Consider the following 72,089-nt stretch of genomic DNA (forward strand, 5'->3'; position numbering starts at 1 on the left):
TTGGAGTTAACAGCAGTCCAACTTGACTTACTTGGCTGCCCTTGAGCTGATTGATTCGGTGGCCCTTGAACTCCGAGCTGATGGTGGAGAATTCGAGGTAAGGGCCCATAAATGAGGGGGACACCTTCCTACAAATCCTCTAGCTTGTTCTCCCACGAATTTGGCTGCCAAGTGCTCATTAAGACCTTCAAATTTGTCTCCAAGTTGACCAAAAAGGCTACACAAAGCACCCATTAGACTTGTTGGCATAATGACGAACCAAATTCACTCTATTAACATAAAAATAATCAAAAACATGCAATAAACAAATGAGAATGGTGGACTAAGCCAAATTAGGAGGTTGAATGAGCCCAAATAATTGTACATTTTTGGGGCTCATCATCACCCCCCTACTGAAAGTGTTGCTCATCCTCTGAGCAACCAAATCTCTCCCCTTGTCTTTGATGGCCCTGGTGACTTCCTTGGCTAGCATCTCGGCCAATTTCTCCTTTGGCTTCCCGCTTTTCAAACTTTCCTGTAGAAACTCTTCGCTAGCTTCCTGTAGAAACAGTCTGCTAGCTTCCTGTAGAATGAATTTTCTCTGATTTTGCCTGTGGTATTGTCTCAACTTGTTCTGTTTTAGTGGCTTGTTGAAGGCTTACATTCACAGGTACACTGATAGTTTCACCAGATGGATTGCACTCGGACACTGCATCATTCAAATTTGAAACTGCTTTTTCCTCTTCTCTGAAAATCTACTTGCTCTGCAATGCTGTTTGTTAATACATCCTTTGTCTCAGAAGCTTCAAAATTTTCAGTCTCGTTTAGATATGCAGAATCATTTGCCAAGACATCCTCCATTTCTACTGCTTTTCTTAGTGCCCTCAGCCTTGGTATGAATGTGCAAGTATATTCTTGTAGAAGGTTGAACCATGATCAGATTATGTCCAAATCTTGAAATTTAAACGGCCCTTCTGAAAAATGGTAGCTGCATGCAGAGCCTCAGTCAATCTCCACTGGTAAGTACATTGTCCGCACAAACCAAAGGCATGCATAGAAATCTATTATACCGGTCAGAACAACAAATGAGTATGACATGATGGGCATGTAGCCAAAATATGAAATTCTAGAAACAAGTTTCGTCATCTCCAGCTTGGTGAATAAATAGAATGTGGCATAGAGAAACAAGTAGAACGCGGAGGAGCCTGCAGTCAAATAAGATCTCCACCACCGGTTGTAATCTTCACTGCACATTTCAACGTAGCACAAGATAACAATGATTTCTACACATGTAACCATGAGGATCACAAAGATAATGAACAGGAACCCAAATATACAGTAGGACTGATGCAGCCATATTGAAGTTAATCTGAAGAACAATCCAATGGATACAATTCCAAACCATAAAAGGACTGAGGCAAACATAGTCTCGAAAGGAACTATACCAACTGATTTTTTTTCCATAGCAGTGCATTGAGAATAAAGAAAATGCAAAAGGAAATGCATGGAAACAAGAATGTGGCCTTCAGCATATTCCTCCTTTCTCCTCGTTTGGAGCTTGAACTTTTCTAAAAATCCTGTGGTCAGCCAACAGAAGCATCAACCCACAGAAGCTCCTCATGTTTTCTTTCTGCAGGGCTGTTTTCTGCCTTTCCTGTAGATGACATCCTGTAGAAACGCCTGTAGAGCGCGATTCGGCCTTTGAGAGAGCCCGATGCACGAGTGAAATTTGAACCAGGTAGGAAACTCAGTGGAGGACGATAGGTTAAGTCGACTGTGGAGGCAGAGGATGTATACTCCGAGTTAAACATGATGCAAGTGCAAGTTGGCAACCATCTGTGAGTTTCAGCTGAGCGTTGATTAATGTTTGCGTGATTTTTGGTGAAGGAGTGCAGTGGCCAAGCGTGCATGGCTTTTTAGAACTGCAGTAATGTCATGAACTGTTGTTGTTATCTATTTGTTCTCTGCTTGTATTCAATTCCATTGGTTGCACTTAGAGTTTAGAATATCCCCAACTTACTGTGTTTTGTTTTTGAACTTCACGTGAATGGCTGATCCATGCATGCATGATTTTTGCCTTGCTGAGTGAAATTGAACATGGCTCCCTTCTTGGCTGAATCCACTCATCTCATTCATTCATGCATTGCTTTAGATTAGATCTATGCAAATAGATGAACAAGGTTAAGTCACGTACCTGAAATCAAACGGCTGCTTGTGAAGCTTTCTGCTGCTGCATGCTTTGATTCCTTGATTGCATGAGGGCGTGGCTGATGATTTTGATTGCTTTCCCTTGTGCAGGTGTCCTCTGGCCAGATGCATGCAACAAGAGTTCATTTCCACGTTCAGATCTGCACCCTCAAACTGCTGCCATTGAATTTTCACAGGACCAGAACTTCTTTTTGCCATTTCTCCCAAACGGTAGATCGGTTTGATCTGAAACTCGGTGAGCATGTTCCTACCATCATTATGCATCTCCCATAGCAAATTTGTGATCAATGGATGCACGGATTTTGAGAAAAATGGAAAATGGCTGAAGATTTCAGAGGTCGATTTCTCGGAAACCGTGCATCGGAATCGGCTGAAACTGCTTGGGTAGGCTATTATCACCCATGTGCATCTCCCCATGAAACAGGTTTTAAAACGGATGCACGGTTATGGAGAAAATGCAAAAATGGCTGATGGTGATGGAGGCTGATTTCTTGGAAACTGTGCACCGGAATTGCATGAAACTGCTCAGGCATGTTGTCATCAACCTTGTACAATTCCCCATAAAACGGTTTGTCAAATGGATGCATGGTTTTCAAGTTATGGCATAAACAAATTCTGCTCTATGTGTTTTTGCTTCAAGGCACATTGCATTTTGGTTGCATGGGATGACAAAATGAATTTTGGCTATGATGTAGGTATGGAGATGATGGAGGAGGAGTTGGAAGATTGCATGAGGTCTTCTGAACCCTTGAGGAAGCTACCACATTCGCCAAACCACTTTTTGAAATGCATGCCTAGTTTCCCACAATTTCTACAGGAAGTTCGTGTAGAAGCACAATGAGAAGCACAAGGAGGTGAAAAAAAATGATGGATAAAGGCAAGGGATGGACACACAAGTGCTTGTAGGCCTAATGAACAGATTCCCACCGTTAGATTCACTTTTGAAATTGTATTTGGCTCGTCCAAAGGTTCTATAGGATGTTTCCTGTAGAAATACAGAGCTTCCTATAGAAGACACAGTTTTGAGGAAACAAGCATAATGACATGAAAAAAAAATGATGGAAAAGGGGTGAGGAATGGAAACATGGATGTGGGTAGGCCTCATGGACATATTCCAAGCCTTCAGGTCCTTCTCAGAGATCAATTTGGCTTTTTTGTAAGCTTCCTGTAGAAGATACGAAACTTCCTGTAGGAGGCACAAAAACTTCGTTGTCTTTGTTTTGAGTGATCCACCTGACCTACAATGTCCTTCTTGCAACCTGCAATTAGCCAATGGAAATTAGTTTTATTTGTTTTTTTTCTTTTTCTCTTTTTTTTTTTTTTTTTCTTTTGAAAAAAAACAACTAGGGCGCCTCATGGAGGTTTTCACCCTAATTGCCTGCCTTGGGCGCCTCCAAGGGAGGTTTTCACCCAAAGATCTTATTCTATTTTCTCTTTTTTTCCAACCCATTGACCGCCTCATGGAGGTTTTCAATCAATGAGCCAATCTAAGGTGCCTCCGAGGAGGTTTTCACCTTAGATTTCTATTTTCCTCTTTTTTCATTTTTTTTTTCTTTTTCTTTTTCTTTTTTCTACCCTACCCTACTTGAAAAGCAAAATCATTTTCAAGTATAAGAATACTTCCAATGGAGCCATGTGCACATCGAGATTAGAGAAAAAATGATGTGAAGGCTCGAAATGCATGCTTTGACAACGATCCAAATTTCAGAGACAAGATGATCTAACTTTGAATGGGTCAAACATAGATGAGGAAGAGAGTACTGCTACAACTTAGTGACTGTTTGGAACCATGTCTCAATATAGCTTTGATATCCTTGGTCCCTTTGCTGATCTGGATCATTCTTCATGTCACCTTCTATCATGACCTTCTCATCTTCCTCTTTTTGTTGATCTTTCTCTTGAGTACATGGAGGATTTGATGATAACCATGAGGGAACTCTCTCGATCTCTGATTCAAATATCTTCTCTTCATCAAGTGCAGCCCATAGTTCTTTGATCTCCTCTTTGGAATCTTCTTCTACTGGATGTGATCCTTCAATGCTTTCAAGATGATCTCTTTTTTGCAATGCTTTTCCTGAGCTATGGTGAAGATCATTGAGCTCGAGAGGAGTCATTTGCACATGTTGTGCCTCAGATTTGCAATGGGGTTGAGCTACTCCATTGCATGGCTTTGGAAATGGTATGGGTAGTTGAGTGGAGGTGTGAAATTGAGAGGGAGACGGATGGCATTGTGGTTGGGTAGGCATTTGGGGTTGCCTTGGTGCAGGAGGAGGCGATGGTTGTGGATGAGCAGGTGGTGGAGGAAAATGAGTGGGATGAGAGTTGTACTGGGGCCTCCACTCCTGATAACGTGCATTCCACTGAGGCTATGGCTGAGCATAAGAGTGAAATGAATGAGAAACTGGTTGGGCATAATATGGATCTGTGAAGGAACAAGGAGGATATGACCAAGGAGGAGGTGTAGACCAGAAAGGATGAGCAGGGGGATCCCAAGAAGGCATGAAAGTGGCTTGATAAGGGTCATAATAGGTCTCGGGTATCCCTTGCATCTCCTGCTGGTAAGATCTAGGTCCATGTGGCCTCCTTTGGTTCATATAATAGAGTGATTCAGTGGCTCAATTGAAATTCCACCTCAATCTTTTCAAATAAAACCGTGTGGTTCAATGCAGAAATTCTTATATGTTCTGCCTAATAAAGACAAAAGATTCTCATTTATCCATCTTCCATGCTTTCTCTGCAATTAAGCTAAATTCAATGATCTCCTTAGTCTCTTTTCATGTTGCTGCAATCTGTAAGAAATATCCATCATTTTCTAGTTCCCCAGCTTTACATGCGGCCTCAAATTAGCGAGATATTACCTTAATTTTATTTGTCAACTACAAAACATTAGTTTCCAGAGTTTGTTTATCGAAAAAAATTTCCCTGCTCTTTTTCAAAAAATTCTCTTGTGGATCTCTCCTTGGCTTCCTACAATTGTTGCTCATCTTTATAAATCTCAACATTGTATTCCTCGTCTCTCTTTGCCACTAGTTGTTGTAATTCCTTACCAATTTCCATCAAATGGTCACTCCATTGTTCCCCAATTTTAACTCCTTGTATGAATTGATGATTATCTATCTTCGACTCTTTGTTGAGGCCTATTAAAGAATATGAATCTGTTATTCCATTTTTGCTACCTTGTGTAAGAAAAGCCTCTTAAAGAATATGAATCTGCGTAAAAATATGAATCTGTTAGTCCATTTCTACTACCTTGCGTAAGAAAAGCCTCTTAAAGAATATGAATCTCTAATTCCATTTCCGCTGCCTTGTATAAGAAACAAGCCTTAAAATCATTTGTGCAACGAAATATCTTCTTTTCATCTTTGCCATTGCAAAGCTCAAAGCAGGATGATGGGTTGATATTATTTTGTCTCGGGATCTTGATGTTCTATGATCTTATCTGTGATCTTGATGTGCCTTTTTCATCCCATCCCTTTTGTTTAATATTTTGGTTTCACGTTTTTGTCCTTTCATGAAGAGCCTTTGTTTTTCTCAATGTAAATACTAAATAGATGCGATGTGTGTTAAATGCCTAGGATGTTGGTAACCCAATCTTGCTGAATGGATGTTGTGAAAAACTTACTTGAGATAAAACACATAATTTTACTGGTGACAGTTGAAGCATATAGGTTAAGGACTGCTCCCCTGATAAGGTTAATCCCAATTTTTGGATTTCTTTGCACAATGCCTTAACACAACTTCATAAAAAAATTAAAATAACGAGGCTGAACAGAAAACTAAAGTTTATGACCAAGGCTATGGGTGAGGAAATGTTCTCATGTTATGTCATGAGTGAGGATGAGTTAAAACCCATAAATTTTATAAAATATCTGATGGTCAAGACCACTTCTTAATAGGTTAAAAGTGAAATTGCTGAATTCAAAATTGAGTTTGAATTGTTTAGCAAAAGATCAAGGGAAAATTCAGCAGTAATAAAATATATTTGAAAGCAATTGTCTTTTTCAACCACTGTATTTGCTTTTTCCAAAGGAAAAAACTGTAATTTCATTCATTTGAGAAATGATTGAAAATTACATTCTGCATATACACACCCTGTGTGTATTCATTTGAGTAAAAAAAGACTGTTGTTTGAGTTCATAAAAGGATCTCTTTTGACTAGAGTATCCAACCATTTACAAGAAATTTGAAAACAAAAAACATAAGTACTGTTAATTACATACGAGGTGAGGTGAGTAAGCTGCTTCACCCAGCAAGAAAATTACTTTCTGTATGGCTGATAACAAAAAAAAATAGAAAGAGAACAATGATATGAAAATTGTGGGATTTTATGCTCTTGTTGCCCCAAAATGAATGTCCCTGTAAGGCCTGTGAAATAATTCATAGGCCTATCCATTATTTTTCTCCATTATACCCACAGTCCTTGGTCCATATCAAGGCCCTCTTTCAGGAGGTGATCTGTTGCCCTGTTCCTTTCCCTGTAAATATGACAACATGTAAAAGAAATAAAAGAGTCAATGAGATGCATGGTTTCCTCTAGAATAGGCATGAATAACATGTTCCTGCATACTTGTGTTTTGTTGAGACAATTGATTGTGAGCATAGAGTCCCTGAAAACATGAATCTGAGTGCATCCCTTTTCAAGAGTGAAAAGCATCAAGTTTTTACAGGACAGAAGCTCTTCCTGATTGTTGGTCCCTTGGCCAAAGCCCATTTTAACTTGAAAAGCGTGAGCATCAGAAAGAAAGAGGATGGAACCTCCTCCACTCTGTTGTCCGTCATTGCTAGAGGTTCCATCGAAATAGGCCCACGGCCTTGTTTGATCTATAGTTTTTGTCCTGACCACTCAGGGGGGAAACTACTGTACTTGATATGCCAAGGATTGGTAAATTATGAAGGGAATTTGATTAGGAAAGATGGATTCTTTGATTGGACAGGGCACCATCTATAAATGCCCTTGCTGATTCTTGTATTGTAGAATCTTCTTGAAAATTTATGAAAAACAGTTCCCCTAGAAACCTGAGACGGCCTTCTAACTCAACTGATATGTCTTTGACTTGGGAGGTATAATTACATGGTAGTAACATCATACTTGAACTCCACATCACATGAAGTCATCTTTCTTTTTTGGGTCCAGAGAAATATTGCCCCTCACTTCCACATTTTAGGCGTTCCAAGGGAGGGTACTGGCATCTTGCTAACCCCCTGCAGATTTCCTCCCTCTTCCCCAGTTTTTCTGGATGGACGGGGGTAGTAACCGCTAGCTGAAATACCAGCTGGTAACCCCAAGGTATTTAATGAAAATACAACCTACTGACAACACATCAATGGCTACAGTATGATCTGATAAATTGAGCAGCAATTATGGAGCTCTATACCATATGGTAACCACATGCCATTTCCAAGCCAATTATCCCACCACCCAAACTTTTGTGTGTGAGAATTTGTGCCAGATTTGGGATTCCTCTTTTCTCATTTTATTAAGTTATTAGTCTTGTGAACCTAATATGGTAAATTCCTCTTGGATTTTATGCAGCAATTTTAGCATTTTAATGTGAGATTTGGGACTGCTTGACACCGATGCATTGTATTTGTAGTTTTTTCATATTGTTCATGATTTTATTTTACAAACTTATTATGAAGAGCCCAATCGACTTTTGTATGTATTGTTGTTATGAAACTAGCTCACAAAAAGATAGAAAAGAGAGATCAACGCCTTAGAATTCAGCCTCTTCGAGGGGGAAACCTCCTTTACATTACACAAATGAGAAATTCTTGGATGATACAAATGAAAATACCTCCTTTCTATATATAGGAGTCTAAGGGGTCATAACATAATCAAAGCCGATATAACAATAATAATGTAAGGGCACAATAATAACAATAGTGGGCTTCTATGGGGTGCAATAGTAACAATATGGGCACTACATGGGTACATCAATATAATAAGTGGATTGTACTAATAACAATAAGGGGTTACACTATTAGTATAGGGACCTAACATGCCCCTCTCCTTCAAAAAGCATTGTCCTCAATGCTTGAGTAGTTCTTGACGTTTTTGTATAAAATTCTTGTCCTCGCATGTGGAATCTTCAGTGCGTAAGTTCTTCCACTTGATGAGATACTATGAAATTGATCGATTTCGTAGCTGTCGGGTTCTTGTTTCTATGACTGCTCCAGGTTCCAATATGATTTTTCCTTCCTCTTCAATTTCTGGCAATATTGTTTGAATTGGGATCTTTTGCAACTTTTGAATAAGTGGCCATACTTCTTCGTCCTTCTTCCATTCATTCCTTTCTTCATTTTTCCAATCTGGTTGGATAATAGAAATAGCACAAAACAATGCTTCCACATCCTTATCCTTGAAGAGTCTTCCCATTCGGTAAGGTCGCCATTTTTTAAGTGAATGTTTTATTGCCAACATTTCCTTCTCATAAATAGCTTGCTTGAGATGTAGCAGTAAAAATACCCAATCACCTACATAAAAAAAAATTCACTACGATGTTGATCTACCTGTTGTTTCATTGATTTTGCACGGAAGTGGCCTTATCCTTTAAAAGTTGGAGAACTTGTTATGAAACCAGCTCAAGAAAAGATAGAAAAGAAAGATCAATGCCTTAGAATTCAGCCTCTTCGAGGGGGCAACCTCCTTTACATTACATAAATGAACAATTCTTGGATGATACAAATGACAAAACCTCCTTTCTATATATAGGAGTCTAAGGAGTCACAATATAATCCAGCCGACCTAACAATAATAATATAAAGCCACAAAAATAATAATAGAGGGATTCTATGGGGCACAGAAATAACAATATGTGGGTAATAGGGGCACAACAATATAAATAAGGGGTATAACTACAATATCAATGGGGTATTCACTAGTATTATTGGGACCCAACATGCCCCTCTCCTTCAAAAAAGTGTTGTCCTCAACGCTTGAGCAGTTCTGGATACTTCTGCATAAAATTCTCATCCTCCCATGTGGAATCTTCAGCGGATAAGTTCTTCCACTTGGTGAGCTCCATTATTGTAGCAATAATGCTACAACTCCTGGGGCTTCCTGTCTCTTAATTTTATCAACCCGGTAATTCGTACAAACTTGGAAGCGACGGTGCTATATGCACAAGTACTAGCTCTTGTCGCAGCTGTCACTTGGTCAGCTGGCACAAGTCCGCTAGGGCTCAAGCCAACTTCTATAGGCTCTCAGAAGAAGCTTGCTAAATGATGGACGAAAGCTAGCTCAGAGAAAACTAATCTACTTGGCGAAAATGAACTGAAAGCAAACCAAAGCATGGAAACCCTAGGAAAACCCTAATTTGACTAGTCTAACCTCTATGATGCAAAGAATGTGAATGAAACTTCTACCAATGATGCCATTACTTCTAATGAGTGAAAATGCATGAATCTAAGCTACTTGCATCTTAAAAGACATGTTTTTGTATTTTTTCTTTAAGTGGATGGAGTGATTGTGATTTTGTGTTTATTAGGGTTTGGTTGTGCAGATGTGATGCGGAAGGAAGGGAAGCTTGGGAAAGGTTGGGGAGGCTAGGAGAGGTTCCCAAGGATCCTTAGCATCCGTCCATAGAGGTTCCTCACGCTCAGAGGCTCAGCAACCGAGTGAGTGGCCTCCTACAGGATGTCTGCAGGGGATCCTACAGGAAACGCAGGGGTTTCTACAGGAAGTCTACAAATTGCTACAGGATGACCTACCGTGGGTGTTTGAAGTGATGGTGGAGTGATGGAATGGTAGGGGGAGATGTGTAAGGTAGGGATAGAGCTCAGGAGTGGAGAAGTAGGATGGAGAACGAGTGTATGAAGTGGGTTGATGGATGGAAGGTTATAATAGAGAAATGTCTAAAGAATGAAGTTACGTGAGGAGTGGAGGAGTTTGGGAGATAACAGAGCGGAGCAGAGGTCAAGGATGTGGTTGTATGCGTGATCAAGACGAAGAAGAAGGTAATAGAACGATGAAGAGCAGTGTAAATAAACCAAATGGCTTATGACTGTCACCAAGATGAAAATTCATTAACCTATGCTACCTGTGCTATGAACTCAATGAACAGCAATATAAAGCGTGTAGAGGAATGTGCATGAAGTTGTGATGAAGGTGTATGGTGCAAGAGTGAAGTGCATGGAAAGATCTATCATAAACTAGACTATGTTGCAGCATGTATAAAGTGAAGAACTGCGTATTTTTGTGGTTGGTATAGGCTGCACTCCAATCTCCAAACAGAGATGGCAGTGGAGACTTCCTCAACCTTTTTCCTTGGAGCTCCAATGTATTATCAACCTGCTAGTCTAACTAAACAACCGAAAGCAATTCAACCATAAGCTAAACTCATTCAATCTCATAAAAACTAACTCAGCAAACCTGTAATTTCGAATTCCATGGTAAAGCAATGAACTAAAGTGTTGAAACAAAAAGAAATTAACATTACAACACAGAGGAGGTCTGTTGCTCTCTCAAAAACTCAGAATTGGATCAAAAGCTGCCTGTCTTTATTGAATAATCATGAATCTAATGACATGCCAAAACTGGCTTCCAAGGAGCAAAAACCGAGCTACAACATGACTAACCAAATTGACTAACTAGCTAACCCCAAATTGACTAGCTAGCTACACAAAATGACTACCCACTAGCTCCCCAAAATGAGGCCCCAAGCCTTCTTATTTATACAATTTGAGGACCCAACAGTCCTCCTAAAAGTTAGGGACTTGGCTGCCCAAGACTTGGAGTTAACAACAGTCCAACTTGACTTGCTTGGCTGCTCTTGAGCTGATTGATTCGGTGGCCCTTGAACTCCGAGCTAATGGTGGAGAATTCGAGGCAAGGGCCCATAAATGAGGTGTACACCTTCCTACAAATCCTCTAGCTTGTTCTCCCACGAATTTGGCTGCCAAGTGCTCATTAAGACCTTCAAATTTGTCTCCAAGTTGACCAAAAAGGCTACACAAAACACCCATTAGACTTGTTGGCATAATGACTAACCAAATTCACTCTATTAACATAAAAATAATCAAAAACATGCAATAAACAAATGAGAATGGTGGACTAAGCCAAATTAGCAGGTTGAATGAGCCCAAATAATTGTACATTTTTGGGGCTCATCACCACTTGATAAGATACTCTGAAATTGATCGATTTCGTAGTTGTCGAGTTCTTGTTTCTATGACTGCTTCCGGTTCCAATATAATTTTTCCTTCCTCGTCAAGTTCTGGAAATATTGTTTGAACTGGGAGCTTGTCACCTATAACCTTCTTTAAACATGAAACATGGAAAACTGGGTGCAATCGAGAAGCTGCAGGAAGCTCCAATTTGTATGCCATAGTACCAATCTTTTGCAACACCTTGTACGGACCATAATACTTTGGTGATAATTTATTATCCTTCTTAGCTTGCTTTAGGGACATTTGCTTATATGGTTGTAGCCGTAGGAATACCCAATCACCTACATCAAAACTTCTTTCACTGCGATGTTGATCTGCCTGTTGTTTCATTCTATTTTGTGCCAACACGAGGTTATCCTTTAAGAGTTGGAGGACTTGTTGTTGATGTTCGATGTGATGTTCCACTGCCTGAACCTTAGAATTTTCTCTTAAATATGATGTGATGGATGGTGGTTGATACCCATAAAGTGCCATAAATGGGGTCATTTTTGTTGCTGTATGGAAGGAAGTGTTATACCACCATTCAGCCAGAGGCAACCATTTGACCCATTGTGTCTGTTTATCAGATACAAAGCAACGAAGATATCCTTCCAAACATTTGTTTACTATCTCAGTTTGCCCATCAGATTGAGGATGATAAGATGAGCTATGAGCTAACTGAGTACCAAGACAAGAAAATAATTCTGTCCAAAAATTTCCAGTGAAAATGGGATCTCTGTCACTTACAATAATCTTTGGGTTTCCATGTAGCTTTTGAACTGTTTCCATAAATGCAGTAGAAACTGTACTGGCTTTAAATGGATGTGATAATGCACAAAAGTGTGCATACTTGGTAAGTCTGTCAACTACCACCATGATGACACTCTTTCCCTCAGACTTGGGTAAACCTGTGATAAAATCCATTGAAACCTCCTCCCAACGTTGGCTTGGAATGGATAAAGGTTGTAATAGACCCGGTGTCTTAATTGTTTCAACTTTATTTTGTTGGCAAACCAAACATTCCGCCACAAACTTTTGAATATCTGATTTAAGGCCATCCCAAAAAAATTCCTTCTTAACCCTGTGGTAAGTTTTTAAAAATCCTGAGTGCCCTCCTAAGGGAGAAGTGTGCAATTCCATAAGAATCTTTTGTTTTAGCTGGGAATTCTTACAGAGGTATAAGCGATCTTTGTACCATAACGAATCATTTTGCCAGCTAAATGTATCAGAAGTACTGGAATCTTGTTGTAGCTTTCGAATAAGTGCCCACACTTCTTCGTCATTCTTCCATTCCTCCCTTGCTTCGTTTATCCAATCTGGTTGGATAATAGAAATGGCACACAACAATGCTTCCACATCCTCATCCTTTCTTGAGAGTGCATCTGCCACCACATTTTGCTTCCCTTTTTTGTAGATGATTTCAAAGTCATAACCCAACATCTTTGTGACCCACTTTTGTTGCTCTTCAGAGGATAATCTTTGTTCTAAAAAGTATTTAAGGCTATCATGATCCGTTTTTACCTTGAAGTGTCTTCCCATTAGGTAGGGTCGCCATTTCTTAAGTGCATGGAGTATTGCCAACATTTCCTTCTCATAAATAGCTTTGCTTAAAAACTTTCCCTTGATTGGACGACTTTCAAAAGCAATGGGTCTTTCATCTTGCATTAGAACAGCACCAATTCCATTTCCTGAAGCATCACATTCCACAATAAAGGTTTTTGTGAAGTCCGGTGTAGCTAAGACCGGTGCTTGGCACATTGCCTCTTTAAGATGTTCAAAGGCCTTTGTTGCTTCCGGAGTCCATGAAAATGAATCTTTCTTCAATAATGTTGTTAGAGGTGCTGCTATTCTCCCATAATTCTTAACAAACTTGCGATAATACCCTGTCAACCCAAGAAATCCTCGCAGATGCTTTATGGATGTGGGGATTTTCCATTCCTTAATGGCTTTAATTTTGCTAGGGTCTACCTTAACTCCTTCATGAGATACAATATGACCCAAATATTCCACCTCCTGGACTCCAAAGAAACATTTGGATCTTTTTGCATATAATTGTTTCTCCTCCAATAGTTGTAGCACCCTGTCAACATGTTCAACATGATCCTTCCAAGACTTGCTGTAGATTAGTATATCATCAAAAAATACTAACACAAATTTTCTAAGGAATGGTTTGAAAATTGAATTCATCAAACCTTGAAATGTTGAAGGTGCATTGGTAAGGCCAAAAGGCATGACCAAAAATTCATAATGACCCTCATGAGTTCTAAATGCCGTTTTCGGAATGTCTTCAATCTTCATTCTGATTTGATGATATCCCGAACGAAGATCCAACTTGGTGAAGTAAATTGATCCATGCAATTCATCCAGTAATTCATCAATGACAGGAATGGGGAACTTATCTTTAATAGTGAGCTTGTTGAGCTCCCTATAATCTGGACACATGCGCCATGATCCATCCTTCTTGTGCACCAATACTACTGGAGCTGAGAAAGAACTTTGACTCGGTTGAATTATACCAGCCTCTAGCATTTCTGCAACCATACGTTCAATTTCACTTTTTTGGACATAGGGATATCTGTACGGCCTGATGTTTGGAGGAACACTTCCTGGAATCAGATGAATAGCATGATCATGATCACGCATAGGTGGGAGACCTTTGGGAGTCTCAAATACCTTGGAATGATTGTCCAGGACTTTTTGGAGATCTGGAGAAATAGATGATTCCAATGTGGAAACATCTAGCGAACATAATTGTGCAATTACACCTCTTTGCTCCTTTTTTAGAAGCTTTGTCATGCCATTAGAGCTGATTATCTTTCCTGGTTTCCCTGCAATACCCCTTAATTCAACTTCCTTTCCTTCCACAGAAAATTTCATGAAAAGTTCTTGAAAATTAAAAGCTATTGTACCCAAGGATTGTAGCCATTGGACTCCTAGTACAACATCAGCACCTCCCATTGGAATGGAAAGCATTGGGCTAGTCAATACATATTCTCCCATGGATAGCTTGATATTATGGCACTTTCCAGAACAATTTATTGTTCCTCCATTTGCAATCATCACTTGACACTCTGGTGCTGGATATAGGAAGCAATTCAATTCTTTTGCTACCCTACAATGAATAAAATTGTGGGTGCTTCCTGAATCAATCAACACTATTACCTTTTTCTTCTTGATTTGTCCTTCTATCTTGATGGTTTGAGGAGTGGTAATTCCCGCCAATGCATTACAAGATATGGTCGGATTTATTTGTTCTTCATCTAGGCTTTGTTCCTGGAATATATCCTCTTCTTTTGACCTTTCTTGCTCCTTTTCTTCTTCCTCTTCACAATCTATGTAGAATAATTTCTTCTCAGCACACTTATGACCTTTTGTGTATTTGCTATCACAATTGTAACAAAGCCCTTTTGCTCTTTTTTCTTCCAATTGTTGTGGTGTCAACCTTGTAGGTTGTGGAAGACTATGGGCAACAACACTTCCGTCTTTATAGTTGTGAATGGTATGCTTCCTAGTTGCCATAATTTTGCTTTCCATTTTTCTTGCTAACCTGAATGCCTTCTCTAATGAATCAGGTTCCCAAAGGCGCACATCATGTTGGATATTATCCTTTAAAGACCCTATGAACACATCAATCCTATGCTCCTCTGGAATATCTTTTACCCTTATGTTCAATTTTTGGAACTCCTCAATGTGCTCCATTATTGAACCCTTTTGTTTGAGACTTATCAATTGGCTAAAAAAAGTGTTGCTTTTTGTATCCTCATAATGTGCTATCAATTCTTCCGTAAAAATTGCCCAAGTGATAAATTGTTTACGAGAACAAAGCCATTGATACCATACAAACTGATTTGGTTCCAAATATAAAGTTGCCATACGTACCTTTTGTGTGTTTTGCACATTATTGAGATCGAAGAATTGCTCCATCTGTAATATCCATGTGGCGGGATCCTTGCCATCAAACTTCCTCATATCGATTTTTGGAACATGGTGAGTCTTCGATCCAACATTAGAGTCTATGGAATCATGATTAACATTTCTTTTGTTCTCATCATGAGTTTCCTTTACTACTTTTCACCATTAGTGACTATTTCTTGTAGCAACTTATCCATCTTATCATCCATGCCATCAATTTTAGCGTCCATGCCATTCACCTTAGCTTCCATGCCATCCATCTTAGCTTCTACACCTTTCTTTAAACCATCCATCTTAGCTTCTACATCTTTCCTTAAACCATCCATTTTAGATTCTGTTGCTTTTTGTGCAAGTGACATTTGTTGCACTTGTTCTTGTAATTTTGATATATCATGTAGCATTTCTTCCTCTTCTTCATGAGTCATGCTAGAGCTTTCAGGTTCCTTACTAGGTGTTTGCATTTTCTTTCCTCGGGGCATCAGTTACCGATAATAATGCTCTACTATGCCCTTTGAATTCCTTCAAAATAAATTTTCAAACCAAGCTTAAGCAAAAATTAAAGAAAATCTACACACCTTTTTTCACTTTGTAGGAGCTCGATATTGCCTCTGATGTATCTCTGTACTTTCTGATATCTAGTTCTGAATTTGTGACCTGTAGTAGCCCTCTGTGTCCTCTTTCCAATGCCACAAGTCTGACCCAAATTGGATTCTCCAAGGAAGAGTTATGCGAAATCTCCCACAGTGACTTGATTATAGACTAGTTCAGTAGAGCGAACTTGTACGACGTGCCACGTGTCACTGTTTCAACCTTTGACTCTGAAAAATATATAAAAGAAACTACAGTCCGTCCTCTTTCTGTACCTTCTTACGAAATTTCAATCCGATGCTCAGAAAGAAAGTTATGACGATTTTCCCCAGGTCACCTGTTTTGAATGTAATTCAGGAGTCTGCAAAAAGACCAACTTCCTCAGATCATATCTCCGAAAATATCGCGCGAAAAGCTCTGAAATTCGGACCCAAGGTTCAGCGCGATTTCTTCTCAAATGGGTTTTTTTGTGACTTCTGAAACGTCACAAAAAAAAAGTTATAGCGAAAATTCCACGATGACCTGTTTGGAGCAGCGAAACCCTAGAATCCAAAGCTCTGATACCAAATGTTATGAAACCAGCTCAAGAAAAGATAGAAAAGAAAGATCAACGCCTTAGAATTCAGCCTCTTCGAGGGGGAAACCTCCTTTACATTACATAAATGAACAATTCTTGGATGATACAAATGACAAAACCTCCTTTCTATATATAGGAGTCTAAGGAGTCACAATATAATCCAGCCGACCTAACAATAATAATATAAAGCCACAAAAATAACAATAGAGGGATTCTATGGGGCACAGAAATAACAATATGTGGGTAATAGGGGCACAACAATATAAATAAGGGGTATAACTACAATAGTAATGGGGTAATCACTAGTATTATAGGGACCCAACAGAACTTGTTGTTGATGCTCGATGTGATCTTTCACTGCTTGAACCTTTTTCTTCTTGATATGTCCTTCTAGCTCTAAAGTTTGAGGAGTGGTAATTTCTTCCAATCCTTTACAAGATATGGTCGGATTCATTTCTTGATGCTCGATGTGATCTTTCACTTCTTGAACATTTTTCTTCTTGATATGCCCTTCTATCTTGATAGTTTGAGGAGTGGTAATTTCGACCAATGAATTACAAGATATAGTTGGATTCATTTCTTCTTTCTCGATGTGATATTTCACTTCTTGCATCATTTTCTTCTTGATATGTCCTTCTATCTTGAGAGTTTGAGGAGTGGTAATTCTTGCCAATGCTTTACGAGATATGGTCTGATTCATTTCTTCTTTGTTTAGGGTGGGGTCCTGGCGTATATCTTCTTCTTTTGATGGTTCTTGATCCTTTTCTTCTTCCTCTTCATATTCTATGTAAAATAATTTCATCTCAGCATACTTATGACCTTTAGTGCATTTTCTATCACAATTGCAACAAAGCCCTTTTTCTCTTTTTTCTTCCAATTGTTGTGGTGTAACCCTTGTAGGTTGTGGAAGGCTAGGAGAAACAACACTTCCATCTTTATAGTTGTGAGGGGTACGCTTCCTGGTTTCCATAATTTTGCTTTCCACTATGTTAGAAAGCTCTTTTACTCTTTCCAATTGTTGTGGTGTTGCTCTAAAGAAGGTGTTGCTCTTTGTATGCTCATAATGTGCTATCATTTCCTCCGTGAAAATTGACCACGTAACAAGTTGTTTACGAGAACAAAGCCCTTCATACCATAAAAAGTGATCTGGTTCTAAATATGAAGATGCAAGACATAAATTTTCTAACAGTGGTACACCATGTAGATCAAAATATTGCTCCATCTAAAGTATCCAATTTACCAGATCCTTGCCATAAAACTTGTTCATCTTGTTTTTTCTTGATTTTAGGAGCTCGATATTGAAACGACTGTAACTCTGTAATTTCAGATCTTTAAGTTCTGCAATTGCAACCTGTAGTAGCCCTCTGTGTCCTCTTTCCAATGCCACCAGTCTGATCCAAATTGGATTCTCCAAGAAAGAGTTATGCACAATCTCCAAAGATGACCTTATTATAGACCTTTCCAGAAGGGCGAATTTCTATGAAGTGCCACGTGTCACTGTTTCGACCTTTGGCATTGACAACTATGTAAAAGAAGCTACAGTCCATCCTCTTTCTATACCTTCTTACAAAATTTCAATCCGATGCTCAGAGAGAAAGTTATGACGATTTTCCCCAAGTCACCTGTTTGGAATTTAATTCTGGAGTCTTCAAAAAGACCAACTTCCTCAGATCATATTTCTGCAAATATATCGCAAAAAGCTCTAAAATTTGGATCCAAGGTTCAGCGCGATTTCTTCCCAAATGGGTTTTTTTTTAGCTTCTGAAACGTCGCAGAAAAAAAGTTATAGCGAAAATGCCACGATGACCTGTTTGGAGCAGCGAAACCCTAGAATCCAAAGCTCTGATACCAAATGTTATGAAACCAGCTCACAAAAAGATAGAAAAGAGAGATCAACGCCTTAGAATTCAACCTCTTCAAGGGGGAAACCTCCTTTACATTAGACAAATGAGTAATTCTTGGATGATACAAATGAAAAGACCTCCTTTCTATATATAGGAGTCTAAGGGTTCATAACATAATCAGAGCCGACATAACAATAATAATGTAACGGCACAATAATAACAATATGGGCACTACATGGGTACATAAAGATAATAAGTGGGTTGTACTAATAACAATAAGGGGTTACACTAGTAGTATAGGGGACTAACAATTGTTGATTGAGAAACAATGCCTTGCCAGACCTCCAATACTCAGAATTACAAAGACAACAAAAATACCCAAACATTAATAAAATAGTATTGTATGCATTGATGATAATTGCTCTCATTCATCATTGGATGAGTTTCTGGATTTCTCATTTGTATCCATTGAGTATGCAAATGCCACCATTTAAGGAATCATCCAAGCCGCCTTCCAAGTCTTTCAAGAGCATCCTGAAATTTAATAATCAATTTTTTGCAACTCGATAGGGCATAACCTTTTGTCAGTAGTTGAAATTTGTATTCCTCCAAATGCTTCTAGGAATTCCAATTGAATATTGAATAAAAAACCAACAAAAAGGATTATATTAGGTTTTTTTCCTGCAGAGACTATTAATTTCCATAGCACTGTACAGATTATGTTGGTTACTCACACAACAATGTTAAATACAGATACTTTGCATCACTTCCTAAAAAAAGCCTTGGCCTACTCTATTTTGTCTTTGGGCAATTCAACTTCTAGGGACATTTCTGTACGTTTCTAAACTATTTCATCTCCGGTAACAACCTTAATCTCCTTTCTGAGTTTTTGTCTAATTTCTATTTCATCCATGGATCATGATAGAAAATGCGCTGCCATCAATTGTACATTAGCCACAGAGCAGATACAGAGTCTTATAAATTTGATTCAGCATTACTTCCCAATTGAATTAATTCAGTTAGGTATATGCTTTCTTGATAATTTAAACTTTATTCCTGTGTGTTAAACTAATGCAGAGTGGTGCCATCGTGACTGTCTTGTTTCTGGTGTGAGAATTACAAAGACAACAAAAACGCCCAAACATTAATAAAATAGTATTGTATGCATTGATGATAATTGCTCTCATTCATCACTAGATGAGTTTCTGAATTTCTCATTTGTATCCATTGAGTATGCAATGCCACCATTTAAGGAATCGTCCAAGCCACTTTCCAAGTCTTTCAAGAGCATCTTGAAATTTAATAATCAATTTTTTGCAACTCGATAGGGCATAAATTTTTGTCATTAGTTGCAATTTGTATCCCTCCAAATTCTTCTATACAAATGTAAGTTTGATCTAGGAGCAACCATATTAAGGTATTATATCAATCAACTAAGGAAGTTAGCAGGTCACAAAGGCAGGGGGGAATCTGTTTTATCAATTAAACTTGGCCAAGGATCATCTTACAATGTGGTCATGGTTGTTTGTTGTATTGCTTAGATGGTGCTATGCAACTTGGCTTTTACTTTTACATATATCACCCAGTTTTGCATTATGAGGTTGTTTGTTTCCAGTGCCTTTTTCATCCCATCCCTTTTGTTTAATATTTTGGTTTCAAGTTTTTTTCCTTTCATGAAGAGCCTTTGTTTTTCTCAATGTAAATACTAAATAGATGCGATGTGTGTTAAATGCATAGGATGTTGGTAACCCAATCTTGCTGAATGGATGTTGTGAAAAACTTACTTGAGATAAAACACATAATTTAACTAGTGACGGTTGAAGCATATAGGTTAAGGACTGCTCCCCTAAACAAAAAACTAAAGTTTATGACCAAGGCTATGGGTGATGAAATGTTCTCATGTTATGTCATGAGTGGAGATGAGTTAAAACCCATAAATTTTTTAAAATATCTGATGGTAAATACCACTTCTTAATAGGTTAAAAGTGAAATTGCTGAATTCAAAATTGAGTTTGAATTGTTTAGCAAAAGAGCAAGGGAAAATTCAATAGCAATAAAATATATTTGAAAGCAATTGTCTTTTTCAACCACTGTATTTGCTTTTTCCAAAGGGAAAAAATGTAATTTCATTCATTTAAGAAATGAATGAAAATTACATTCTGCATATACATACCCTGTGTATTCATTTGAGTAAAAAAATACTGTTGTTTGAGTTCATAAAAGGATCTCTTTTGAATAGAGTATCCAACCATTTACAAGAAATTTGAAAACAAAAAACATAAGTACTGTTAATCACATACGAGGTGAGGTGAGTAAGATGCTTCACCCAACAAGAAAATTACTTTCTGTGTGGCTGATAACAAAAAAAAATAGAAAAAGAACAATGATATGAAAATTGTGGGATTTTATGCTCTTGTTTCCCCAAAAGGAATGTCCCTATAAGGCTTGTGAAAGAATTCACAGGCCTGTCCATTATTTTGCTCCATTATACCCACAGTCCTTGGTCCATATCAAGGCCCTCTTTTGGGAGGTGATCCGCTGCCCTATTCCTTTCCCTGTAAATATGACAACATGTAAAAGAAATAAAAGAGTCAATGAGACACATGGTTTCCTCTAGAATAGGCATGAATAATATGTTCCTGCATACTTGTGTTTTGTTGAGACAATTGATTGTGAGCATAGAGTCACTAAAAACATGAATCTGAGTGCATCCCTTTTCAAGAGTGAATTTTTGCTAGATTTGGGATTCCTCTTTTCTCATTTTATTAAGTTATTAGTCTTGCGAACCTAATATGGTAAGTTCCTCTTCGATTTTATGCAGCAATTTTAGCATTTTAATGTGAGATTTGGGACTGCTTGACACTGATGCATTGTATTTGTAGTTTTTTCATTTTTTTCATGATTTTATTTTACAAACTTATTATGAAGAGCCCAATCGACTTTTGCATGTATTGTTGATTGAGAAACAATGCCTTACCAAACCTCCAATACTCAGAATTACAAAGACAATTTGGGGACATGGCCTTTCACGCTTAATGGGGTTTCAGCTCCCCTTACAAACATAGGTTACCCTTCAGTCAATGCAATGAAGGGTGAGTTGATAGTTTTCATTTAAAAATATTTCTACATTGTTCACTCTTTGCATACCTTTATTTGGAAATACTCAACTATGCACATCATATAAACATTCACTCCATTGCCTTGAGATTAACAAAACCCATCACAAGAAACACTTAACTATAACAAGCTATACATTTTTATTTGCTAGGACACCCACATTAGCTTACTTTATTCCTGTTGGTAAACTGGCAATGGCTTTTGATCAAGGAAGGAGGAATGTTGCCTTTGCTGTTTTTCACATAGCTTCTCTGGGGTCAGACTTGTTTTCAGTGATTTGTTCAGATGGTTTCTCTAAATTCAGACTTCTGTCAGTGATTCGTTCCGTTGCCACGACAGTCAGAAATAATGATGAATAATGCAATAATTGGTTTGTATCTTATTGTCAAGTTCAAAGATTAGAAAAGGAAAACTAAAACAAGGGAGCCTATGTTGAACAACAAAGAAATTCCATATTGTTCATGCTTCTAAGGGTCCTATCTGAAGCAAATGGCACTGGAAAATATTGTCTAATATTGGAAATTGCTGCTCACAAACATCAATTGAATAAAACATACAATAGAATATTTACTCTTCGCACCATATAGATAGAATCTTCTTACCGTTTATTTCAAGAAAAATTGCATTGTAACCTACTGGAATAAAAACTAGAATTCCATGTATCGTGGTTTTGTGCTTAAGGAGTCATTCCACTTTCATTTTAACTATCAGTTCACACCTTTGTAGAATTTATTTGTAGTTACTGAACTACACGTTTTCCTTATTTAGTGATATGCTATTATCCATATTTGGAAAATCACGTCATCCTTAATGCAACAACATTTGTTTTGACTGTCAAGAAACACAGAAATCAGTTTATATTTTCTAGGTTGTAGCCACTGATTCATGATCCTTTCAACTCATGACTTAATTTTTATAGAATATAATTTATATAATGTGTTTTCCTGATCAGTAAATGGACAAAATTGACATAAAAGAGGAATCAAAATAAGAGAGATGTTCTATCCAGGATGACCAATTATTTATTATCTTTTAGCAATTTATGGTATACATTTTGATTTTCTATGACACCCACATTAGCTTAGGATTTTATAACATAAGAAAACCTTTAAATTCCTGCAAAACCTTCCTTGTGAGGATTAGATTGTGTGGATTATATTCGGTTTTTTTCCCGCTGTGACTATTAATTTACATAGCACTGTACAGATTATGTTGGTTACACACACAACAATGTTAAATACAGATACTTTGCCTTGGCCTACTCTGTCTTGTCTCTGGGCGATTCAACTTTCAACTTTCAAGGAAATTTCTGGACGTTTCTGTATTACTTCATCTCCGGTAACAGCCTTAATCTCATTTATGAGTTTTTGTTTAATTTCTATTTCATCCATGGACCATGATAGAAAATCCTCTGCCATCAATTGTACATTAGCCACAGAGTAGATACGGAGTGTTATAAATTTGATTCAAAATTATTTCCCAATTGAATTGATTCAGTTATATATGCTTTCTTGATAATTTAAACTTTATCCTTGTGTGTTAAACTAATGCAAAGTGGTGCCATCGTGACTGTCTTTTTTCTAGTGAACAGACTCTAGAAATTTTAGATACAAACTTCAATAGCTTTGCTCATGTCTATCAGAATTCTGGAATAGTCATATCCCTGTATTGATATTTTATTCCACTTGGCATTTTTTTTGTCATTCACACATTAAGAAAGCGGAAAACAAATACATGCATGTGCATTTGCATTTAGAATGCATGCGGAAATTGATTTAGGACAGTGCATCTTAGTGTGTGCTCTCTGCTCTATGTTGAAACAATTTCACTTCTCTTTCCTTAGTAGCTAGGATTTTCACTGCAAAAAGAAAGTAAACGATTGTTTATCATCTTAGATTGCATATTTAGGAATTGTATATGTACATCACGCGATCAACCTTAAAGGCAAACTTCTTAAGAAAGATCAACTGTAAAATAAATTTCAATAAACATAAAAATGCTTTGGAACCCAACGCACAACATTTAGAAGTCTAGGCTAGAGACATATTCTGGCGTCGTAAAGCCTGGTAACTATCGCTTTCATCGTAGGTTGGGTGATTCCTCCTCTTTGAAACGACAAGTGCTAGTACGGACTTGTGCTCCCACGTACCGTCGAGTATATATTGGGAGACCACAATAGGCTATATCCTTTATCCTTAGGAAGCCATGTTTGCCACCCTATCGATCGCAATGCACTGAACACAACATTTGGGAAGATTGACTGTCGTACCATAAAAAGTATTCTGTAGTTTTGCGATTGGTTTGGTAATCCCCCTGTCTAGATATTTAGAGTAGCCACTTTCGTTCCTTTTCAGACTCCTTAAAAGAAAAGGTCCATCTGAGCACATGTCACTTTAGGCTCATTAAAAATCGAAGGTGACTAGAGTCATCTTTAGCTTTTTCTCGACTCTTAAAAATTGGAAAAGCAAGTTGTGTCAAAGCGTCATAAAATTTATTTAAATCGGAATAACATCATTGTTCCCTGGTTGGTCTTAGGTTGAAAAAATGGAGTCCATCAATCAAGGATTTCCCCTTGGGGGAATCCTACTCCCTTTTCCTCTAGGGGAGATGTTGGTGCACCTCATATGGCTACATTTTCCCTTCCAGGGCTTGCAATTGGCCCGCCAGTATGGCTTTTCTCGATCTCTGTCGTTCAAAACACCGTGATTCTTGATTAATCAAATCAGCAACCAGATGATACTAGAGTTACCCAAATCGAAGGCGATTAGAGTCATTTTTAGCTTTTTCTCAACTCTTAAAAATTGAAAAAGCAAGTTTTATCAAAGCATCAAAAAAATTATTTAAATCAGAATAACATCACTGTTCCCTCATTGGTCTTAGGTTGAGAAAATGGAGTCCACCAATCAAGGATTTCCCCTTGGGGGATTCCTACTCCCTTTTCCTCTAGGGGAGATATTGGTGCACCTCATATGGCTACATTGTCTCCTTCCAGGGCTTGCAATTGGCCCGCCGGTATGGCTTTTCGTGACCTCTATCATTCAAAACACCATGATTCTTGAGCAATCAAATCAGCAACTAGATGATAGTAGAGTTACCCCCCAACCTTCTACTTCGTTTGTTTCTCCCTCTCCTTCTTCCTCTTTGCTTGGTGAAACTAGTCAAACTAAAAACCAAGTAATTGAGAAGAAGAAGAAAAGGAAGGGGGAGAAGAAGAAGAATCCAACGACGAAAGGGGGCAGCCATGCATCATCTGACGAAAATCCACACACTGCACCATCCAAACCTAAATCTCCATGTGTCATTTGCAAAGGAAATCACAATCATCGAGATTGTCCTTGCATCCCACGGATCTTAAGGGACTGGTCTCCCCACTTGCCGTTCCTTTATAGCACTAGTTTTGGATATTGCATATTCCTTTACTCTTTTGAATGACATACTTCATTTTATCCTCTCATCTAGCTTTCACAAGAGCTGTCCTTTCTTTGTTTGTGAATATGTCAACTAAACAAATGCCAACTGATCCTGAGGATTAAAAACATCTAATTCTAGGCCCGTACAACATACTAAGTACCAGGCAGGTAAGCTGTTCAGAGCTTTTAGATGTTCCAGAATGGTGCCAAAGGTGAAGTTGTTTGGCTTAAAAACACTCTCCTCATTTGACCTAAAACATTTCGGGCCTCATGGCATTACCCAATGCAGGCCTTGACAATGGTGCCAAAGCTGACGTGGTTTGGCTTAGAAACAATATGCTTATTTGAGCAAAAAAAATTAGGGCCTCATGGCATTAACCATTCTGTGCATATCATCAAATTACAAATCCTGAAATTACATAATTTTATTTAACCTCATCTAGCATAGGCATTGCATTAAGTAGTTTCAGTGCTTGGTCATTGGACCTATGTTGAGCTTAGCCATCTATCATTGCATTCTATGCAATTGCACAAATTCTCTCCACTATTATGTACAACATTCGTTTTCTCTGGAAACAAAAATACTCATGAAAGACCCAGATTCCACAATACAAATTTGCCCAATACAAAACCCACAACGTAGCTCCAACGTAGCTCTGGTGTTGCTACTGCCAAATTCCCTAAAAAATGTATACTTTATTTGGCACGGGAACCTCAATCATCATGCCCTATATGATTGTTTCTATCTGGTTGTTTCTAACACGTGTAGGTTTCTAAAATTGTTAATTTTCAATTTTAACTATGTTTAAAAAAAAATGATCATATAAAAGTTGTTGTAATAAATATCTTTCTTCATTATGTTTACAAGATTAGATACCCACTCATTTAGAAAAAAATTGAACATGCTTCTTGCCCTTTGCCCTTTAATTCATATATTTTCAAGTAATGTTATAGGAATGTAATGAATATTAAACATCTTATGCGAAGAAAACAACATTTTCGTGTTTTGTTTTGTACCAGAAAATGACAACAAACCTTACTCAGAATGCAATTTCCTCAATGTTATATGGATCAACTCATATTCAACCATACCTACAAATTGTTGAACTTTAACCAATACAATCAATGCAAAATTCAACTCCACGATATCGTACTGCAATTTTAGACGGAACACATAAGAAACACATCATGCTTCCAAAAGATTTCAATGATCTCGTAGCAACAGGGTTGCTACAAGAGGGTTCTGTTATAAACGTTAAAAGTTGGACTACCTCAGCTATCGGTCCATCAATGTAAGTTTGTTATAAGTTTCTTATTTCAAATTTAACATTTTTATTTATAACACATCCACTTCTAATAGTTATTCCGACTCTCATTTTTCGTGTAGGTCTATAAAGCTAATAGACTTTGAAATATCTACTTCATTTGCACCCTTAATTGGCAATCCAAAAACTATGAGTATCTTGATCACATCTGATGAAAGCACTCCATCCTAATTGAACCCAAATCCTTTATCCAAAAGACACTGCCCTCTTCGAACTACTCCAACTCCATCCGTTCTGCCAGTTCAAATTCCCATCAAATCGTTAAACCCTTACCACTCAAATTGGTGCATAAAAGGATACGTCCAAAGGAAAACAACTCTTCGACAGTTTCAGAATCAATACGGACCCGGTAAAGTGTTTGGTTTTGACCTGTTCGATACAGAGGGTGGAGAAATACATATTACATGTTTCAACAATGTCGCAGATTATTTTTTCGACAAAATCCAAAATGGAAATGTCTACATTGTCTCTAAAGGGAATGTAAAAATGGCTAATAAGCAATACAACCACTTGAACAATGACTAGGAAATTTTGTTGAATGCAACATTTACCATAGAACATGTTGCCAACGAAAAAAAACATAATCTAAAAGAGCAATTCAATGTAAAATCAATTAATGATGTCAGAACAACAAACATCAACTCCATTGTTGATATTCTTGGTGTTGTCACAGACATTTCCAGTGTATTCACTATACGTAGAAAACATGGCTTGAAGTTAATAAACAAACAATACAACTTCAAGACATGTCAAGGTATAACATAGATGCAATCTTTTGGGGAGATAATTTTAATGTCTTGTCACAGGAAATCTCCTCCCTGTGTGCTATAGGAAATAACCCCACCATTGCAACCAAATCTGCGTGTGTTGGAGAATTTAATGGAAAAAATATCGACACTACAACGAGATCCATTATTCTTGTAGATCCTGAAATTGAAGAGGCCCATACGCTAAAGTCGTGGTTTAAAAAAGAAGGTTCGACTGCAGCTTCTACATCTTTGAAAATAAGCTCTCCTTTTGGCCATCAACAAAAAGAAATAACAATTGTTGATATTTACAGTATGGATTCCTTAGAGAAACCAACATCTTTCCAATTAAAGGGCACAATAAGAAAAATTGGGATGGATATTTTTTACTACATTTCTTGCCCCTCGATCATTGGTGGGAAAAAATGCATGAAAAAACTTATTCCACAAAATACAGGGATGTGGTTCTGCCCAAAATGCAACGCTGAAGTAAGTGATTTTGATTACAGATACTTATTGAAAATCGACATACAAGATCACACTGGTGAATTAGCTTCAACTGTTGCTTTCGAAGACATGGGATCTACAATTCTTGGAAATAATTCCAAAGACTTCTATTTATTATCTTCAGATCCAGAACTGATCAAGGAAATTGTCTCTAAAGCTCTATGGACAGATCATATCGTCACACTATCAGTGAAGAAAGAAACTTTTAACGGAGTGCCACAATTCAAATGCGTTATCATAAAAGAAGAAAATTTGCATTTCGCGACAGAATGCAACAACATCCTTCGAGAAATTCAGAACATCTTGATATTGTAGATAAATATCGCAAAATGTATTCCTTGCTTTTTGACAATTCCTATTGTCCAATTTTATAAATACAACTTTACACGATATACTGTTGCATGCCTTCTTACGAAATTTTCTTATATACCATTGAAATAAGTATTTGTCCTCCATTGCATCTAGCATTATGTGAGTAGACAAATTCACATTCTTTTTTTCTTTTATCATATTCTTCCTTTTAAAAAATGACATAACTTGCTACATTACACATGAAACTGTCTACATGTATAAAGAAAAAATACTAATATGTTCTTTCAAAAACATTATTCAAATAAAAAAATTCACATAAAACTATTCAAAACTTAGGTCTTTTTCCCTTCTTTCACTTTCACTTAAATTTTTTTCCCTTCTTTCGCTTTCATACATTGACATGGTTGTTGTCTCCAAATAACATTCTTCTTTTCCCCTCTCTTGCTTATAGGTACCATAAATTTTGCGAATGGATTTTTCTTCTAATAATGAACGTGCTCGAAGATACTATGCAACAAATAAAGAACGAATAAATGCACATCGCCGTGAGCTTTTTCAAGAAAAAAAAGACATCAGAGAATGTCAAAAACACAAAAAACAGAAGGAAAACCAACATTCCTCGTCTGAAATGGCCCACCCTGAAAACAATCCTCCCTTGCAATTATCAAACTCTTTATCTTTTCAGCAAACCTCTCAAACAAATACATCCATACCTCATTGCCCTAACCCCTCCTTCGCACATGCTTTCAGCAACGTTTATACTAATCAAGAACATCAAGATTTATGTGAAAAGATTGATAAACTTCCACCTAAATTTCCATGCTCCATTTGTCTTGAACCATATCCTGGAATACATATCCGCAATTCCAATCACATGTATTACTGCTCCAGATGCATCTTTGAAACAAAGGATCATCACTTCTCATTATCAAACAACATGGACCCTAGTCCTCAACCACCTATCCTTACATCTTTTTCACAAATAGAAGAAATGCTCATTGCTAGGGTTAACCCTATACTACAAGTAACACATGCATGTGGTGGCCAATATAAATACAGTGGCCACACAATTTGTTTTCCTCAAGACATTACAAAAATTGCAAACATGTTGCCACGACATGTTGAAAACTTGGACATCCTGATTGTCACTCGTCATAGTAATGACCATAAGGCTTATGATTTCATTGTCAGTAAACATCACGTTCTCACTGCATTAGAATACAAATTGGCAAATGACCCATACTATAAGAATGTTTGTATTGATAACAACGCACTGGCATCCTTACTAGCAATCCCCACCGATGTCTCATCCTCCCATCACCATTCCAATACTATAGAAACCTCTGTCCACCTTTCACTTGAACCACCACATGAGCTCACCGAAGATTCTGCAGACCCATCCGTAAACCAAACATCATCATTCGTACCCATCATACCTAATACAAATACAGAAATCCAAGAAATATGCCATTATTTACATGCTTACAACCACCAATCTGATGCTACAATTGAGTGGCCAACAATTCGTTTATCGCCAATCAATGGATACAACACAGAAGGTCTACTCTCTATGGCTTTCCCCACCCTTTTCCCGACTAGAGCTGCAATGCCAAATCAACCAAGAATGAAAGCAGTGTAGTTACATGAATATGCACTTCATCTCATACGTTACTACGATAACAGATTTGGAAAGCACCCACGCTTTCGTTATTACATATATAATCTCATGATGCGACATCACAGTCAAGCAACAACATCAATTTTTGTGAAAGAGAACATCACAGATAACGTCCCAATATCTATTCAAGATCTGAACATCCGATTAGAACAATTTCCAGATGAGAAATTGGTAGAGGAAGTCATGCGATTCGTTAGCTCTTTACGTGGAACAAGATCATTTTGGCACAAAGCTAAGAATGAACTAACGGACATGATATCTCAACTCGGTTGCTCGACGTTCTTCTTCATATTAAGTGCAACTGATACAAAATGGCCTGATCTTCATGCAATCCTGCTCGGATGTCTACCTTCTGATATTGCAAAACAACAAAAGTGGAGAAATGATAACATTATCTCTAACCCACATTTTACATCACTATATATGCACCATAGATTCACAGCATTTCGCGAGATTACCTTAGAGAAACACTTGAAGACAAAAGATTACAGGTATAGGTACGCATTCTACCACATTTTTTTTCCAAAAACTCGAAACAACATTCCTCAGCTATTACAAAATTATCTTACAAAAACGCATACCTGACAGGTATGAATGACAACATAGGGGATATCCGCACATCCATGGTTTCCTTTGGATAGAAAATGCACCTAATATGGAAAACCTCAACTGGGAAGACAGAAAAGCAGTTGATATTACAAGGCAGTTCTTCGACGAATATATTTCCGCTTGGAACCCTCATACTCCTTCGACTTCAAACCAACCAATTGCTTGGAAAAATCTCGAAGACCCTTGTCTATTTTCCACACCGCAAATCTTCAGAACCAATCCTTTCAATGACTATGAACAGCTCATCAATTGTGTTGAACGTCACACAAAATTCTCAGAAAGCACATGCCTAAGAAAAAATGGATCCTCATTCCAATGTCGTTATAAAGCACCATGGGAATTACATCTAAAATTGGCCTTATTCATTAATTCCAATGGCCAAAAAACATACACCCCTACTTGCAACGATGATTGACTCAATAGCCATAACCCTACCATCCTATCTATTTGGCGTGCAAATGTTGACTACCAACCAGTACTCTCCATACACGCTGTACATAAATATATTGCCAAATATGCATCTAAAGCAGAAAAAAATCTGAAAGCTTCCACCACATGCTACGTAGAATTGTCCCGGCTTCACCCATCGCTGACCCAGCAACATCCGCATTTCGAAAATTTCTTGCAGAAACCCTTGTTGATCGTGACATTGGAGCACAAGAAACTTGCCATATGCTGCAAAAATTACCATTAACATTATGTAGTCGACCATTCATTTCTTTAAATGTAAACCAAAAAATTCTTATGCACCTTCCACAAACGAACACCACCTCCCCTACATCCCCACACATCATAGATACATATATCCAGCGCCCTTCTACCCTAGAATCCACATCACTAATAGAATTAGCAAGATCCTGGTCATATGATCCTCGTCGCAAAACAAACAAATGGAAACAAAGACCTACAAAAGCAATTGTTCGGGTCATACCACGTTACTCCTCCATACCATCCACAACTGAACCTTGCTACGCTGACTTTTGCAAAGTTGAACTTATGCTATACAAACCTTTTCGCCATATCGTACAAGATATAGGAGATTCTGCTGCAAAATTCATCACAAATTGGAAAACATTTCGTCCATTCTACAAACCTTGGCATCAACACCGCACACTATCTGATATTGAATCTGTCGCAAATGATACCTCAACTATTCATGAAACCAATCCTCCAGACACCATGGAAATAAATGAATGGGAATTACTTTCCCAATTACACCCTACAAATGAGCTTCTCATAAATGACCTTGACATGCTTGGTCTTCGTGGCTTTGATGACACACATAACTGGAACCATACCACTATCCCATTATATCTACAAAATAATGCCATGCAATTCATTGAGAATAGCCGCTCCATCCACCGCATTCTTCAAACACATCAACATATCCTGGCGACCCTTACTACATTATCTCCAATGCAAAGAAAATCTCTAAATATTATTTCTAATCATTTTGCTAAGAAGGATTATTTACCCGCTCTCAGAATGATAATACAAGGCACTGCTAGTACAGGAAAATCCCTCCTTATCAATTGCATCAAAGATATGCTCATAAGCCTTACAAGCCCAGAACCTTCACGGATCATGCTCCTCACCCCTACAGGGGTTGCTGCCTTCAACATACAAGCATCGACAATCCATTCTACTCTGCACCTTCCTATAAAGGATCTTATGCCCTTACAAGGTAAAGCTCTTCCAAAATTCCAAGAAGAAATCAGGCATATAAGATACATACTAATCGATGAAATGAGCTTCATTGGGCCAAAGCTTCTCAGCCATATTGATGAACGTCTTCAAGAGACATTTTCACAACAAAGAAACACTCCTTTCAGTGGCTGTTCCATTATATTGGTTGGTGATCTCGGTCAGCTACCACCCGTCAAAGACATACCTCTATATGCAGGGACAAGCCACGGAAGCGCACTGTGGAACACCTTCAACACAGTCATCACATTAGACACAATATTTCATCAACAAGGCGACAACATCGCACATGTTACTTTTAGGAACATTCTCCAGAACATTAGAGATGCAAATCCAACAATCAACGACTACAACATACTCATGTCGTGCACAGATTCCTTTTTATCAGAAGAAGAAATATGTTCATTCCATGATTCCATGCATCTATTTCCAACAAATGCTCAAACAATGGTCCATAATAAGCAAATGATGAAATCTCTAAACACTCCAATCGCAAGATCCATTGCTGAAGATGGCAACACATATTCCAACATTTCCTCATAAGACAAGCAACTTGAGTGAATTGTATTACTATGCAATGGCGAAAAAGTTATGTTGACTTCCAATCTTTGGGTTTCAGCCGGACATGTTAATGGCTCCCTCAGAGAAATTCTAACCATATTTTACAAAGAATCAACTGCACCTCCACAAATTACAACATTTGTTGTCGTAGATTTTCCCAAATACATCAGGCCTCCTTGGGATGAAAGAAACCCCACTCACTTGCGTATTCCAGCAGTAAAAAGAAATGGACGTGCACAAATTCCACTGAAGATGGCTTGGGCTTTACCTATACATAAATCTCAGGGTATAACAGTTCCAAAAGCCACAGTTGACATTGGAAAAATAGAATGTCAAGGTCTCACATTCACAGCAATTTCAAGAGTACCTTCTCTACAATATCTCCGGATTAGCCCCACATTCAGTTTTGATCGTTACAGTAAAATGAAGGACAACAAAAACATTGCTCGCAGAAAACACGCATAAGAAATTCTCCGTTCAATGCCGCCTCCAGATAATCTGCTCCAACCCATACTTTAACATCACCAAAAGGTTTCCTCCATTTATTTACCTCATTCTATTTCATAACATACTTTTCATATCTTTCAACAACAACCAACTTTAATCAATATTAATAATTAAGCAAATATTAGAATGTCTTTATATTATCTATACATCTCATTCTAACATTTTCTTTCTTTTGCAACAGGACACATGGACTCAGAAATAGCATACCTAAGCAACTACAAGTAGAATGGCAAGCAAAAAATATGCATCTCCAACTACGCATAAACCTCCAATGGTGTTCAATATGCCATTATTCACCATGCATCTTCCACTAACAATATATAAATCCCCATGGCAAAGGTAACTTCATTTCCATTCATTCCAAATTCATTTTAACACAACTCACCTGCAAAGTATTACTAATAAATTTCCACAACTGATTTACATATTACTAATTCTAACAAAATATACATTTTGCAGGTCCATTGCTGCTTCTTCAGGTCTTCGATGCCTCCAACATGTTTTGATACAACTTCAAATATGGAATGACAAGCACAATGTTCTTTAGAATATTATATTCCTTCTCGAACCTCTTCTGTTACAATTCACTATTTGTATTTTCCATTTCAAACTTAAAAAAGGATGTTACAATTCACTATTTGTATTTTCCATTTCAAACTTAAAAAAGGATGTTTCAAGATCAAATACCATTTTGATCGTTTATGTCCTCACAACTATTTGTATTTTCCATTTCAAACTTAAAAAAGTATGTTTCAAGATCAAATACCATTTTGATAGTTTATGTCCTCACAACCAATTCATTGTCAATGGGTTTTAACATATTTTGTTAACAAAATCAATTGATTTTAATGAATATAATACATGTTTTCAATATATCTTCATATTAATTTAATTTCCCGTTTGAATAATGATTTCTTAAATAACCCTATCCAAATCAATATGGATACCCAGTTGTTGTTCGCATGGATTCATTCGTTTACCTTCACCTTTAACTACACAATTTTTACCAACTACAAACAAAGGTCTCTAAACAAGTTCAATGCATGTTTATGGCTACTTGCATTCCATTTCAATGGTTTTTGGCATGGCTTCCTCAAATTAAAACTCGGAATCATCGACCCTTGCTTTCAAAGAAGCCCACAAAAGCCCATTCAAATTTCAGTATTCTTCCACACACTATGCCTTATGGAGTTTCCTTTGCAACATTAGGTGCAAATGCTAGTTTACAGTATCTTAGAACACAACCAACATTTTGGTCATATTTCTTTTGTCATTAATTGGTTTTCTGATATGATCATATACTAATATATTTTGTTGTATATTTGGTCATTAATTGTGGCAATTAATGACTAAATCAATGACTAAATTAATGACCAAATTTATGACTAAATATACTGCTAGATGATAAAACTGAGACAATCAATTAATGACTAAGATAAAAATTACTAAAAGTTGGTCACGTTATAACATAATGTAAATTAGCTACTACTGGTCACCGACTGAAAAATAGTCATTTATATGGAGATTTTAGTTGTTGTTTTAGTAACTAATTAACCATTTTGTACTAGTGAAGGAAGTATATTTCATATCTATATCCATAAGAATGTTTTTGGCATTTTCTCATTTTAAGAAATTCAAAATCTATCAAATCAATGTCAAATATGCCTTTTTCAATGAAGAACTACAGGAGGAAGTTTACATCCAGTAGCCAAAAGGTTTTTTGCTGAAAGAAAAGCTAGATTATGTTTTCAGCTGAAGAAGGCCTTGTATGGTATCAAACAAGCCCCTTGAGCTTGGTATTCCTAACTAGATAGCTACCTGGTCAAGTGTGGATTCAAAGCAGGCGCAACTGACAATAAATTATATGTCAAATAAAATGATGGAAAACTTATAGTTGTGGTTGTATATGTTGATGACATCATTTTATAACCAGTCAATTTATAGCTGATATGAAGGTCGAGTTTGAGATGTCAATGCTTGGATAGATTTCCTACTTCCTTCGATTGCAGATTGCGTTAACCCCAAAATGAATTTTTATCTCTCAAATCAAATATCTCTAAGAAGTGCTGAAGAAATTTGGTATCGCATAATTCTCTTTACTGAACATTCCAATTGTGACAGGTTGCAAGCTTAGTAAGATGAATGTGTCACTAGAAGTGGACCAAACTTTATATATATCTATCATTGACAACCTCAAGACTAGACATTATGCAAGCCATTGGTATAGTCAGAAGGTTCAAAGTAGCTCCTAGACAAAATCATCTACTAGAAACCAAGAAGATTCTTATATATCTTAGAGAAATAATGGATTATGGACTGTGGTACCCCAAAGGTAAAGATTTTTCATTAATTGTTTATACTGATGTTGATTAGGTAGGTGATGTAGATGATCGAAAGAGCACAAGTGATGGTGTTTTCTTTCTTGGAGAATTCCTTGTTTCATAGTTGAGAAAGAAGAAAGCTTCCATTTCCTTATCTATAATTAAAGCGGATCAAATTGTAGTAGATTGTTATTATAGTCAACTATTACGGATGAAGTAGACCTTGCAGGGTGCACAAGTGTTCTATGATCAACCCATGTCCATTATTTGTGTCAACACATGTGCCATAAGCATGTCAAAGAATCTGTTTTTTCACTCTAAGACAAATAATATTCCAGTCAAGTATCATTTCCTGAGAGAGCAAGTTACCAACTAGATTATGAAGTTGGAGTATGTCCCTACAAAAGAATAAGTTGTTGATAACTTCACCAAGCCACTTCCTAGAGAACAATTTGACTACTTGCGGAAAATATTGGGAGTTGTTTCTCTTGCATCCCTTCACTAGATATTCCTTCAAGAGGAAGAGAGGAAACTAGTGTATTTTTCAACAGATCAAGATGAAGCTTCCAGGTCCACAAGATCAACATAATAGATAAAATCATTGATAGGAGGAGCACGTTGGTGTATTTTCCATTGATGTCAAAGGGGGAGAGATACATGGTGATGAAAAAAAATAAGTAAGATGAGGCTTAAGTGGTTAAGGAAAGGTGTTAGTCATCCAACAATAGAAACAAAAACATCAACAAGCAACAGAAACACCACCACCATAGTAGCAGAAGAAATTAAGGACAAGAGAAGTGCATCTTAGGGGGGGCAACACTAAAATGAGAAAATTAAATTTGATATGTTTTGCTAAGGATAATGTTTTTAGAAATGGTGTTTCCATGAATTAAAAAGAGGTATAATGTTATAAATATGTTGTCATTGATGGAAAAGGTGTATAAATATGCCTCGAGTGATCAGGTTTCAGGAAAAAAATAAGAATGAAGAGCAACATGGATGAGGGTGGTGTAGAAAATTTGGAGCCATTTCTAGTGTATCATACCATGCTAGATGCAAATGGAAACTAAGAAGATGAATAGAGATATGGCAAAGATTTCCAGTGGTATATGGAAGTTTAGAAATGTAGAGACCTAGAATCTCACTCTACATATGCCTTCCAGTAGAACAGTCCCTTACCTTCCCACTCGTAGCGTAGTATAACATGGATGGGTTACACTCAGTCTTTTTATTATATTAGAATGGCATGGGGGTGACTTAGACCTTTGTTAGTACTCTGCCTACTTTACTTTATGTTAGAGTTGAATTGTCGGATCGGAGGAGGATGGTGAGGGGCTCGACCACCGCCCCCCCACCCAATAAGTAAATTGAAACTTTAGTTGGTATTTAGTTACTTATTTGAGTGGGGCAACCAAATAAGTAAATTGAACCGGTAGGATGCGTAAGCATGCTCGACTGTTAAGGCCACCATCGGCTCGACCAACGTCGTCCCCCTTGTTCAAACATTAAAGCCAGTAAAGGTTTGGGCTCCAAAATTCAAAATGTGCAGAGATAAGATTGTTGGAAGTTCTTTGGAGCAAGTTAATTTGGCAGAGTTTTGAAACTCAGTGGAAGCATAAAGAAGAAATCAAAAGAGGACAAGGAAAACATGGCTAACAAGACTACAATGTGGAAATAATTTTATTGGTTTACTAGTAGAGCCCACCTTCCAACCTAGCATGATGGAGGTAGCTCGACTGATATACCTCGGTGTAAACTTAAGAAGATATTAAAAGAAATATCAGGATGATGTTTTATGGGATGACATGGTCTAACAATAGTTGTAGGTTATTGGTCATCAGAAGTCCCCACTATACATCTAATCTTGATGCTACTACATTGGTATTTGTTAACGTGTGCACGTAGAAAAGATCAATATGACGGAAGTGGTAGGGTTAAAATATAGGCAAGTCCAACAATGGCTTATGTAATACGTGCTGCCACTAACATATAAAAAATAAAGTGCATGGTCAAGTGCGTCAGGTGTTAATATGTAAGGGGGGTTGTGCAATAAGTTGGATTCCCCACACTGTCGATCCGAAGACCAACGATGAAGATCAATTGTGAAACCCATGACTCAAAAACTATTGGTAGGATAAATTGCTTCATTTTTAACCCCTTTCCTACTTCAAATTCATAACCTTGTATATGTTTTAACCTTGCAATCTCCTTATTCCTAAACTATTCCAAGAATCATGCATTTTCCTGCACTAGCTTTATATTTCATATTTAAGGGTTACAAATGTACTTAATTAATTATTTTTATAGATTTTATACCTTTAATGTTCTTTACAACTAATATCTTCTTTCCTAAATTATTTGGTAAGCAACGTATTAATCATTTCTTTAGCATGGTCGAGTGTAGGTAGGATTCCTCCACCACTTGAAAATCCTAAACTTCTGTGATAACTCACTACCTAATGCAGACATCTCGTTCAGAATCAATCATCTCGAATTGGGCTCGGGGTGGATATAAGTCAGGGATATGATGGAGATCAGGTCGCCATCGAAATGCTTAAGTTTAGTGTTTTGTTACAATCGAAAGGCTTGGAATGTAAAGTTGTTGTTATTTTGTTACAGCCGAAATTCTTAGAACATAACGCTAAATGTGACTTTGTTACAACCACAGGCCTAAAGTTATGTATATAATGTAGGATTTAGATCGAAAATGGTAGTGAGTGGAGTGATAGCTATGCTACTGTAACTATGGTATTTTTTAATCTTGCTGGTATCGCCCTCATTCTGGGCTGGATTTCTATTTCATCACATACATTTGTCGATTCTGAAATTTAATACAAAGGGAATGTGCCATATTATTTCAATCCTGTGTTTTAATTCTATGTTGATGCTTTGCTGAGCGCTAGTTATCCAAGTTTATTAAACATGGAAATGAGCTGCTTGGCTAGGGCCCAGCCAACCCAACTTGTTCTCCTTCACATTCTTCTTTCTCGTTAAAGGTTTGTTGATTTTGTTTTAATGCAAGGTGTGAAATAAAGTAGATGCTTCTATTCATTCACAAAGTTCAGGTTCAATTTCAGTTATAGCCATTGTGTGACCGATCCGTGGTGTGAATGCTTAACTAAGTTTGATCTTACCATTTTGTAATTTTTCTTTTCAAAGCTTAATATTTTTTCTGCCTAGATCGTGCAAGCACATTATCCATGTACTAGTGCATTTACAGTTCTGAAATTTGATTTATTAGGTTCATTACAATGAAGCTTTTCATTCTTTTCTGTCATAAATATCTTGATGCATTTCTGTAAGTGAGTGTTCATGTTTTAGAAGTATTCTTGATATTATCGATTGAATAGGCTTTGGTAATTAATGAATGAATGCTATTTTAACGCATTAATCTGTACCTACACTTTACACTTTTATGGAAAGGATATAACTTCACATCCAATTATTCAAAGTGAACCTTTGTAAATTAAAAACATTATAAAGGAAGATCATATTTATGTGAATAACTATTACCGGGATAAAGCCTGCTGTCACAATTAGATGATTTCTTCCATTGCATGAAAGAGTTTTTTGATTGGATAAAAGTGTGCTTTGACTTTCGAAGTTAATTCTTATTTTGGACTTAAGTTGGGTTAAATCATCTTTCTGTTTGTGAGAGCTATTTCAAATTTGTGTTCACCTTTGCAAATTCTTTTCTTAAGTTAACACACTCTTTATTATTTTATGAAATAAATTTGAAAACTTGGTGCAAGAATCTGTGTTCCAGTACAAGAATCAATATCTTGATACATGAATAGAGTGCTCTAGCCCGAAGACTTAGAGCCCCTACACGAGGACATAAATATTCTGTACAAGTGTAAAATATACTTCCAGCATATAAACTTTGTCCCGGTACTAGTGCAAGAATATTGCAGGAGTACAAGAATAACAACTTAGTGCAGGGAGAAAGATCTATAAAGAAGTCAGATATCTTCAAGGGTCCAATTATTAATCTAACATACAACTATACTGAAGATAGACATAGATTTCCATTTCAATTAATCAGGATTTCTTACAAGAGTTTGAAAGTTCCTTTTATTTATTTCTTTGCAAAAGTACTTTCTTTCATATTCCAACACTAGAATTTCTTTGGTGTAAATTGTCGAGTGATATTTTCTTTTTGATTCTGCAAGATTGTAATTAAGGAAGTAGGAATAGAGTTAGGAAAGTTTCATATCATTTCTGGCATTTCCTGTGCTTCGCTTCTAAGTTTACGAAACCCTCAGGTTGACAATTAATTGTTGTTGGGTCCCTATAATACTAGTGATTACCCCATTACTATTGTAGTTGTACCCCTTATTAATATTTTTGTGCCCCTATTATCCCGATATTGTTATTAATGCGCCCCATAGAATCCCTCTATTGTTATTTTTGTGGCTTTATATTATTATTGTTAGGTCGGCTGGGTTATATTGTGACTCCTTAGACTCCTATATATAGAAATGAGGTTTTTTCATTTGAAACATCCAAGAATTGTTCATTTATGTAATGTAAAGGAGGTTTCCCCCTCGAAGAGGCTGAATTCTAAGGCGTTGATCTATCTTTTCTATCTTTTTCTTGAGCTGGTTTCATAACATTTGGTATCAGAGCTTTGGATTCTAGGGTTTCGCTGCTCCAAACAGGTCATAGTGGAATTTTCGCTATAACTTTTTTCTGCGACGTTTCACAAGTTGTAAAAAAAACCCATTTGAGAAGAAATCGCACTAAACCTCGGGTCCGAATTTCAGAGCTGTTTGCGCTATATTTTCAAAGATATGATCTGAGGAAGTTGGTCTTTGTGCAGACTCCTGAATTACATTCCAAACAAGTGACCTGGGGAAAAGCATCATAACTTTCTCTCTGGGGATTATATTGAAATTTCGTCAGAAGGTGCACGAAGAGGATGGACTGCAGTTTCTTATATGCATTTTTTAGATCCAAATGTTGAAACAGTGACTCATGGCAGTTCGTACAATTTCACTCTACTGAACTAGTCTATAATCAAGTCACTGTGGGAGATTTTGCATAACTGTTCCTTGGAGAATCCAATTTGGGTCAGACTTGTGGCATTGGAAAGAGGACACAAAGGGCTACTGAAGGTCAGAAATTCAGATCTAGATAATTGGAAAGTACAAAGATACATCAGAGGCAATATGGAGCTCCTACAAAGTGAAAAAAGGTGTGTAGATTTTCTTAAATTTTTGCTTAAGCTTGGTTTGAAAATTTATTTTGAAGGAATTCAAAGGGCATAGTAGAGCATTATTATTGGTAACTGATGCCCTGAAGAAAGAAAATGCAAACACCTAGTAAGGAACCTGAAAGCTCTAGCATGACTCATGAAGAAGAGGAAGAAATGCAACATGATATATCAAAATTACAAGACCAAGTGCAACAACTGTCCCTTGCACAAAAAGGAACAAAATCTAAGATGGATGGTTTAAAGAAAGGCGTAGAAGCTAAGATGGATTGTTTAAAGAAAGGTGTAGAAGCTAATATGAATGACGTGGAAGCTAAGATGGATGATTTGAAGATAGATTTGAAGACAGACATGGAAGAATTGAAGATAAATATGAATAAGTTGCTACAAGAAAGGGTCACTAATGGTGAAAGGGTAGTAAAGGAAACTCATGATGAGAAAAAAAGAAATGTTAATCATGATTCCATAGACTCTAATGTTGGATCAAAGACCCACCATATTCCAAAAATCGATATGAGGAAGTTTGATGGCAAGGATCCCGCAACATGGATATTACAGGTGGAGCAATTTTTCGATTTCAATAATGTGAAAAACACACAAAAGGTACGTATTGCAACTTTATATTTGGAACCAAATCAGTTTTTATGGTATCAATGGCTTTTCTCTCGTAAACAATTTATCACTTGGGAAATTTTTACGGAAGAATTGATAGCACATTATGAGGATACAAAAAGCAACAATTTTTTTAGCCAATTGATAAGTCTCAAACAAAAGGGTTCAATAATGGAGCACATTGAGGAGTTCCAAAAATTGAACATAAGGGTAAAATATATTCCAGAGGAGCATAGGGTTGATGTGTTCATATGGTCTTTAAAGGATAATATCCAACATGATGTTCGCCTTTGGGAACCTGATTCATTAGAGAAGGCATTCAGGTTAGCAAGAAAAATGGAAAGCAAAATTATGGCAATCAAGAAGCATACCACTCACAACTATAAAGACGGAAGTGTTGTTGCCGTTATTCTTCCACAACCTATAAGGTTGACACCACAACAATTGGAAGAAAAAGAGCAAAAGGTCTTTGTTACAGTTTTGATAACAAATACACTAAAGGTCATAAGTGTGCTGAGAAGAAATTATTCTACATAGACTGTGAAGAGGAAGAAGAAAAGGAGCAAGAAAGGTCAAAAGAAGAGGATATAATCCAGGAACAAAGCCTAGATAAAGAAAAAATGAATCCGACCATATCTTGTAACGCATTGGCGGGAATTACCACTCCTCAAACCATCAAGATAGAAGGACAAATCAAGAAGAAAAAGGTAATAGTGTTGATTGATTCAGGATGTACCCACAATTTTATTCATTGTAAGGTAGCAAGAGAATTGAATTGCTTCTTATATCCAGCACTAGAGTGTCAAGTGATGGTTGCAAATGGAGGAGCAATAAATTGCTCAGAAAAGTGCCATAATATCAAGCTATCCATGGGAGAATACGTATTGACTAGCCCAATGCTTTCCATTCCAATGGGAGGTGCTGATGTTGTACTAGGAGTCCAATGGCTACAATCCTTGGGTACAATAGCCTTTAATTTTCAAGAACTTTTCATGAAATTTTATGTGGAAGGAAAGGAAGTTGAATTAAGGGGTATTGCAGGGAAACCGGGAAAGATAATCAGCTCTAATGGTATGACAAAGCTTCTAAAAAAGGAACAAAGAGGTGTAATTTCACAATTATGTTCGCTAGATGTGTCCACAATGGAATCATCTATTTCTTCAGATCTCCAAAAAGTCTTGGACAATCATTCCAAGGTATTTGAGACTCCCAAAGGTCTCCCAGCTATTCGTGATCATGATCATGCTATTCATCTGATTCCAGGAAGTTTTCCTCCAAACATCAGGTTGTACAGATGTCCCTATGGCCAAAAGAGTGAAATTGAACGTATGGTTGCAGAAATGCTAAAGGCTGGGATAATTCAACCAATTCAAAGTTCTTTCTCTGCTCCAGTCGTATTGGTGCACAAGAAGGATGGATCATGGCACATGTGTCCGGATTTTAGGGAGCTGAACAAGCTCACTATTAAATATAAGTTTCCCATTCCTGTCATTGATGAATTACTGGATGAATTGCATGGATCAATTTACTTCACCAAGTTGGATCTTCATTCGGGATATCATAAAATCATAATGAAGATTGAAGACATTCCGAAAACAACATTTAAGACTCATGAGGGTCATTATGAATTTTTGTTCATGCCTTTTGGCCTTATCAATGCACCTTCAACATTTCAAGGTTTGATGAACTCAATTTTCAAACCATTCCTTAGAAAATTTGTGTTATTATTTTTTGATGATATACTAATCTACGGCAAGTCTTGGAAGGATCATGTTGAACATGTTGACAGGGTGCAATGTGCCAAGCACCGGTCTTAGCTACACCGGACTTCACAAAAACCTTTATTGTGGAATGTGATGCTTTAGGAAATGGAATTGGTGCTGTTTTAATGCAAGATGAAATACACATTTCTTTTGAAAATCGTCCAATCAAGGGAAAGTTTTTACACAAAGCTATTTATGAGAAGGAAATGTTGGCAATACTCCATGCACTTAAGAAATGGCGACCCTACCTAATGGGAAGACACTTCAAGGTAAAAACGGATCATGATAGCCTTAAATACTTTTTAGAACAAATATTATCCTCTGAAGAGCAACAAAAGTGGGTCACAAAGATGTTGGGTTATGAATTTGAAATCATCTACAAAAAAGGGAAGGAAAATGTAGTGGCAGATGCACTCTCAAGAAAGGATGAGGATGTGGAAGCATTGTTGTGCGCCATTTCTATTATCCAACCAGATTGGATAAACGAAGCAAGGGAGGAATGGAAGAATGAAAAAGAAGTGTGGGCACTTATTCGAAAGTTACAACAAGATTCCAGAATGTCTGATACATTTAGCTAGAAAAATGATTCGTTATGGTACAAAGATCGCTTATACCTCTGGAAGAATTCCCAGCTAAAACAAAAGATTCTTATGGAATTGCACACTTCTCCCTTAGGAGGGTACTCAGGATTTTTAAAAACTTACCACAGGGTTAAGAAGGAATTTTTTGGGATGGCCTTAGAGAAGATATTCAAAAGTTTGTGGCAGAATGTTTGGTTTTCCAACAAAATAAAGTTGAAACAATTAAGACACCGGGTCTATTACAAACTTTATCCATTCCAAGCCAACATTAGGAGGAGGTTTCAATGGATTTTATCACAGGTTTACCCAAGTCTGAGGGAAAGAGTGTCATCATGGTGGTAGTTGACAGACTTACCAAGTATGCACACTTTTGTGCATTATCACATCCATTTAAAGCCAGTACAGTTTCTACTGCATTTATGGAAACAATTCAAAAGCTACATGGAAACCCGAAGATTATTGTAAGTGACAGAGATCCCATTTTCATTGGAAATTTTTGGACTGAATTATTTTCTTGTCTTGGTGCTCAGTTAGCTCATAGCTCATCTTATCATCCTCAATCTGATGGGAAAACTGAGATAGTAAACAAATTTTTGGAAGTATATCTTCGTTGCTTTGTATCTAATAAACAGACACAATGGGTCAAATGGTTTCCTCTGGCTGAATGGTGGTATAACACTTCCTTCCATACAGCAACAAAAATGACCCCATTTATGGCACTTTATGGGTATCAGCCACCATCCATCACATCATATTTAAGAGAAAACTCTAAGGTTAAAGCAGTGGAACATCACATTTAACATCAACAACAAGTCCTCCAACTCTTAAAGGATAACCTCGTGTTGGCACAAAATAGAATGAAACAACAGGCAGATCAACATCGTAGCGAAAGAAGTTTTGATGTAGGTGATTGGGTATTCCTATGGATACAACCATATAAGCAAATGTCCCTCAAGCAAGCTAAGAAGGATAATAAATTATCACCAAAGTATTATGGTACCTACAAGGTGTTGCAAAAGATTGGTACTATGGCATCCAAATTGGAGCTTCCTGCAGCTTCTCGATTGCACCCAGTTTTCCATGTTTCATGTTTAAAGAAGGTCATAGGCGACAAGCTCCCAGTTCAAACAATATTGCCAGAACTTGACGAGGAAGGAAAAATTATATTGGAACCGGAAGCAGTCACAGAAACAAGATCTCGACAGCTACGAAATCGATCAATTTCGGAGTATCTTATCAAGTGGAAGAACTTATCCGCTGAATATTCCACATGGGAGGATGAGAAGTTTATACAGAAGCATCCATAAATTCTCAAGCGTTGAGGAAAACACTTTTTTGAAGGACAGGGGCATGTTGGGTCCCTATAATACTAGTGATTACCCAATTACTATTGTAGTTGTACCCCTTATTAATATTTTTGTGCCCCTATTATCCCCATATTGTTATTACTGTGCCCCATAGAATCCCTCTATTGTTATTTTTGTGGCTTTATATTATTATTGTTAGGTCGGCTGGGTTATATTGTGACTCCTTAGACTCCTATATATAGAAATGAGGTTTTGTCATTTGAAACATCCAAGAATTGTGCATTTATGTAATGTAAAGGAGGCTGCCCCCTCGAAGAGGCTGAATTCTAAGGCGTTGATCTATCTTTTGGTTTCATAACAATTGTTGAAGGAGTCTAGTTAATCGCAATTCCTGCACCCAACATTTTGGCACCGTTGCTGGGGAGCCGATTTGAAATTAAGAACTTTCCGTTTTTTTGCAATAGGGATAAGTCTGCTATTATTTTTTCTACAGTATGCTTCTGTTGTTTTAAGGATTTTACGAGTGTTGATTTTTTTATTCTTTGCAGCAATTGAGAGATTCTTTTCTTTACAACATTTGAATTTTTTATTTTTTGGATTTGATTTTTAAAATGAAGGCCTAAGAAAGGTAGGGGCTCAAAGCCCAATATGGGCCGACGAAACACTGAAAAAATGGAGAACTCTTCTTATATTGGACCTTCTTTTGCATGTAGAAAGTCCAAGCAAACCCACACTCATCACGCTGGAACGATCCACTTGCATTCTGGAAACAGTGATTCAGGTGTGACACAACCTGAGAAGCGGAATAAAGAGGCCAACAATGATCGGAAATTCCAATTTAGAAATATTCAACATTTATCTTCTGGAAGTGGTCCAATTGGAGGCACACCGATGGTTGATCATGAAAACCATGGAAAGGGGACTGGCAAGAATCAAATAAATGAAGAGCAATCCACTTTTGGATTTCCAATAGTGAATTCTGAAGCGAATGTGAAAATGAAGAATATTTCACCCTCAGCTCTTCCACATTTTCATGGTTAGGTGAACGAATACGTAGATTCATTCCTTTTTGAGTTTGATATACTATGTAGGAGTTATGATTATTCCTCAGATGCCAAGAAATTAAAATTGTTTCCTACAACTCTCAAGGATTCAACCTTGCGTTGGTTCATGGGACTAGGAGGAAATACTATAAGTTCTTGGGAGAAAATGAAGAGAGTGCTTTTGAATAAATATCAAGAATATTGTTAAACTAGAGAAAGGCAGGACGAGATCTTCACCATTGTACAAGGTGATGATGAGACATTGGAGGACTACTTAGAGAAATTTTTATATATACTCCAAACGTCCAAACACAAATTTGATTTAAGTACCATTCAAAACTTGTTCCTATGAGGGCTTAATGAGGATTCTAGACATAATCTGAATTTGTTAGGACAAGGAGATATTGCTCAGAGAACTTTTGAACAAATTTGTGACTTGTGCATGAAGTTCTCATGAAATCAATCTAGATCCACTAGAGGAGGTCGAAGAAGAACTAACAAACTAGGACCTATAGATGCTATGATTATTGGCTTGCAGAATAAAATGGACAATATGAAAACTTAAATAATGAATCCTATTAGAAAACAAATACACTCTTTGAAATTTCAGCAAAACCTAGAAAAATAACAAGAGTCATTATCTATTTTTTGTCCAAAATGCAGGAAAAAACATACTTTAATAGAGTGTCCCACTGATAGAAAGAGTGCTAATAAATGTGTGATCTGTGCAAAGAACCATGCCACCGAGAAATTCCCTTCCATACCTAGATTGAAAGTTGTATTTGGAGGAGAGAATTCTGAACCTGAGCCATTACATGCCATGGGAGCACAAAGGAACTGGCCAAAAGTAAGTGTAGGTATGGTTCCTCAACCACATTTTTATGGTTATAATGCACCTCCATATTCCTATCATAATAATAATAATCACTCTCAACATTGGCAGCACAGAAAGCATTTTCACCGTAGACAATCCACTCAACCTTGGCAACAAGGATGGAGAGGGCCAAACCATTCATATCATTCCTATCTTTCTCAAATGCCATCATATACTCCTTCATATGCATCAGACCATATGTCACAACCATATTTTCCCTCTCTACCTCAACAGAGTTAACAAATGCCACCATTTCCTTTGCCACCACCATTTAGACCACCTCAATTACCTTCTCAACCGGTACTGAATCCTAATAATAAGGCGGTACAACTGATTCACTTGGTTGGACCATCCCCTTCCCATACCTATCAAACCTTGTCGGTTGGGATAAATGAGCTTCAAGTGAGATCGGGAAGGGTAGTTAAACCAAGGGAAAAAAAATTGGTGATCATTGAGGAGAAAAATGAGGAGGCAACTCTTGATTATTCGAAAAACAATGCCACCATTCAGCTTGTTCCCGTACCTTCAGATTCACCATCTTCTTCAAACCGGCCTCACTATCCAGAGAGGTTTGCTATGGAGAAGAGTGACCCTGAGACCACTCTGGCTTTAGAGTTAAGGAATCTTTTCATAAAGGTTCCTTTGCTTCAGGCTATTAGAGAAATTCTCATCTGTACAAATATCATTAGGGAGTTATGTCTTAAAAATCTAGGGAGGAAGAGAGTAGAACCTCAGACCATTCAGTTTGTTGGTAAAGCAGTTGAGTTAATGATAGGATGTGTATCAATGGAGAAATATACAGATCTTGGAAACCCATTAGTTTCTGTCTAGATAGGTGATATCCTTGTTTCTAATGTATTAACAGACTTGAGGGAAACCATCAATGTTATGACTAGGAAATCCATGGAACAACTAGGGTTGGACCATATTCATGCTACACCCACTGTGCTTGAACTTGCAGACAAATCTAAAATCTAGCCTGATGGAGTGTTGGATGATGTGGTTGTCTCTATAGATTCATGGGAATACCCAGCGGATTTCGTTGTGCTTCAGCAAAAGAATCCAGTGGGAGGAAATCCTTTGATTTTGAGACGACCGTGGCTTGCCATGGCTGATTCTTATATTAGATGTCTCTTCGGTGATATGTACATTTCACATGGAGACTCTAGGAAAAAGATCACCTTATATACACTGGGAACTCAAGGAAACCTTATGGTTAGATTATGTCAGCAGTGATGAGGAGACCCAATCTATTTCTTTGATTCATCATCATAACGAGTCTACCCAGGAGGGTGAATTATGAGATTTCTTGAACAATTTAGACACAATGCCTAACTTTGACTCACTTCATCAGATCTTTAGTCTCGGTTTTCAAGAAAATTTTGATTCCCAGCCTTCGTTATCCCATACTGTGGCATCATCTTCCTATACTCCTGAGCCCAAGACCACTCTTGTTGAAATTAGTCCAAGGAAATCTCTACACATTGGCTCAGACTTGGATTCATATCAGCAAGAGCAGCTTGTTACCTTGTTGCGAGATCACCTGGATGCATTCGCTTGGAGTTACGAAGACATGAAAGGCATTCCTCCTGAGACTTGTACTCATCATATCTATATTCAGGAGGGAGCCCGACCTATTCGACAACCCCAGAGATGAATGAATCCTGCGCTAAGAGATATTTTTAAAGAGGAATTACAAAAATTCTTAGACAATAATTTCATCTATCCCATTTCTGACATTCATTGGGTCTCTCCATTTGTGATAGTCCCTAAGAAAGATGGGAGATGGCATATTTGCATTGATTACCAAGAATTAAACAAAGCCACTCTCAAGGATTACTTTCCCCTTCCTTTCATCGATCAGGTGTTAGATACCCTTGCTGGTATAAAGTACTTTTCATTTTTGGATCGCTTTAGTGGGTATAACCAAATCCAGATCGCACCCTCAGATCAAGACAAAACTACCTTTACATGCATTTGAGGTACATTTTCTTATCGAGTGCTTCCTTTTGGGTTGTTTAATGCACCCGCTACCTTCCAAAGGGTTGTGCTGGATATTTTTGTTGATCTTGAATGTGTTGAGATTTATATGGATGATTTTTCTGTGTTTGGTAACTCATTTGATGAAGTTCTTAAAAATTTACAAAAGGTAGTTTTACGTTGCCAAGAGGCTCATCTTGCTTTGAGTGATAAAAAATGTAGATTAATGTGTAAAGTAGGAGTGGTTCTTGGTCATTTGGTTTTTGACAAAGGTATCTAGGTAGACCCCGCTAAAGTTGAAGTTATTTTTCATCTACTTACACCCAAAACACAAAGGGAAGTGAGAGGCTTCTTGGGACATGCTGATTATTACCAGAGATTCATTGTGAATTTTCTAAGATTTCTACCCCCTTTTTCAATTATTAGCTAAGGATAGCGAATTATCCTCACCCATAACTTTCCAACAGTTGTTTGAGACATTGAAGGAAAAATTAGTACAGGCACCAGTTTTGAGTGGACCAAACTGGTCCCTGCCATTTCACATTTTTTCTGATGCCTCACACACTGCCATTGGAGAATCTTTAGGACAAGAGGAAAATAAAAAACCCTATGCTATTTATTACATCACTAAAAATTTGTCACCTACCGAATTTAACTATACAATGACTGAGAAATAATTTTTAACCATTATTTTTGCTATTAATAAATTCAAACATTACATTACAGTATATTATGAAGCTTATGTGCATACTGATCATTCTACTATAAAATATTTAATGAATAAACCTTTAACTAGAGGTAGAGTGACTAAGTGGTTGTTTTTTTTATAGGAATTCAATGTCACAATTATTGATAGACCAGGAAAGTCTAATGTTGTAGCTAATTATCTTTCTAGATTAAATAATATTGGTGAAGTAATTCCTGTTGATCATGATTTCCCTGACGAACATATTTTTCTATGTTAGCAAAATCCTCATGGTTTGCTGACATAGCTAACTATTTAGTCACTAGAAAAACACCACCTCACTTATCTGCTCATGAAAAGCAGAATATCATTCAGAAATGTGCTTCGTATTCTTCGATACAAGGAGACAATTTTTACACTGGACTACATCTTGTTATTAGTAGATGTGTGAGAGAGGAATAAATGTTTGATATCTTAAAATATTCCCTTGATGAACCTTGTGGTGGCCACTTCGCTGATAAATGAAATGCATATAAAATTTTACGCACTGTCTATTTTTGGCCTTCATTGTTTAAGGACGCCAAGCAATATGTTAGGCACTGTGACAGTTGTCAATGGATGGGTCAACCAGTTCAAGCCAATGAAATGCCTTTATGTCCTTAAGTTATGATTGAGCCCTTTGAAAAATGGGTTATTGATTTCGCAGGACCCATAAACCCCACATATTTAAATAAAAAACATATCTTGGTTTGAACTGATTTTGTTACTAAATGGGTAGAGGCTAAAGCTGTTTTTTTTGCAACTTAAAAAGTTGTTGTTGATTTTCTATTTAATGAAATTTTTAGTAGATTTGGTGTTCCTAGAGAAATTGTTTCTGACAATGGACCACAATTTGTTTCTAACTTGGTATAGGAAGTCATGAATCAATATAAGATTTGGCACAGGAAATCTACACTGTACCACGTGAAAGAAAATGGCCAAGTAGAATATACAAATAAGGTGGTCGAATCTATCCTCACCAAAACAGTAAACATGCATAAGAAGGATTGGGCCGGCCAATTACCTGAAGCCTTATGGGCTTATCAAACCACTTGAAGGAATAGTACGAGGCATACACCATAAGAGATGGTGTACAGAAAACAAGTCCTTTTGTCGATTGAATTTGAGATAAAGACTTTCAGAATTGCAGTTCAATTGTGTTGATCTCTCTCGGAAGCATATCAATGGCATCTATTGCCGTTAAATGAGTTGGATCAATTTCAGAGGGATGTTGTTCAAAAAAATATTTTGGTGCAATAATAACGCAAGAAGTGGCATGATAAGTTTATCGGGGAGAAACATTTCCAACCAGGTGAATGGGTACTTCTCTATGACTCTAGATTTAAACATTTTAAAGGGAAGTTCATACTCGTTGGATGGGATTGTATGAGGTAATTCAAGTTTTAGACAATGGGTCTATAGAACTCAAAGCTATCGATGGGCGAAATTCAATTTTCCTTATGAATGGGCATAGGACTAAAGCATACTTTCAGCCCCTCACAAAGGAAGATTTCATGTAGCAAGTGCAACATCAGTCTAAAATTCAGTTGGTAGGTGGATATACCAGCCTATTGTGATATGATTTCTTCTATCTTGAAACAAAGTTTAAAGAAAATCCAAAATAATAATAAATTAAAAAAAAGGTAAACAAAAAAATATTTTCTTTGTGATTGTGAAAATCAGTTTTACTAAAATGATTGCAGAAGGATCAACCTGAAACAAACTTGCTGGCAAGAAGACCAAATTCTAATAAAATGGGAATGTTTCTTGTCTTTTAAATGTGTTGACTGTCACCAAGAAGAAGTAGGTTCAAGTTGAGGAACCGATCCCTTATCCAATCTTGGGATAACTGCCACAAAAATTTTTATCCAATCATTACTCAATTCTCATTGCATTTACTTTTTGGGTCAGCACTATACAAGCAGATTTCAGGTCAAATTTTTCCCTTATTCTATTCCCATTTTCGTAAAAAAAAAATTCCGTTTATTTTCTTCTTTCTATCCCATGAAGTTTACCATCCCTTTCCTCAAATAAAATTTCCTTATCCAATTTTGTATTTCCCTCTTTTCCCCTTGAATTTTTTTCCCAAAACCCTTTTCGATTTATCCCTCTTGGTGGTCTCACTCTTGAATTCCCTGTCATAATTTCCTTCCCATTCTAAAATTTACCCTTTTTCCCATTTGTTTTTTTCCATCATGGATCGATTGTAGGATCTGATGTGAACTCACATGCCAGATCGAAAGGCATATATCAACCCCAAATAATGGCGAATAAAACCTCCCTTGTATATCCAGTAAATTTTTCCAATCAAACCTATGAATTATATCCTATCAAATTTATTTTTGGTTCCCTTTCTCTTTCTAGATATGCTACAAATATCCCTGGTGGAGGAATGTGCGCCCGAGTGCAAGCATGTTCAGTGCAGGCATGTTTAAGTTCAGTCGTGTTTAGTGAAAACATGTTCAGTGCAGGCACATTCAGTATAGGAACCCGCACTGCTCGGAACGCCCAATTATGAAAACACATGTTCTAGTGCAGGAACCATGGTCTCAATCCAAATACAATACAGGAACACATGGTGCAAAAATGTGTATTGAAAATCTTATCTTTTTTTCGTAAAAAAAATTTGTACGTGAAGAATGACTACACCGCCTGTAGATCATGGAATTCAATAATTTGTATTATGGTTAACACTTTGTTTTATCATTTACTAAATTAGGAAGAAATCATTTAAGTAGAAAGATATTTTAGGTTATGAAATCTCATCTTTTTAATGAGTACTAAGTACACATTATGTGAGATCATGAAGTGAATGTGGGATGGTATGATTCTCCTGAAATCCAATACTTACCTTTTCTTGAAAAGGCTCATCACCAGTCAGTGATGACCTTACCTCATATCTGACCTCGCATGACCATTACACCAAATCATTATCTAAACTGTCACCTTTGCCATTCATCATCGCCTGCCTGTACTTGAAGCAATTCGTTTTCACATCCGTCCCAAGAGTGTAATCTTAATGATGAAGCGTGATTGTTTGGAAGGTATCCAATATAGTGGCAGATGTATAGCTCGACCATCATAAATCCCTCGACAAAGCTTTGAGTTCTTCATTTATAATACTCTTCCAAAGTTTTAGACAGAGATTGGGTGAATTCAAACAGAGAAATGGTCCCTATAAGGATTGAACCATGGTCCGTGAAGGAGATGGAGCAAACAACCGAGTATAGAAATAATCTTGCACTATTGTAGGAATCCGGGTTCCTCCCGTTTCTGCAAAAATTTGATGGATTCGACTCAGCCATGACACTAGCATTCGCCTAGACTTTTGATGGAAGCCGAGCCAAGGTGGGTTCGCTAGAATTTATGGTCACAGAGGAGTCCATATCTCAAGCTACAAGTTTAGCAGCAGTGGGAGAACAATGGTTTAAGAAGGAGAAGATTGAGAAGAAGTTGTGGCGCTGATTTGTGGTCGACTCGAAGCAAAAGGTGGACTGGAAGAAAAGTCTCCAGCATAGCGCTATGATTGGAAAATTGAAGGACCTCCTTTATGTGTTGTAGAAGTTTCTCACCTACGAGGGTTGTTATCCACTGACCTTCGTGTATCGCATACGATTTCTCCTGCATTTTGAGTCTGGTAAGATCATTAATTTTCCCTATTATCTACTCAGGAGCTTAGAGAAAATGTCATAAGGTGTTTAGAGAGGGAAGTTAATCCAAGTTTCATACAAGTTATACCACAACGGGTTGATCGCAATTTTAATCAAGAAGGAAATAGAGGTTAAAAACATGACCTGGGAAGAATTTCTAAAGGAGTTTCAAGGACGCACTGCAAGGAAGTCTTCCAAGAAGAAGAGTGCAAGAAAGGAAGGAAAATTAGAAACCCTGACCCCACGCCCTACTGAGACCAAGAGATTAGCTAGGAAAAGGACTGCCTCTTCAAGGAAGGGTCAGGTTTAGTCGACCTCCCTGATACTATTAGACGACTCACCACTTGCTTCACCAGGTAACAATAACCTCTCGGGCCTCGCTAAGGTGGCGACTCATATAGTGGTCAACGAAAACTATGCGAAGAAGGAAGATGACACACCTTTGTCGATCCTCTTTAGTATGATGAAGAAGAGAAAAATGATGTCGAGTGCAAGAAAAGAGCTGGAAAAGGGTCAGATGGATGATGGGGTGTAGGACACTGAAGCCCTGGATAATTTTGAAGTTCCGGGTACTGAAACCCATAGTAAGGTGAATGTGTAGGGTACTGAGGCCCTTGATAACATTGAAGTTCTGGGCACTGAAGCCCTTTATAATTTTGAAGTTCTAGGTATTGAAATCCTTGGTAAGATGAACTTGTAGGAGACCCTTAGTGACATTAAAATTCTGGGTACTGAAACCCTTGATGAAGTTGAAATGCAGGAATTAGGTAGCCATGATAACCTTGACCTTGATGATGTTAGCCCATGTCTGGAATCGACTATCGAGAAGTCTGCACCAGAGGAATTCGAAGTAGAAACTCCACCCTCTCTCTGAAAATTTAGATAGAAGGTCTCAAGAAGCATGTTTATGACTTGGAGATATTAAACTGAGCCATGAAAGAGAAGAATACATTGCAGAAGAAAATAAGTGCAGAGTTGGCGAGAGAAGTGAAAGAGCAGAAAAGACAAGTCAAGATATGGAAAATTCGGGCCTTGAATTGCTATAAACGCCTTAAAAAGGTGACCAAGAAATTCAAGAAGGCTCGAGGTGAGAAGTCAAAGATAGTGAAAGCAGGGACCAACATACAAGTTCAGGATTGAAGGGAGGCTACTTTGTTTTGGTTTTTTTGCAGCATGTAAACGTTGTCTGAGGACACACAATAGCATAGGGAGGGGAGGATGTTGATAGGCTAAATTTCTTCATTTTTAACCCCTTTCCTACTTCAAATTCATAACCATAGACCTTTGTTTTAACCTCGCAACCTCCTTATTCCTACACTATTCCAAGAATCATGCCTTTTCCTACACTAACTTTATATTTCATATTTAATTAATGTACTTAATTAATTATTTTTATAGATTTTATACCTTTAATATTCTTTGCAAATAATATCTTCTTTCCGAAATTATTTGGTAAGAAACATATTAATCATTTCTTTAGCATGGTTGAGTGCCGGTAGGATTCTTGCACCGCTGGAAGTCCTAAAATTTCGTGACAACTCAATACCTAATGTGGAAATCTCGTTCAAAATCGGTCATCTCGAGTTGGGATCAGGGCGGAGATAAGTCAGTGATATGATAGAGATCAGGTCATCAGCCGAATGCTTAAGTTTAATGTTTTGTTACAGCCGAAAGGATTGCAATGTAAAGTTGTTATTTCGTAACAGCTGAAATGGTTAGATCGTAATGCTAAATGTAACTTTGTTATGGCCACAGGCCTAAATGGATGTATATAATGTAGGATTGAGATAGAAAATGGTAGTGAGTGGAGCGATATCTATGCTACTGTAACTATGGTATTTTGTAACCTTGCTGGAATAGCCTTCGTTTTGCGCTGGATTCAATTTCATCATGTACATTTTCTGATTTTGAAATTTAATAAAAAGGGACTGTGCCATGTTATTTCAATCTTGTGTTTTAATTCTATATTGATGCATTGATGAGAGCTGAGTTTCCAAGTTTCTTAAATGGGGAGACAATCTGGTTGGCTAGGGCCCAGCCAACCCAACTCATTCTCCCTGGCATTTTTATTCTCGTTAAAGGTGTGTTGATTTTGTTTTAGTGTGAGTGAATTAAAGTATATGCTTCTATTCTTTCAAAAAGTTTAGGTTTGATTTCATTTATAGCCATTGTGTGATGGATCCATGGTGTGCATGCTTAACTAAGTTTGATCTTACCTTTTTGTAATTTTTCTTTTTGAAGCTTAGTATTATTTCTGCTTGGATCATGCACACACGTTATTCGTGCACTAGTGCATTTATAGTTCTACAATTTGATATCTTTGGTTCATTACAACGAAGCTTTTCATTCTTTTCTTTCATAGAGATATTGATGCATTTCTGCAAGTGACTGTTCATCTTTTAGAAGTATTCAGGATATTATGGATTGAATACGCTTTGGTAATTAAAGAATGAATGTTGTTATAATGCATTAATCTGTACCTGCACTTTACACTTTAAAGGAAAGGATTGAACTTCACATCTAATTATTCAAAGTGAACCTTTGTAAATTAAAAAGATTAAAAAAGTAGATCAGATTTATGTGAATAACTATTACCGGGATAAAGCCCGCTATCACAATTAGATGATTTATGTTTTGCATGAAAGAGTTCCTTGATTGGAGAAAAGTGTGCTTTGACTTTCGAAGGTAATTCTTATTTTGGAGTTAAGTTGGGTTGAAGCATCTTTTTGTTTGTGAAATCTATTTCAAAGTATTATTCACATTTGCAAATTCTTTTATTAATTTAACACACTCTTTATTCTTTTATGAAAGAAATTTGAAAACTTGGTGCAAGAATATTTGTTCTGGTACATGAATCAATATCCTGATACAGGAATAGAGTGCTCTAGTCTTAAGACTTATAGCCCCTGCATGAGGACAAAAATCTTTAGTACAAGTGTAGAATATACTTCCAGCATATAAACTTTGTTCCAGTACTGGTGCAAGAATATTGCAGGAGTACAGGAATAACAACTCAGTGCAGGGAGAAAGATCTATAAAGAAGTCAGATATCTTCAAGGGTCCAATTATTAATCTGACATACAACTATATTGAAGATAGACATAGATTTCCATTTCAATTAATTAGGATTTCTTACAAGAGTTTGAAAGTTCCTTTTATTTATTTCTTCGCAAAAGTACTTTCTTTCATATTCCAACACTAGAATTTCTTTGGTGTAAATTGTTGGGTGATATTTTCTTTTCGATTTTTCAAGATTGTAATTAAGGAAGTAGGAATAGAGTTAGGAAAAGTTCATATCATTTCTAGAATTTCCTGTGCTTCACCTCTAAGTTTACGAAACCCTTGGGTTGACAATTAAGTGTTGAAGGAGTCTGCTTAACCGTAATTCTCGCACCAAAAAAAAACCACAAACAACTGAAGGAGGGTTGTGTAAAGCATGAAACAAGGTAGCAATAGTTTTAAGGCACCAGGAAAAGTGGAAAGTAGAGGAGAGGCAATGCAATTAAAAATGTGGGACCCTTAGAATATTTTTTACAAATAAATTTTGCTGAAAACCAAAGTCACAAGACCCTTTCTCTATCCTTTGACAAGAGGACACATGGAAGTATTTAAGTAGCTCTCAAAGATGATGGTGGCTAATGATGTCAGCATGGCGTGGTCCAATCAGAGCATGACTCAAAAATTCAGTGTTTTTGGGTATGCGAGTGGCCCATTTTTTATTGACACATGGACCAAGAAAAGGATGACACGTGGAATAGGTGACATCAATGTGACATCACCTTGAAAGTTAGAGTCTGGAAGGATTAACAAGGGCATGCTAAGAAATAAGCAGGTTGACTAGGCATTAGGATGATGTGGGTGTGTCAAAGTTGACTCAGTCGAGGTGCAATACTATTAGCTCAACATTGAAATGAGCAGACCTTACAAGACAACTCATTCTGCATAAACAATCCCAAACAATTGAATGAGCACAAAGATGAAAGGTATTGGGAGGAGAGCATCGAGACATATCTATGCTCACAATAATAGTTAATAGATGATGAAAAAGGCATCGAGAGGACCCTACAAGACCTCTAATCCCACAAGGCCCAGCTTGGAAATCTGCAATGAAGGAAAGAATGAAGGCATTGGAGCTTAGGAGCTAGAGGGTAGGCGCTGACAAGAAGTCATATGTTACAATGGTGAACCAGGGGTGTAGAGTAGTTAATGAAGAAAATAAGCCCTCGAAGGCCTTAAATAGGCTAAGTTCCTGAAGGATTTAGTGGAGGTCACGAGACCCAATCATATGGGTGAAATGCATAAGGTACCAACAGAAGGGTCTTAAGGTCAAATTTCACAATTTTCGTAGCATCTTTTTTAATAAAATAAAAAGTGGACATGAAGGTCTATTCAAAATCACACTTATATTTGGCAAGTGAAAGTATATTAAAATACCTTTGGGCCCATAATAAAATGCAATAGGAAAGTGGATGGAGGAACTAGTTGGCAACATGTGACTCTTTAGTGGCACACTTAGCAGTTAAGCCAATGTTAACTCCAGCTAAAAATAGGAAAGTCCTTCAAAATTCACTTAAAAAGCTTGAATACTAAAAATAAGCAGAATTACTTAGTTTAACTTGTAAAAAAAGGTGTTCAAGGTCTGAGTACTTGGTGAACACATTGGGAGGATTGAAATAAAAATGACAATGATAAAAAATAAGGATTCATGCAACAATAGAGGAAAAACAAAGAGGCCAAAAATATCAAGCCAAAATTCTTTATAAGCAGGCTTGAGCAAGTAGGTTGCTTGAGAGAGTTTCTATGGAGAATTGTGAAGTTGTTGGTGTTCTTAGTAATCAAATATTTCTGAAGGTATTCGTGATTAAGGAAATATTTTATTTTATTTTGAAGGCGGAGTTGACTGTTGGGTCCCTATAATACTAGTTATTACCCCATTACTATTGTAGTTATACCCCTTATTTATATTGTTGTGCCCCTATTACCCCCATATTGTTATTTATGTGCCCCATAGAATCCCTCTATTGTTATTTTTGTGGCTTTATATTATTATTGTTAGGTCGGCTGGATTATATTGTGACTCCTTAGACTCCTATATATAGAAAGGAGGTTTTGTCATTTGTATCATCCAAGAATTGTTCATTTATGTAATGTAAAGGAGGTTTCCCCCTCAAAGAGGTTGAATTCTAAGGCGTGGATCTCTCTTTTCTATCTTTTTGTGAGCTGGTTTCATAACATTTGGTATCAGAGCTTTGGATTCTAGGGTTTCGCTGCTCCAAATAGGTCATCGTGGCATTTTCGCTATAACTTGTTTTTTGTGACGTTTCAAAACTCGCAAAAAAAACCCATTTGATAAGAAATCGCGTTGAACCTTGGGTCCAAATTTCAGATCTTTTAGCGCGATATTTGTGGAGATATGATCCGAGGAAGTTGGTCTTTTGCAGACTCCCGAATTACATTCAAAACAGGCGACCTGGGGAAAATCGTCATAACTTTCTCTTTGGGGATTGGATTGAAATTTCGTAAGAAGTTACAGAAAGAGGACAAACTGTAGTTTCTTGTGTGTGTGTTTCAGATTCAAAGGTTGAAAAAGTGACTCGTGGCACGTCGTACAAGTTCGCTCTACTGAACCAGTCTAAAAGCAAGTCACTGTGGGAGATTTCACATAACACTTCCTTGGAGAATACAAGTTGGCTCAGACTTGTGGCACTTGAAAGAGGACGCAGAAGGCTACTACAGCTCACAAATTCAGAAGTAGATGATTAAAAATAGGAACGTCCTTCAAAATTCACTTAAAAAGCTTGAATACTAAAAATAAGCAGAATTACTTAGTTTAACTTGTAAAAAAAGGTGTTCAAGGTTTGAGTACTTGGTGAACACATTGGGAGGATTGAAATAAAAATGACAATGATAAAAAATAAGGATTCATGCAACAATAGAGGAAAAACAAAGAGGCCAAAAATATCAGGCCAAAATTCTTTATAAGCAGGCTTGAGCAAGTAGGTTGCTTGAGAGAGTTTCTATGGAGAATTGTGAAGTTGTTGGTGTTCTTAGTAATCAAATATTTCTGAAGGTATTCGTGATTAAGGAAATATTTTATTTTATTTTGAAGGCGAAGTTGACATTCATGGTTATAGTATAAAAATGGACGAAAGATGAATCAATGAGTTTTAAGCAAGTTGTAACTTGCAAATCAAAGGTTGGTGTTCCTTCCAGTGGGTGGTAGTAAATATTTGGGGTTGTAGCTCCATTCATTTGTAGTTAATAAAATAAAGAGTTGAAGCTTCATGCTGGTTGTAGCTAGACAATTGTAACAACAAGTTGTAGCTTTTTTTGTGAAGCAATTACACAACAGTTTTGAAGAATTTGTTTGTTTCTTGTGATCGTTGATATTGGTTCATGTCATGATTATTTAATTAATTGAAAGTTTTATAAAATTTTAAAATTCCTACAATACTAATTCATGGCCCCCCCTTCCCTTCCCCACCCTCTTCTAGTATTGTCCTAGTTTCTAACAAAAAAATCACAAATAGTGCTACTAAAACAAATCTAAATAAGATAGATAAAATTGAAATGCACTTTTTATCTATCGAGAAGTGGTGCACCTTGGATTACCTATTAGTGTTTTTATAATGACTTCTTCTTTTAATATGTAATTTTAGTGATTAAAAAAATTGGTTAAATAAAATTCATATTAGAAACGTGTTTTAATGATTTGATGATTTTTTAAACTCCAATTGCTATGAAAAAAAGGCCATTTTTTATAGTCGCAAATCTTAATAAAAATGATTTCACAATGTATATCTCATTAAGATCTTTCTAGTGGCGCTTGAATCACCTCAAATCGATGTCATATGAGAAAGTTATGGCCATTTGGAGATTTTGGGAAATAGGCAAAATGTTGTGCAAGGGTGCCATGTGGTTGCACCAAAGAGTGCCACTTGGAAGAACTATAGAGTGCCACATTTACTATATGGTGTTAACTGGGTGATGATGTGGATGCCAACATGTTAGAGGGATGATATTGCTAACATGGTAGGATGCGTTGGCAAGATGACATGGCATGCTAATGTGGTGTCAGGCTAGGTGATGACCGTATTGTGCATGTTGTAGTCCACTGGTTAACATTGAGGCAGAAAGTGTTGTTGACATGGAAATTCCTTAGATGATGATGTGGTAGATGAGGTGGCAATTGCTAACCGAGTTGTTGACTATACATATTGTTGACTAGTTTGCCATGTGGCCCAATAATGTGCTACCACATGGACTAATTTTTTTAATAAATTAATTTTTTTTTTTTTTCAAGATTTTGGCAGAAAATCATAATGTGAAATGGAAATGAAAATTAATTAATTTTTTTTTTTCATTTTAAATTGTTGGCAATTTTAGATTTCATAGCCATTTTTTTCATATCTTAAACATCTATGAATTTTGTTGCAAACTAGATACTATAAAGCTAACTTATATCCAATTTGCTTTTGTGATATTCCAGATCGCAACTAGGCGCAGGAAGAGAGCATAGTTAGGATTTTTTACAATTTTTTAACGTTTGAAATATGAAATTTGAAAAACATAGTAAGAAGAATTATTCCCAATTATTATCTCTGGAAACTCTACTTGTTTTCCTCCTTCATAAATGTGTATTCTCTTGTAGATCTTTCTGCTAATTTTTAGTGAACGAGGTGGTTCTTACTACATCACCAAATGAAAATTTTCAAGAAATATATGAAATCAAACTTCAAAATAAAAACTCAAAAACATTTCCAATCTTGTTTTTATTACTTTATTCTATTCTACTATATTTTTAAAAAGAAGAGATTTTTCAAGTGTAGGAGTATTTCCAGTGAAGCCATTTATAGATAAACATATCTAGTGTACTCATATCCAACTTTGAAAAATATACCTCAACGTCTATTGATATATGAGAGACAAACTGTAAATTTGAATTAGGGGTCAATATTTTTTGAATAATGGACAAATGTTGTGACCTGGTAACTATTTGAAAACATTCTTCAATGTAGTCCTTTCTCTCCAAGAAATCCTTGAACATCATTTTGTTGATCTAGATCTCCCACCCACAAATTGATTAGTACTAATACTATTACATCACTAAAAAATAATAACTTAAAAAACTTGAATTTTAGACTAATTTAGAATAGAAAAACACACCACACTTCTAAGAAAAGAAAAATAAAAAACTTGAATTTTAAACTAGTTCTATAATTGGAAAATAAACCACACTTGCAAGAAAGAAACAATCAAATTTTTAGAGAAACCACACAATGGTGATGCGTAGGTTCTTACCTCTCATTTTACCGTTTCTCCTACACCAAGTTCTCGAATTGGCTGTGGCTTCCTCTTCCAGTTTTTCGGGCTCTTCTGCTTCTATCAAATTGTAGATACTTTCCCAGCTCGCATTTCCTAGACTGAGGCATGTTGTATCCGATATTAGTCCCTTCTTGCTCGGCTCTAGTTCTTTAACTACAAGAGGTTCCTTTGCCTTCTTAGATTTATTTCCCTTTTTTTTGGATTCATGAGTTCAAAGAAAATCTGCACAGACAATTACAAACCGTAACACAAGAATATTGCCGCTGAAAGCCAATACGAAAATGAACGGAATTAAGGCAATTGACATATGATAAGTGAGATGCAATTAAGAACCACCACGAGTGAAATCTTTGAAGGATTCACTCTTAAATGTAAAATTAATAACCGTTCAAGCTGCGAATCGTAATGAATAAATACCATAAATACCCATCGCATCGATCATATATTGAATGATTATCTCAAGAGTGTCTTTGGGTTTCCCCAATCAATGATCGGCGATAAATCGCAAATCACAATTGGGAGTTTCAAAAGGGTAAGGCTTCATCACTTGAGACAAATATCTCTGATTGTGATAAAGTGAAAATATAATAAGGCAGGGCATGTTTTCACTAAATTGGTTTGATTTATTAATTTTAAAAGACTTATGCATGCAAACCATTTTCACGAATGATTTATTCTTGAGATGTGCACCTTATTTATTAATCGCAAACGGGGGTTCAACTTGTGCTTTAGTTCTTTGTCATATGATACCTCCGATTGCCGATTGCGATTACCTTTATCGGATCAGAGGATTTGATGAGGACCTTTTTATGTGTATCCATTTATCATTGTCATACGCGATCTCCGATCGCTTTATCGCAATGTAGAATTATTTATGATGTTTTTCAAAGGAACACTTTATACTTTATTCAAAAGGCTTTACATAATGAATCAATTACATCGGGCCTTTTGATAAAGGATTTTTCTTATAATGAGGTCAATAGCTAGCTTATCTATCAAATCACAAATCTCACTAAGTTTATTAAAAAGGGACCCATTTCTTATTAAAAATTTTGTGTAAAAGTTTTTAGAAATGGGGGGTTGTTGTACAACACAACAATTGGTGATTCACTAGAAGAAACAATTATCTCTGAGAAAGTAATGTAATACTTTAACCTTATTAATCTGAAAACCTTAATGGATAGAGAAAATCCAATATAACTAGGTAATCATAAAATCTGAATATAATGAAATTTATTTTTGCTATCTCGTTCTCATCTCAAAATTAAATACATTCTAAGTTTAGGTAAACCTTGATTAGTTGATAATGATAAAACAAAATATTTCTCCAACTTAGCTTATATAATGACTCCCTTTTCATAGGTAGAGCCACTACTGCCAGCAAACATTTATAGTCTCGACAGGGTTACCTTTTAACCATTTAATCATTCATTGTCCTGTCCATTTTAGGGTATAATTTAAAAGAATGAATCCAAAAGATATGTTTCCACATATTTTGTATTGCATTTTTCTCTTTTCCTTATTTCTTTATTTTGTAAGATAAAAAGCCATTGTCCTGGTTTGGTGGCCAGCTGTTGACAATGCCATTCACTGGTTGTAATAACTGAATAAGTTGGTTCGTGATGAGACCCCTTATCTTATAATTATAAGCCATTACCCTCTTTTGGTATGCAGTGTTGGTAATGTCAGTTGAACTAGTCCCCTATGATCATGGTAAGCAGACTCACGATGAGACCTCTTATCTCTTATATCAAATATATTTTAGAATTACACTCTGAAAAATCATAAACTTTTATGGATGGGGTGAATAATTTACTCCTTAAGAGAACATGGATGACAATTTTAAGAGTTGAAGATGCTAAGATTGGATCAATCTTTTCTTTCTATTGGTAACCTTTTTTAGGCTTTTAAAACATAGAATGATTTACAGTGTTTTCAAGTTTTGAGAAGATTTTACAAAAATAAAAAGAGTTTTAAGAGTTTAATTATACTTAATTTCCTAGAATTTTATTCTTTTCCTTCAAGGCTTCCATCTATCAAAAGTAAATATTAACACCATTTTTCTTTTAAGTAACCTTTTCAAAATAGTAAAAACCAATAGAGGGCTACTTATAGATTTATTTTCCAAGAAAGAAACTAAACTAATTATTCACACAAATATAGCTGAAAATTGAATATCTACAAAGTAAGAAGGGGTTACCTCCTTAAGTGAAGAATTTTTTCAAAATAATCCCATTGACAGGAAGAGAATCTCTCTTTCCTGATAGATCTTGCAATATGAATGTTGATGGGCCTATATTTTCGCTGATTTGAAATGGCCCGAGCCACATTTTCTGAAATTTAGTGCGTTTTTATTTATCCTCGTGTGCTTTGTCCCATTTCAAAACAAGATCACCAACTTGTAAAAGCTTTTGTCCAGTGGAAGTTGTATCAAAAGAAGACTTAATAATTTGTTGATGCTTCGCATGTGTAGTTTGGGCTTCTCTTTCTTCTTCTAATTCAGGATCTGATTATATCTCAATTGAATAGAAGATGAGGGATTTTTTCAATAAACTGCACTAAGGCTAATGATGAAAGTACTAAATTTGCTAGTATGACAACCTCCTTTCCATACACCAGATTAAATGGAGAAGTGCCTATTGAGGCCTTCTGTGTTATACGGTCTACCCATAATGGAAATACCAAAGACTTATGCCAATTCTTATGATTTTTATCAATAGTTCTCTTAATGATTTTGATAATATTTTTATTGGTGGATTCTATTAAACAATTACCCTGAGGGAAGTAGTTTGCAGAATATTTCAATTTAAATCCTCTTTTGATAGCAAATTCAAGTATGGAATTACCAGAGAAATAAGATGCATTATAAAAAATAAGAGCGTTTGGTACACCAAACCTAGTAATAATGAACTGATCTATGAATTCAATGATTGCCTCAGAGTTTGCTGCTTTCAAAGGAATTGCTTCTACCCACTTTGTAAAGTAATCCGTAGCTGTAAGGATATACCTGTGCTGTTTGGATGAATGTAGAATGATTTCTCCAATGATATCCAATCCCCATTATTGAAAGGGTTGCTCAACGTTGACTAGTTGAAAAGGAAAAGCTAGCTTTCTTTGTCTTCCACTGGCAGTTTGACATGTTCTAAATTTCCTTACATATTCATGAGTATCTTTAAATAAGGTGGGCCAATAATACCCAGCATAAATAATTTTGTGAGCTGTTGTATAAGCTCCAAAATTTCCTCCTGCTGGACCATCATGTAATTCCTGCAAGACCTTTTGCGCTTCAGTTTTTTCTAAGCATCTAAACAAAATCCAATCGTAGTTCCTTCTAAACAACACATCATCAATAATCATAAAGTTTTTTGCTTTCAGTCTTATGGCATGTTTATTTTTATAGGAAAGATTAGAAGGAGCATATCCATTTTTCAAATAAAATATCAAATCTGCATATTGGGATTCAGGATTGATGGTACTTATCTCATTGATTTCTTCAATATTGTTGGTACCTTCATGTTCCTGAATATTAGAGGCTCCTGCTAACAACCTGAAAATACCTTGGCCTTTGACAATCTTTGTTGGTCTAATGTCCAAATCATATTCTTGTAATGTCGTAACATAGTTTTCCCTTTTTTCTCCCAATTCTCTTTGCACTAGTAACTGTCTTACTACTGGAAAAGGGACTATTACTTTTGTGTGAGTCTTTAAAAGAAAAGGCCTAAAGTGTTTAATGGCTTTGAATACAACAAAGGCTTTCTTTTAAACTTCAGAGTAATTAATCTCAACAACTTGAAGATTTGAACTATAAAATGATATTGGTGCTTCCAAGTTTTGATCGTTGATTTGTGTCAGTACTGTTGCATAAGAAGAATCAAATGCTACAGTATATAAAATAAAATGATTTGAAAAATTGGAAGTGTTCAATGTAGGAGCATTTATGATTGCTTGCTTGATTGAATCAAAAGCCTCATTTTCTATATGTCCTCATTTAAACATTGAGTTTTTCTTAATCATGATTTGTAATGGTAAAACAATCTGTGAAAAATTTGGAACAAATCTTTTTAAAAAAATTATTTGACCTAAAAATGATTGCATTGATTTTTTATTATGTGGAAATGGAATATCAGAAATCTCTTTGATTCTATCTGGATCGATATAAATACCATCTTTTGAAACAATGAACCCCAAGAGTTTACCTTGGTCAAGAGCAAAAAATGACTTCTTAGGATTCAGTGAAATCCCATACCTTTTACAACGTTCAAAGATTTGTTTCAAATCATGTAAATGATTTGCTCTTTTCTTAGAGAAGACAATAATGTCATCCAAATAGACAACTACTAATTTATTAATCAAACCTTTCAATGCTATATCCATTGCTCTTTGGAAGGTAGCTGTAGCATTAATTAAACTGAAAGGCATTTTTTGATAGGCACAAGTTCTCCTCTTAGTTCTGAAAGTAGTCTTGAGTCTATCATCAGGGTGCACCAAGAATTGGTTAAACCCTAAAAAACTATCTATGAAAGACATTAATTCAGAACTAGCTACTGAATGTAGAGTTTGCTCCATTGTTGGTAGTGGGAAGCTATCTTTTTTATTTGCCTTATTAAGATTTCTGAAATTAATGCAAATTCTAATGTCACCATTCTTCTTTCTCACAGGCACCAAGTTGGACACCCACTTTGAATGTCTAACAGGAAAAATTATCTTAGCCTTCAAGAGTTTGTTTAACTCAGCTTTTATCTGACTTTCAAGGTTCGAATGAATTTTCCTTAATTTCCACTGTACTGGTTTTTCTTTAGATATCATTGGAATTGTATGTTGTATGATATAGGTATCATCTATTTTCAAGTCATCATAATTCCAAGCGAATACATTTTTATATCTATTCAATAATCTGATAAATGCAAATCTTTCTTTTGAAGTAAGTCCTAATCCCAAATTGATATTTTGTGGTTTGGTCTTCGTACCAAGATTTATTAATTCAAATCTTAAAGTAGAACTTTGAAGTTTTGAATTAGTAACCTGTTTAAATCTATCTTTGATGTCATAAAGGCCTTCAAGTTTGACCACTGGTTTAGGTATTGAATTTTCTTCAAGTTTTTGCTTCATTGAAGATCATGCTCACTTTCATCAATAATGTGATCATCATAGGACTTATCATAAGTTTAGAAATTTAAAATGTCATTGTCATGATTGAATACTCTCCAGTTAGTGACATTATCAGGAACCGATGGTCTGAAAATTAACTCTACTGAAAATCTATCGGGACTGTAATTTTCATATGGAAGGAGCTTAGAAGCAACATTGGCTAGTAAATCTATCACTGCACTATGAGATCTAGGTATGGGAGAAATATTAAATGCTAGAAAATGAGATACAAGGTCTTGTACCAAGGATTGGTAACGTTTAAGGTGACTAGAAAGGAAATGTATAGTATTTCTGACTTGCTTTATAACAATTTCAAAGTCACTAAACACTTTCAAATATTGCACCTTAAGACCTATTGCTTTGTAAAGTCCTTGAATCAAGGCTTCATATTCAGCAGTATAATTTGTGCACTCAAATTCTAATTTACATGATAGCATAGTCTTTTCTCCTTCAGGACTAACTAAATTACATCTTGCTCCTACACCGTCATTAGATTTAGACCCATCAAAATATAATGACCAAAATAAAGTTTTATTTACAATTTCCTCAGCAATTTTAACACATCCTATTGTATCTATTTGTGACAAAATTTCAATTTGAGATGTGAAACTATTAACTGAGAAAGGTGATGATTGAGCACTAAAATTACCAAAGAATGATTCAGATGAGTTGTTACCAAGAATATTATTGTTGAATGCTATAGGCTGGTTTTCTTGTTCAAACTCTGTTACAGTATGAGTCATATGCTTTTCCCAATCAATATTGATCTGATTTGGCTTCCCTATAAAGGGAAGCCACATGTGAGACCAATCGGTAGAAATGTAACCATGAAGTTTCTCAAACCAGTCTCTACTTAAAATCAAACCATAAAACTCTGGAATATTAGTAATTAATATATCAATTTTCTGAACTACTCTTGGATCAGTTGATAACCTAATGGTAACTAAGTTGATTTCTCCCAATAATTGTACCTTAGTTCTATCGAGCTCGACAATATGCATTGCAGACTTTTGGGGTTCAATATTCAGTTTAGAACAAACCGAAGCTGGCATTATATTCGATGAAGCCCCTGAGTCTATCAAGCAATTGTGCAGATTTATATTATAAATCTCCTAGCTCAAGAGAAAAGGAGGAGTATGGGAATTTGGTCTATCTCCAATTAGAAAAGCATTAATAGCTTCTACTCTACCAGCTGGTGGCTTACCTGTCTCATTCGCAGCTTTGGACAATACAACATTTGGAAGAGGAGAAAAAGGTAATGCATTTAATTCATTTGGTAGTAAGTTTTGTTGATGTTTGAGCTTACTAAGCTCAAATATAGTGATATTTGCTCTCGTTTTCTTCATGTCTTCAATGATGTTGTAATCCATAGAGTCTGCAACTACTAATGTTTTAGATGATGAATGTGGATTGGAAGCTGATGGCTGATTTTGAGTAGGCATCATTGCAAACTTCTTTGTGGGAACCATTTCTTTAGCAGTAATACCCATGTTCTTTCTCTTTTGAGTCGCTTGAACAGGTTTAGGAGTTCCTTTACTCCTGGTACTTACTGGAAAAGCTTCTTGTCCATTTTCAGTATCAGAATTGGGCAAAATGAAGTCTCGCATCCCATGACATTCCACAGCTTCCTCTTCTCCAGTTTCGTGAGATGATAAGACTATATCTTCTTCTCCATCGTTCCCGGGATCTGACTCTGCATTCGATATAACATTAGGGGGTTTTGATTCTGGTTTCTTAAAGTTTCTAAATGGCTTTTTAGTTGAGGTCTCAGCTACTTGTTTCTTAATTTCTATCATTTCATTTGACATAGTTTTTAGAACCTTTTGGAGACCTTCCATATCGTATAGATATTTAGCCATTTTCTTCTTTGAATCATCTTTGAAGGTAACTTTTTTAGATTTTCGTTCTTCAAGAGCAACTTTCCTTTCTAAGGCGATGATACGTTTTTCCACAAAAATTGCCTCTTTCATATTCTCTGCTAAAGTAGGCTTTGCAGCTCTATCCACAAAGATAGCTATGTTTGAAGGTAAGGCTGATATGTACCATTCACTTCTAACCTGTTCACTAGGTTTTGATGTAGTAGGAATCTTATTTAAGAGTTTATTAAATCGTGAATTTAACTCTTTTATAAGCTCTCTAGATTTTGTTTTAAGATTTGAGAGAACATTTATTAACATTATTGTAGACTTGTCATCACCAAATTTAGTTAAGAAATGCTCTTGGAAAATATTCCAACTAGTAATGGATCCTGATGGTAACAAAAAGTACCAAGACCCGGCTGATACTTGTAGGGTATATGGGAAAATCCTGACAACCATGTCTTCTTCAATAACTCCTTTTAAATTGACTGACAACATAAAGTTGTTTATGTGTTCATCTGCCTGTACGCCAGCATCTGGGTTGAATTTTGGCAACCATTTCTCATAATGAGTTGGCAATGGGTTCAAAGGTGGAGGCATTGTGACTGCACCAGGATTGCTCCATGCGTTCTGTGCCATTGTTAAGCTAACGAAGTTCCAAGGGGTTGAGAAGGAGAGGAAATTGAAGTTCTAGGTGGTTGAGAAGCAGATGTTGAAGTTCCAGTACCGTGTTGAATGATAATCTGGAGTGGGGAGTGGATGGTTGTCTTTGCAATGAAGAAGATGAAATGAATGATGATGATGAGAGAGTTTCACTATTAGACCCTTCTATTGTCGTCCTTGCTCTTTTTCTTTTAGGCAAAGGGAATTCAGTAGGTTCAATACCAAGCTTTTCACTCTGAAGTCTAGTAAGGGGATGGGAAGGAATGAATTGCGAAGTCACACTGCCTTGGGATAACTCATATTTCTATGGTGATATTGAGAATCCTTGAAGTTTATGAATTAGAGACTGTACTTCAGGAGATTCTAGAGTTCATTTATCTGAGATGTTTTGTGATTCAGCAGTGGTTGTTGTTTTCTCAACTTCTCGCTTAGAAACTGGAGATTTAACATGCGAGGGAGAAGTCGAAGGTGAGGTGGAGGGAGATTTACTCTTAGAATGGATTATAGATTTGGATTTGCTCGCCATTCATAGTTCAGCCCTCCTTCTAGCACCAAAAATGTTGATGCCTTGAAAATCGATGCATCAACATCGGGGAAAACCACTCAGTCTGGACCTTAAAGCAGCTCCTTTTCCGTTTGGTGTGGTGGATCTGACTGGATATAATGGGACTAGTTTCCCAATGATATATAAGTGGGATGGATAAGTGATCGATTTATGGTATCTAATGGAGATGATGAATGATCTATTCTCAAATGAAACAATAAGTAACTAGTCTATCCCGGGAAGTCTTTCTCCTAGTGCAATTTTTGATAGTCCTTATTGACAAATAAACATATAGATGACTTACTCATAAATAAAAATATTCATTCATATGATAATTACTTTGTTCAAGTAGTTGAACAAAGTAATAATTAAAATGTTATCACACTAATCGTTATATATTACTGACACACATATATAAGAAAGATAACAACTCTTAAACATTCAATAACGATAAGTCAAAGAATTGTTGTAAGAACATATACATATATCAATAATAGAAAAATAAATAAATGTTGATTCACATAATAGCATGTATCAAAAACACAGATAGTAGTACCATATGCATTTTAGTCTCCTCCGATATGAATCGCATTCAAATCCTACCTTTTAACTTGGGAATACTTTCACAAGAAGCAATAGTGCATGTCACATAAAAGCATTCTTTATCAAAACTCAGAATTCAGGTCTAGTTTTTATAAAAATAAATATATCGGAAGCACATTAATGCAACCTCCGATTCATGCCTTAATACAAAAATTTGAGGACCCTTTCTAAAAACATGACACGGTTTATAAATACTACTTAAAATAACAAACTATGAAAGAAATATTCTATGCGCTGGTATAACCGAATCACAAAAATGTGAAAATCATCTTGAAATAGGCATGCTGCGGTCGGTCAAAAATGGTTCACTATATTGGCTGATCATCTTGTGATTGGAGCTGACAAATGGCGAGCATTGGCTGAAGTTCTAGTGGATGACTCATGCATGAGTGTAACTAAGCGGTGTATGTGGCATCATTAAGTTCGGGAATCATGTGGCCAATCACATCGGTGAGGCATTTCATTGCTATCCGCTGACTATATGGTTTGACAAGGAAAAACCAAAAGGTTTCCCATGTTAAACTTTGAATACCTACGATCAATTTTTCCCTCTGCTCCAGCTCATGTTTCCACACCTGTTCTAATGCTTTTACTGGTGGAAGTTTTCCTGGAGAACACTCTGTTATTATATTTGATAAATAAAAACCGTTATTAATTAATTCAACCAGGTTGTTTGTTACCGATCTTCGTCTTGATGTTGCTCTTTCAGCCTTCATTAGCTGAGATTGCCATTCAGTAAATAGAATTTCTTTATGCGATTCCTGGATTTGTGGTAGATTAGTAGCTTTTCCCTCTTTAGATTCTTGCCAAGAGAGAAAATTTGTTAATCTTTCATTTGCTCTTTCCAAGTCCAATCTCGCATCTACTGATTTGTCAACCATAGATGATGAAATTTCACATAGAGGAAGAATAAGTGAGATATTATGACATAGTAGGCTCAACTCCCTAGAAAATTCCCTGGTAATTTGTAGAGCCTCATATATGAATTCTCCCACATGGGGATACTCTTTGAATCGTTCTATCTAAATTGTCAGTTGAGTGATTTGTTCTTCCTTTGGTTTACTCAGTCGTTCATTTAATAACTGCAACTTACTCAATGCTTGGGATAACTCCTGTTGCTTATGAATTGCTTGCTCATCAATCCTTTGCTTTTATTTGAGCAATTGCTCATTCAACTAGTCATTGAGCTACTTCTGAACTGCTAGTTGTTGTTCCAACTGTTCTATCTTTTGTTGTTTCTCCTGTGCTTGTGTCTAGCAAACTAATTTCTTGGTCTTTTTCTTTTAGTAAGTTACTAACCTCTGATGCTTTATCCATTGTGCCCGATGTGTATGCTCCAGCATACTGAGAAAGTTTGGTGAGATCTTCAAAAGGATTAACTTCCTCTCTCCATACCACATTCATCATCTCCATTTGTGAAGTCAAAAGAGGAGAGTGATCAATTTCCCTCTTTTTCCTTTGTCTTTTAATTACAGCCCTATGCTTAGGGCTATATAAGACATCTAATGCTGGTATCTCCTCTATGTGTAAAACAATCTCATCGGAGGGATTTTCAGGGATTATTTCTAAGTCCTTATAGATCATGGGTGGGCTGCTTGTTCCTTCAGTTGGCACTGTGTTGATTACCGATCTTTGAGCATTGGTCACCTCCAGTGTACTGAATCCTTGAATGCTCTCAGTATTACTGATGATGGAAAAAAATTGCTACCATTCCTTGATTAGTTTAGGATCAACATAAATGTTTGAATCAAGGGGTCCACTACTTGTTTCTTGTCTCTGCTCCTACTCTGGCAACTTTTCCTTTTCAGGAACCTTCTCCACTACAGGAGTATTATCGGCAGCTTTCTGTTTACTTTGACTCTGTGGCTGAACTGTTGGGGTTGTAGCTAATAAATCCAAAGGCAGAGTTTGCAATCTCTGGGCTCTAAGCCTATTGAATTTTTCTAGTCCCTCTTCTCCATATTTGGTACTAGCCAATCCTTTAACCTGGTAAAATAGTTCAGCTGAAGAAAACAAATCATCAAAGTCATCTTCTTCATGATCAAATCTAGTGAGTTTAGCTTGAGAAGTAACATTATAGGAAACCTTCCTTGGGTCATATTGCCTATTTGGAATGGTTGCAAGATTTAGCATCTGAATCTTCTCT

This window comes from Pinus tabuliformis, chromosome 9, assembly GCF_031772625.1.
Source record: "Pinus tabuliformis cultivar Carrire ecotype Pingquan chromosome 9, CPIR1, whole genome shotgun sequence".
Taxonomy (NCBI): domain Eukaryota; kingdom Viridiplantae; phylum Streptophyta; class Pinopsida; order Pinales; family Pinaceae; genus Pinus; species Pinus tabuliformis.